This window comes from Haliotis rufescens, unplaced genomic scaffold (assembly GCF_023055435.1).
Source record: "Haliotis rufescens isolate VD_foot unplaced genomic scaffold, xgHalRufe1.0.p SCAF_68, whole genome shotgun sequence".
Classification (NCBI taxonomy): domain Eukaryota; kingdom Metazoa; phylum Mollusca; class Gastropoda; order Lepetellida; family Haliotidae; genus Haliotis; species Haliotis rufescens.
Window position 1 is genome coordinate 1,647,625 of NW_025964359.1, and position 72,089 is coordinate 1,719,713.

General features: G+C 39.5%; 1 protein-coding gene across 1 annotated transcript; it reads right to left on the bottom strand.

Annotated features, from left to right (window-relative positions):
- Positions 1-13,323: 13,323 nt before the first annotated feature.
- On the bottom strand, positions 13,324-48,455 carry LOC125376018 (histidine-rich glycoprotein-like). The gene is made up of 3 exons (XM_048387189.1): positions 48,438-48,455; positions 46,642-47,869; positions 13,324-13,538 (listed from the first exon to the last, which is right to left on the bottom strand). The coding sequence occupies exons 1-3, from the start codon at positions 48,453-48,455 to the stop codon at positions 13,324-13,326; spliced, it is 1,461 nt and encodes a 486-aa protein (XP_048243146.1).
- Positions 48,456-72,089: the final 23,634 nt, after the last annotated feature.

The following is a 72,089-nucleotide window of genomic DNA, read 5'->3' on the forward strand; positions in this document are numbered from 1 at the left end:
ACATCACAGGGCATCACCACATCACAGTGCATCACAGTCCATCACCACATCACAGTCCATCACCACATCACAGGACATCACCGCATCACAGGGCATCACCACATCACAGTGCATCACCACACCACAGTCCATCACCACATCACAGGGCATCACCACATCACAGGGCATCACCCCATCACAGGGCATCACCACATCACAGGGCATCACCCCATCACAGTCCATCACCACATCACAGGGCATCACCACATCACAGTACATCACCACATCACAGTCAATCACCACATCACAGTCCATCACCACATCACAGTCCATCACCACATCACAGGGCATCACCACATCACAGTCCATCACCACATCACAGTACATCACCACATCACAGTCCACCACCACATCACAGGGCATCATCGCATCACAGTCCATCACCACATCACAGGGCATCATCGCATCACAGTCCATCACCACATCACAGGGCATCGACGCATCACAGGGCATCACCACATCACAGTGCATCACCACATCACAGTCCATCACCACATCACAGTCCATCACCACATCACAGGGCATCGCCACATCACAGTCCATCACCACATCACAGTGCATCACAACAGGGTATCACCACAGTCCATCACCAAATCACAGTCCATCACCACATCACAGTCCATCACCACATCACAGGGCATCAGAACATCACAGTCCATCACCACATCACAGTCCATCACCACATCACAGTCCATCACTCGATCACCACATCACAGAGCATCACAACATCACAGAGAATCACAACAGGGTATCACCACAGGGCATCACCACATCACAGTCCATCACCACATCACAGTCCATCACCACATCACAGTCCATCACAACATCACAGAGAATCACAACAGGGTATCACCACAGGGCATCACCAAATCACAGTCCATCATCGCATCACAGTCCATCACCACATCACAGAGCATCACAAGAGGACATCACCACAGGGCATCACCTAATCACAGTCCATCACCACATCACAGTCCATCACCACATCACAAGGCATCAACCTATCACAGTCCATCACCACATCACAGGGCATCACAACATCACAATCCATCACCACATCACCACATGGCATCACAACAGTGCATGACCACAGGACATCACCACAACACATCACAACAGGGCATTACCACAGGACATCACCACAGTGCATCACAACAGGACACCACCACAGTGCATCTACACATATCATCACAACAGGACATCACCACAGTGCATCACAACTGGACATCACCACAGTGCATCATCACAGGGCATCACCAAAGTGCATGACCACAGGACATCACCACAGGGGATCACAACAGGACATCACCACAGTGCATCACCACAGAATATCACCACAGGGCATCACCACATGGCATCACCAAAGTGCATGACCACAGGACATTACCACAGTACATCACAACAGGACATTATCACAGGACATCACCACAGTGCATCACAACAGGACATCACCACAGTACATCACCACAGTGCATCACCACAGGGCATCATCACAGGACATCACCACATGGCATCACAACAGTGCATCACAACAGGACATCACCACAGGGCATCATCACAGGGCATCACCACAGTGCATCACCACAGGACATCACCACAGGGGATCACAACAGGACATCACCACAGGGCATCACCTCAGTGCATCACAACAGTGCATCACCACAGGACATCACCACAGGGCATCACCACAGGACATCAACACAGGGGATCACAACAGGACATCACCTGGGTGCATCACCACAGGGCGTCACCTCAGTGCATCACAGCAGTGCATCACCACAGGACATCACCACAGGGGATCACAACAGGACATCACCTCGGTGCATCACCACAGGGCATCACCTCAGTGCATCACAATATGACATCACCACAGGGCATCATCACAGGGCATCACCACAGTGCATCACAGCAGTGCATCACCACAGGGGATCACAACAGGACATCACCTCAGTGCATCACCACAGGACATCACCACAGTGCATCACAGCAGTGCATCACCACAGGACATCACCACAGTGCATCACCACAGGGCATCACCTCAGTGCATCACAACAGGGCTTCACCTCAGTGCATCACCACAGGGCATCACCTCAGTGCATCACAACAGGACATCACCACAGTGCATAACCACAGGACATCACCACAGTGCATCACAGCAGTGCATCACCACAGGACATCACAATCGTGTGAATGGTAATTGTTCTCAACAAACTACACTACGGCACATGGCACCATGATTGATCTGTCTCTATCATGCACCTAATGATGTGACTTCCTATGTAGACATGATGTGTCGGGTGCTTGTGTTCAGATCTATCAGGAATGATAACAGTCGTTAAAGGCTATTGGTTCTAGATGAGTGTCTGTTCAATTCAAGTTAAGTCAATGCAGAGTTTTTGCTTCCTTGACCAAATTTTATCTCCCGCCTTCTCAGCAGAAATCTTGTACACAGATGGCTGACATCCACATATTCTCCTTTACTAATTTGTAACATGAAGGTTGCTGTGACAACTGACAGATTGTCCTTCTCACAGATGGTTGACAACAGTGTTTCACCTACACATGAAGGCTACAGTTTTTCTCACAGATGGTTGACAACATTGTTTCACCCACACATGAAGGCTACAGTGCTTTTCACAGTTGGTTGGCAACAGTGTTTCACCCACACATGAAGGCTTCAATTTTCCTCACAGATGGTTGACAACATTGTTTCACCCACACATGAAGGCTACAGTGCTTTTCACAGTTGGTTGACAACAGTGTTTCACCTACACATGAAGGCTTCAATTTTTCTCACAGATGGTTGACAACAGCGTTTCACCCACACATGAAGGCTACAGTTTTTCTCACAGATGGTTGACAACAGCGTTTCACCCACACATTAAGGCTACAGTTTTTCTCACAGATGGTTGACAACAGCGTTTCACCCACACATTAAGGCTACAGTTTTTCTCACAGATGGTTGACAACAGTGTTTCACCAACAGATGAAGGCTACAGTTGGTTGACAACAGCGTTTCACCCACAGATGAAGGCTAGTTTTTTTCACAGATGGCTGAAAACAATATTTCACCCACATATGAAGACTACAGTTTTTTCACAGATGGTTGACAACAGTGTTTCACCCACACATGAAGGCTACAGTTTTTTTCACAGATGGCTGAAAACAATATTTCACCCACACATGAAGACTACAGTTTTCTCAGAGATGGTTGGCAACAGTCTTTCACCCAAAATGCTACAGTTTTTTTCACAGATGGTTGACAAGGGTATTTCACCCACACATAAAGACATGGAGGTTGTTGTGATATATCACAGATTGGCAACCACAGTTTCCAACCCCACACATTCATCAGTCAACCTTGTCTCGCCCACTCATGGAGGTTGCTGTGATATATCACAGATTTTCAACCACAGTTTCCACTCCCACACATACATCAGTCAACCTTGTCTCGCCCACTCATGGAGGTTGCTGTGATATATCACAGATTTTCAACCACTGTTTCCAACCCCACACATACATCAGTCAACCTTGTCTCGCCCACTCATGGAGGTTGCTGTGATATATCACAGATTTTCAACCACAGTTTCCACCCACACATTCATCAGTCAACCTTGTCTCGCCCACTCATGGAGGTTGCTGTGATGTATCACAGATTTTCAACCACAGTTTCCACCCCCAGACATTCATCAGTCAACCTTGTCTCGCCCACTCATGGAGGTTGCTGTGATATATCACAGATTTTCAACCACAGTTTCCACCCCCACATATACATCAGTCAACCATGTCTCGCCCACTCATGGAGGTTGCTGTGATATATCACAGATTTTCAACCACAGTTTCCAACCCCACACATTCATCAGTCAACCTTGTCTCACCCACTCATGGAGGTTGCTGTGATATATCACAGATTTTCAACCACTGTTTCCAACCCCACACATTCATCAGTCAACCTTGTCTCGCCCACTCATGGAGGTTGCTGTGATACATTGTGATAGAAGTGAAATATTGTTCAAATCAGTGAAAAACCTAAATCATTCACTCACTCCGCAACTGTTTTTTCCATATTTAAGACTCAGGTTTTCACAGTTTCAAAGTTCAATCACTCACTCAACTGATTAGATAACCCCAGGTCAGCAAATGTCAAACAGTTAAGCATTTACAAACATGAAATATTGACATGTGAACATCACGGCCACAATGAAGAATGTGGGAGCCATTTTGAAATGCCAATAATTTCATTGATTAATTATGATAATAAAAAAAATCACTTCCTACATGTTTAATACAACTATTCAACATGGAACATGATTTATGTCTGTCAACAGGAAAAGGATCTTTTCAATAATGATTTGTTAACAGCATTGATCTAAACATCTTTAAAGCACTTAACATGTGCAATAAAATGGCAGAAAGTTATATTCATTGATCTAATTGTCGCTGAGGAAACATTTGATCTACCAGTGAGAATGTCCTATCCCTGTAATAGAAAGTAACATCATCATGTTAAAAGCCTTACACATCGATTAAGAACTTTGACTATACAAAACTAAATCTCGCCACTGAGACACCTAATCGATGAGTGATCTGTATTGTTATGTCTGAATATTACGAACTTGGAAATTGCTTTTTGTACAGATTTCCGTATCACTGAACATATGGGACATTTTCGGGAACAAAACAACCTTATGTTATGGAAGTACAGTTATGCTATAAATATTTATTGGAAGCACACCAGTTTGACGTTGTAGGGATTATAAAGATTGTCACAGGAGAGACATTCTCAGTGATTCCTATGCAGGTTAGTTAGACAAGGAGATGTTGTATAGGTCCGATGTCATCAAAATATTATTCTATTTTATTATATCTTTCTGTGTTTTATTGAGACTATTTTGATGAATATTAGCAAATTAAGTGTATTTGCAACTATTTCATTAGATTTATTTCTTTTTGTGTTATATATATGCCTGTTAGTGAAACAAGAAGATTTTATATGTACAGGCCCGACATCATGAAAATATCCTGTTTTGTTTCGGGTTTCTGTGTTTTATTGAAAATATTGTGCTAAATATTAATGTAATTGCAACTATTTCTTTAGGTTTATTGTTTCTTGTGCTATATATGTTCATGTTTGTAGGAAAAGAAAACCTTTTTTGTATGGGCCAGAAATGATGAAAATATTATTCTGTTTTGTTACTTCTTCCCTGGGCAGATATATTAGACTCAATCAGAGGGAAATACAAACAGCTGTTGTCTGGAAATAGATCCAAGAGAATTGATTGTCACGAGAATCTATGTATCATTACACATCTAGCATTGCACCCATAACAAAAAGTTTAACAGAGCTTACTATATATTTCTGAAGAAAGTAGCCAGTTTTGGAAATCTTATCCTGTATTTTAATTTCTGAAAAAACACATTTGTCCTTGTTTTCAAAGTGAAATACATATATTGACAAGCTGGATACGCACTTAAAACAATCTGGTTACACATAAAACAGTGACATCAATGATGTCATGGAGTCTGGGGTGTTATGGTTACAACTTTAGACAATGATGTCATAGAGCTTTGTGGCGTGGCATGGCATGGCGTGGTGTATGTGTGGTGTGTATATGTATGTATGTGTGGTGTGTATGTGGTGAGGTGTATGTGGTGAGGTGAGATGTGTATGTGGTGTGGTGTGTGTGTGGTGTGTATATGTATGTGTATATGTATGTGTGGTGAGGTGTGGTGAGGTGTGTATGTGGTGAGGTGAGATGTGGTGTGTGTGTGGTGTGTATATGTATGTGTGGTGAGGTGTGTATGTGGTGAGGTGTGTATGTGGTGAGGTGTGTATGTGGTGAGGTGTGTATGTGATAAGGTGAGATATGTATGTGGCGTGGCGTGGTGTGGTGTATGTGTGGTGTGTATATGTATGTTGGTGAGGTATGTATGTGGTGAGGTGTGTATGTGGTGTGTATATGTATGTGTGGTGTGGTGTGTATGTAGTGAGGTTAGATGTGTATGTGGCGTGGCGTGGTGTGGTGTATGTGTGGTGTGTATATGTATGTTGGTGAGGTATGTATGTGGTGAGGTGTGTATGTGGTGTGTATATGTATGTTGGTGAGGTATGTATGTGGTGAGGTGTGTATGTGGTGTGTATATGTATGTTGGTAAGGTATGTATGTGGTGTGGTGTGTATATGTATGTGTGGTGTGGTGTGTATGTGGTGAGGTGTGTATGTAGTGAGGTTAGATGTGTATGTGGCGTGGCGTGGTGTGGTGTATGTGTGGTGTGTATATGTATGTTGGTGAGGTATGTATGTGGTGAGGTGTGTATGTGGTGTGTATATGTATGTGTGATGTGGTGTGTATGTGGTGAGGTGTGTATGTAGTGAGGTTAGATGTGTATGTGGCGTGGCGTGGTGTATGTGTGGTGTGTATGTGGTGAGGTGTGTATGTGGTGTGTGTGTGGTGTGTATATGTATGTGTGGTGTGGTGAGGTGTGGTGTGGTGAGGTGTGTATGTGGTGAGGTGAGATGTGTATGTGGTGTGTGTGTGGTGTGTATATGTGTGTGTGGTGTGGTGAGGTGTGGTGTGGTGAGGTGTGTATGTGGTGAGGTGTGTATGTGGTGAGGTGAGATGTGTATGTGGTGTGTATATGTATGTGTGGTGTGGTGAGGTGTGTATGTGGTGAGGTGAGTTGTGTATGTGGTGAGGTGAGATGTGTATGTGGTGAGATGTGGTGTGTGTGTGGTGTGTATATGTATGTGGTGTGGTGTGTATGTGGTGAGGTGAGATGTGTATGTGGTGTGTGTGTGGTGTGTATATGTATGTGTGGTGTGGTGAGGTGTGTATGTGAGTGAGTGAGTGAGTATGGTTTTACGCCGCTTTTAGCAATATTCCAGCAATATCACGGCGGGGGACACCAGAAATGGGCTTCACACATTGTACCCATGTCGGGAATCGAACCCGGGTCTTCGGCGTGACGAGCGAACGCTTTAACCACTAGGCTACCCGACCGCCCCTAGGTGTGTATGTGGTGAGTTGAGGTGTGTATGTGGTGATTGGAGATGTGTATGTTGTGAGATGAGGTGTGTATGTGGTGAGGTGAGATGTGTATTTGGTGAGGTGAGATGTGTATGTGGTGAGATGTGGTGAGGTGACATGTATATGTGGTGTGTGTGTGGTGTGTATATGTATGTGTGGTGTGGTGGTGGTGAGGTGTGTATGTGGTGAGGTGAGATGTGTATGTGGTGAGATGTGTATGTGGTGTGGTGAGATGTGTATGTGGTGAGGTGAGATGTGTATGTGGTGAGGTGTGTGTACTGTGCAGGGTTGTGTAATGGATGGAAGGGTAGGTTGGTGGGTGGATATTCTGCATGTATGTTTGTGAGGGTGTTGGTGTGGATGGATGAGTGGAAGAGTGTGTAATATGCAGGTGCACTAAGGATTCACTTGTGTTTGCATTTATGTATATAATATTTGTTGGCATGTGTGCATGCGTGCATGTATGGATGTGTATGTATTTAGGTATACATGTGTGATAAGTAGTGTGCACTTAACATGTGAGTATAGGTAGTAGGATTATGTTGTGTTAGTTTTAATGTGTATGTGAGAAAGGGATCATATATAAGATGTTATATTCCACTGATGCAATTTATTTTGTTGCATTTTGTTTTAAAAATCTTGAACTTGAACTCAAATGTATTTACAAGTGATGTCTCATAGGTCAATTATGTCAGCAAGTATTGATATGTCGTACACTAAGTTGTAAGAGACGACCAAATGGATTGGTCGGTCAGACTCACTGACTTGTTTGAGGTCATCATATCCCGACGGCGTGGATCGTTGCTCCCAATATCGATCACTGGATTGTCTGCTCCAGACTTGATTATTATTTAGCGACTGCTATCATATAGCTGGAATATGGCTAAGTGCAGTGTTAAACAACATCGAAACATACACAATGTACAACTAGCAACACGTTGATAAGTAATTCGATCTCATTGTTTCTGGAGCAGTGCCAAACTGTCTCAAATAGTTGATGCAAGTGTCTGCCTCGGTATGATGTTAATAATTGATAAGCCACAGTCTGTTCTGGCATCTAAATAAAAGTCTTCGGAAATCAAGTACCAGTTTGGGTTCTTACTTATTGTCAGACATTGATTTTAGCACAGACAAACTGACCGGATTTGACCCAGTTAGTAATTTACACTCTCCATGCTGCCAAGTTGTTTAATACTGCTGGTGTCCTATGAAGTATGGTTTCAGCTAGCCATTGTATATTACACAAGTAGCTTTGTATCATGTTACTCATGCATCTTGTTCTCTGTTGTGGGCTTTTTAGTGCCACAAAGCAATCTTAGCACTACAGCCATCGTAACTCCTATACTTTAACATTGATTTAGCCAGTTGTAGCCCTAAGATTGGTTTGTGGTTGGAATTAGTTCTGAGATGTTGTAAGAGGTGCCTAAAATGGAGATTGAATGGTGAAAATGTCTGCTGAATATAAATAGTGTTTGGATCAGTCCACTAAGGAAACCTGTGTCATGGGAGGTGAAGGTGATGTGAAATAGGGTTTGATGTTGTGTTAAAGATTATTTCACATATATGTGTGTGTGTGTCTGCTTGTCCTCGACTGGACTTATGCCAGTTTTATAGTGCAAGAACAGAGTCACCATGGCACAGTATAAAATGGGTGCCCAGTCAGACACATAATACTGACTCTGAGCCTACCAGCCCTTCCTTTGTCCCCTTAATGCCAAGTGGTAGGCAGAGTCTTTTGTTTGGGGGATGGGGGGGGTGGTCGAACCACCGACCTACCATTCTCTGGGCAGACGCTTTCCCAGCTTTCCCAACTTTCCCAGCTTTCCAAACTATCCCAGCTTTTCCAGCTTTCCCAACTATCCAAACTATCCCAACTATCCCAGCTTTGTCCTGTTCTGTACAATGCCGGTTCTGTTTTGTTCTGTCCTGTAGTTCTGTCTCTACTGTGAAGGATTGCCCTGAATCAGATTGTCCTGTTCTGGACAATGCCTGTTCTGTTTTGTTCTGTCTCGTAGTTCTGTCTCTACTGTGAAGGATTGCCCTGAATCAGATTGTCCTGTTCTGGACAATGCCTGTTATGTTTTGTTCTGTCCTGTAGTTCTGTCTCCTCTGTGAAGGATTGCCCTGAATCAGATTGTCCTGTTCTGGACAATGCCTGTTATGTCTTGTTCTATCTCGTAGTTCTGTCTCTACTGTGAAGGATTGTCCTGAATCAGATTGTCCTGTTCTGGACAATGCCTGTTATGTCTTGTTCTGTCCCGTAGTTCTGTCTCTACTGTGAAGGATTGCCCTGAATCAGATTGTCCTGTTCTGGACAATGCCTGTTATGTTTTGTTCTGTCCCGTAGTTCTGTCTCCCCTGTGAAGGATTGCCCTGAAACAGATTGTCCTGTTCTGGACAATGCCTGTTCTGTTTTGTTCTGTCTCGTAGTTCTGTCTCTACTGTGAAGGATTGCCCTGAATCAGATTGTCCTGTTCTGGACAATGCCTGTTATGTTTTGTTCTGTCCTGTAGTTCTGTCTCCTCTGTGAAGGATTGCCCTGAATCAGATTGTCCTGTTCTGGACAATGCCTGTTATGTCTTGTTCTATCTCGTAGTTCTGTCTCTACTGTGAAGGATTGTCCTGAATCAGATTGTCCTGTTCTGGACAATGCCTGTTATGTCTTGTTCTGTCCCGTAGTTCTGTCTCTACTGTGAAGGATTGCCCTGAATCAGATTGTCCTGTTCTGGACAATGCCTGTTATGTCTTGTTCTGTCCTGTAGTTCTGTCTCCACAGTGAAGGATTGCCCTGAATCAGATTGTCCTGTTCTGGACAATGCCTGTTCTGTTTTGTTCTGTCTCGTAGTTCTGTCTCTACTGTGAAGGATTGCCCTGAATCAGATTGTCCTGTTCTTGACAATGCCTGTTATGTTTTGTTCTGACCTGTAGTTCTGTCTACACTGTGAAGGATTGCCCTGAATCAGATTGTCCTGTTCTTGACAATGCCTGTTATGTCTTGTTCTGTCCTGTAGTTCTGTCTCCACTGTGAAGGATTGCCCTGAATCAGATTGTCCTGTTCTGTACAATGCCTGTTCTGTTTTGTTCTGTCTCGTAGTTCTGTCTCTACTGTGAAGGATTGCCCTGAATCAGATTGTCCTGTTCTGGACAATGCCTGTTATGTTTTGTTCTGTCCTGTAGTTCTGTCTCCTCTGTGAAGGATTGCCCTGAATCAGATTGTCCTGTTCTGGACAATGCCTGTTATGTCTTGTTCTGTCTCGTAGTTCTGTCTCTACTGTGAAGGATTGTCCTGAATCAGATTGTCCTGTTCTGGACAATGCCTGTTATGTCTTGTTCTGTCCCGTAGTTCTGTCTCTACTGTGAAGGATTGCCCTGAATCAGATTGTCCTGTTCTGGACAATGCCTGTTATGTTTTGTTCTGTCCTGTAGTTCTGTCTCCTCTGTGAAGGATTGCCCTGAATCAGATTGTCCTGTTCTGGACAATGCCTGTTATGTCTTGTTCTGTCTCGTAGTTCTGTCTCTACTGTGAAGGATTGTCCTGAATCAGATTGTCCTGTTCTGGACAATGCCTGTTATGTCTTGTTCTGTCCCGTAGTTCTGTCTCTACTGTGAAGGATTGCCCTGAATCAGATTGTCCTGTTCTGGACAATGCCTGTTATGTTTTGTTCTGTCCCGTAGTTCTGTCTCCCCTGTGAAGGATTGCCCTGAAACAGATTGTCCTGTTCTGGACAATGCCTGTTCTGTTTTGTTCTGTCTCGTAGTTCTGTCTCTACTGTGAAGGATTGCCCTGAATCAGATTGTCCTGTTCTGGACAATGCCTGTTATGTTTTGTTCTGTCCTGTAGTTCTGTCTCCTCTGTGAAGGATTGCCCTGAATCAGATTGTCCTGTTCTGGACAATGCCTGTTATGTCTTGTTCTATCTCGTAGTTCTGTCTCTACTGTGAAGGATTGTCCTGAATCAGATTGTCCTGTTCTGGACAATGCCTGTTATGTCTTGTTCTGTCCCGTAGTTCTGTCTCTACTGTGAAGGATTGCCCTGAATCAGATTGTCCTGTTCTGGACAATGCCTGTTATGTCTTGTTCTGTCCTGTAGTTCTGTCTCCACAGTGAAGGATTGCCCTGAATCAGATTGTCCTGTTCTGGACAATGCCTGTTCTGTTTTGTTCTGTCTCGTAGTTCTGTCTCTACTGTGAAGGATTGCCCTGAATCAGATTGTCCTGTTCTTGACAATGCCTGTTATGTTTTGTTCTGACCTGTAGTTCTGTCTACACTGTGAAGGATTGCCCTGAATCAGATTGTCCTGTTCTTGACAATGCCTGTTATGTCTTGTTCTGTCCTGTAGTTCTGTCTCCACTGTGAAGGATTGCCCTGAATCAGATTGTCCTGTTCTGTACAATGCCTGTTCTGTTTTGTTCTGTCTCGTAGTTCTGTCTCTACTGTGAAGGATTGCCCTGAATCAGATTGTCCTGTTCTGGACAATGCCTGTTATGTTTTGTTCTGTCCTGTAGTTCTGTCTCCTCTGTGAAGGATTGCCCTGAATCAGATTGTCCTGTTCTGGACAATGCCTGTTATGTCTTGTTCTGTCTCGTAGTTCTGTCTCTACTGTGAAGGATTGTCCTGAATCAGATTGTCCTGTTCTGGACAATGCCTGTTATGTCTTGTTCTGTCCTGTAGTTCTGTCTCCACTGTGAAGGATTGCCCTGAATCAGATTGTCCTGTTCTGTACAATGCCTGTTCTGTTTTGTTCTGTCTCGTAGTTCTGTCTCTACTGTGAAGGATTGCCCTGAATCAGATTGTCCTGTTCTGGACAATGCCTGTTATGTTTTGTTCTGTCCTGTAGTTCTGTCTCCTCTGTGAAGGATTGCCCTGAATCAGATTGTCCTGTTCTGGACAATGCCTGTTATGTCTTGTTCTGTCTCGTAGTTCTGTCTCTACTGTGAAGGATTGTCCTGAATCAGATTGTCCTGTTCTGGACAATGCCTGTTATGTCTTGTTCTGTCCCGTAGTTCTGTCTCTACTGTGAAGGATTGCCCTGAATCAGATTGTCCTGTTCTGGACAATGCCTGTTATGTCTTGTTCTGTCCTGTAGTTCTGTCTCCACAGTGAAGGATTACCCTGAATCAGATTGTCCTGTTCTGGACAATGCCTGTTCTGTTTTGTTCTGTCTCGTAGTTCTGTCTCTACTGTGAAGGATTGCCCTGAATCAGATTGTCCTGTTCTTGACAATGCCTGTTATGTTTTGTTCTGACCTGTAGTTCTGTCTACACTGTGAAGGATTGTCCTGAATCAGATTGTCCTGTTCTTGACAATGCCTGTTATGTCTTGTTCTGTCCTGTAGTTCTGTCTCCACTGTGAAGGATTGCCCTGAATCAGATTGTCCTGTTCTGTACAATGCCTGTTCTGTTTTGTTCTGTCTCGTAGTTCTGTCTCTACTGTGAAGGATTGTCCTGAATCAGATTGTCCTGTTCTTGACAATGCCTGTTATGTCTTGTTCTGTCTCGTAGTTCTGTCTCTACTGTGAAGGATTGTCCTGAATCAGATTGTCCTGTTCTGGACAATGCCTGTTATGTCTTGTTCTGTCTCGTAGTTCTGTCTCTACTGTGAAGGATTGTCCTGAATCAGATTGTCCTGTTCTGGACAATGCCTGTTATGTCTTGTTCTGTCCCGTAGTTCTGTCTCTACTGTGAAGGATTGTCCTGAATCAGATTGTCCTGTTCTGGACAATGCCTGTTATGTCTTGTTCTGACCTGTAGTTCTGTCTCCACTGTGAAGGATTGCCCTGAATCAGATTGTCCTGTTCTGGACAATGCCTGTTCTGTTTTGTTCTGTCTCGTAGTTCTGTCTCTACTGTGAAGGATTGCCCTGAATCAGATCGTCCTGTTCTGGACAATGCCTGTTATGTTTTGTTCTGTCCTGTAGTTCTGTCTACACTGTGAAGGATTGCCCTGAATCAGATTGTCCTGTTCTGGACAATGCCTGTTCTGTTTTGTTCTGTCTCGTAGTTCTGTCTCTACTGTGAAGGATTGCCCTGAATCAGATTGTCCTGTTCTTGACAATGCCTGTTATGTTTTGTTCTGACCTGTAGTTCTGTCTACACTGTGAAGGATTGCCCTGAATCAGATTGTCCTGTTCTTAACAATGCCTGTTATGTCTTGTTCTGTCCTGTAGTTCTGTCTCCACTGTGAAGGATTGCCCTGAATCAGATTGTCCTGTTCTGTACAATGCCTGTTCTGTTTTGTTCTGTCTCGTAGTTCTGTCTCTACTGTGAAGGATTGCCCTGAATCAGATTGTCTTGTTCTGTCCCGTAGTTCTGTCTCCTCTGTGAAGGATTGCCCTGAATCAGATTGTCCTGTTCTGTACAATGCCTGTTCTGTTTTGTTCTGTCTCGTAGTTCTGTCTCTACTGTGAAGGATTGCCCTGAATCAGATTGTCTTGTTCTGTACTGTAGTTCTGTCTCCACTGTGAAGGATTGCCCTGAATCAGATTGTCCTGTTCTGGACAATGCCTGTTATGTCTTGTTCTGTCCTGTAGTTCTGTCTATACTGTTCTGTCATGTAGTTCTGTCTCCCCTGTGAAGGATTGCCCTGAATCAGATTGTCCTGTTCTGGACAATGCCTGTTCTGTTTTGTTCTGTCTCGTAGTTCTGTCTCTACTGTGAAGGATTGCCCTGAATCAGATTGTCCTGTTCTGGACAATGCCTGTTCTGTTTTGTTCTGTCCTGTAGTTCTGTCTCTACTGTGAAGGATTGGCCTGAATCAGATTGTCCTGTTCTGTACAATGCCTGTTATGTCTTGTTCTGTCCTGTAGTTCTGTCTCCACTGTGAAGGATTGTCCTGAATCAGATTGTCCTGTTCTGGACAATGCCTGTTATGTCTTGTTCTGTCCTGTAGTTCTGTCTCTACAGTGAAGGATTGCCCTGAATCAGATTGTCCTGTTCTGGACAATGCCTGTTATGTCTTGTTCTGTCCTGTAGTTCTGTCTCTACTGTTCTGTCCCGTAGTTCTGTCTCCCCTGTGAAGGATTGCCCTGAATCAGATTGTCATGTTCTGTACAATGCCTGTTCTGTTTTGCTCTGTCTCGTAGTTCTGTCTCTACTGTGAAGGATTGTCCTGAATCAGATTGTCCTGTTCTGGTCAATGCCTGTTATGTCTTGTTCTGTCCTGTAGTTCTGTCTCCACTGTGAAGGATTGTCCTGAATCAGATTGTCCTGTTCTGGACAATGCCTGTTATGTCTTGTTCTGTCCTGTAGTTCTGTCTACACTGTGAAGGATTGCCCTGAATCAGATTGTCCTGTTCTGGACAATGCCTGTTATGTCTTGTTCTGTCCTGTAGTTCTGTCTCCCCTGTGAAGGATTGCCCTGAATCAGATTGTCCTGTTTTGTTTAATTTTCTATCCAGTCCCATTTGCTGTCTGGGCTGCATGTCGGTGGGGCAAAGAGCTTGAGCTGATGACGAGCCTAATAAGCTTGACTGCGCCAGGATCACCCAAACCCTCTTTGCTGTATTTTTGTCCCCCGCCGCGTGAAAGCGCAAAGCGGGGGATATAGTATTCACGACCGTCCGTACGTCCCACCTGTTTGTTGCCGCGATATCTCAAGAAGTAAACACTGGATTGTCTTCATATTTGGAACTATGGTGTATATACAAATTCCGCAGACACCAGTCGGTTTTGGTGACCTTGACCCCATTTTCAAGGTCACAGCAGGCAAATCTGCTTTTGGAGTTGGAAAACGGTGTTGCCGCGATATCTCAAGAACTAAACACTGGATTGTCTTCATATTTGGAACTATGGTGTATATACAGACTCCACAGACACCAGTCGGTTTTGGTGACCTTGATCCCGTTTTCAAGGTCACAGCAGGCAAATCTGCTTTTGGAGTTGGAAAACGGTGTTGCCGCGATATCTCAAGAACTAAACACTGGATTGTCTTCATATTTGGAACTATGGTGTATATACAAATTCCGCAGACACCAGTCGGTTTTGGTGACCTTGACCCCATTTTCAAGGTCACAGCAGGCAAATCTGCTTTTGGAGTTGGAAAACGGTGTTGCCGCGATATCTCAAGAACTAATTGCTGGATTGTCTTCATATTTGGAACTATGGTGTATATACAGACTCCGCAGACACCAGTCGGTTTTGGTGACCTTGACCCCATTTTCAAGGTCACAGCAGGCAAATCTGCTTTTGGAGTTGGAAAACGGTGTTGCCGCGATATCTCAAGAACTAAACACTGGATTGTCTTCATATTTGGAACTATGGTGTATATACAGACTCCGCAGACACCAGTCGGTTTTGGTGACCTTGATCCCATTTTCAAGGTCACAGCAGGCAAATCTGCTTTTGGAGTTGGAAAACGGTGTGCCGCGATATCTCAAGAACTAAACACTGGATTGTCTTCATATTTGGAACTATGGTGTATATACAAATTCCGCAGACACCAGTCGGTTTTGGTGACCTTGACCCCATTTTCAAGGTCACAGCAGGCAAATCTGCTTTTGGAGTTGGAAAACGGTGTTGCCGCGATATCTCAAGAACTAATTGCTGGATTGTCTTCATATTTGGAACTATGGTGTATATACAGACTCCGCAGACACCAGTCGGTTTTGGTGACCTTGACCCCATTTTCAAGGTCACAGCAGGCAAATCTGCTTTTGGAGTTGGAAAACGGTGTTGCCGCAATATCTCAAGAACTAAACACTGGATTGTCTTCTTATTTGGAACTATGGTGTATATACAGACTCCGCAGACACCAGTCGGTTTTGGTGACCTTGATCCCATTTTCAAGGTCACAGCAGGCAAATCTGCTTTTGGAGTTGGAAAACGGTGTTGCCGCGATATCTCAAGAACTAAACACTGGATTGTCTTCATATTTGGAACTATGGTGTATATACAGACACCGCAGACACCAGTTGGTTTTGGTGACCTTGACCCCATTTTAAAGGTCACAGCAGGCAAATCTGTTTTTGGAGTTGGAAAACAGTGTTGCAGCGATATCTCAAGAACTAAACACTGGATTGTTTTCATATTTGGAACTATGGTGTATATACAGACTCCGCAGACACCAGTCGGTTTTGGTGACCTTGACCCCATTTTCAAGGTCACAGCAGGCAAATCTGCTTTTGGAGTTGGAAAACGGTGTTGCCACAATATCTCAAGAACTAATCGCTGGATTGTCTTCATATTTGGTACTATGGTGTATATAAAGGCGGGGGACATTTCGTCACTTTGTGACAAATACTTGTTCATTTTAATCTGTAAATAATTGTAATAATGTTTTATGATGCACTAACCTCCATACAGATGCTCATAGCACTACAGTCACCATGTGTAATATGTGTGAAACAGATGAGTTTTTAGCGGAGATTTGAACATGTGGAAAGTTGGAGATAATTTTATTCTCTATGGTTACTAAGTTTGTTTCACAATTCTGGGGTGGCAACACTAAAAGATTTCTTTTCATAATTGGGCGGTTGGGAGGCCTAGTGGTCAAAGAGTTCGCTCGACATGCAAAAGATTCTGGTTCGATTCCCGACATGGGTACAATGTGTGAAGCCTATTTCTGGTGTCCGCCACAGTGATATTGCTGGAATATTGCTGAAAGTGGCGTAAAACCATACTCACTCACTCTTTTCATAATTTGTTAATTTGTAATGTGGAATTGACAAGAGGTGCTGATTTTCTGAGTGCAGCTATTCTGCCCAAGATGCCCGTATAGCCATGATTTAGATTGTCTTGTACAGGACACCTTCATAATCTCGTAATACCAGTCATTTTTTTCTGGTCCATGCCAAATCACTGACAGGACATGAATATATAGCTAGAATATTTCAACCTTCAACAATATACAAGATGCAAAGAAACTGTAGTCCCACTGGCTTGAACTTTGGGGATGTGTATACTTTTAATGACTCAACCTTTCTTGGAGAGCAGATTTGTTGGGGGATAATGTCGTAGCAGTATAATACTTGTACATTACACCTAGGTAATGTGTCTGCACGAACCGAAGCTCTCGATCAATAACAGAGGCATTATTTCTTTGTTTTTACAGCACTGGTGTGAAACGCGTTGTGAAGTCGACAAGTGCTGGAGTATTGAACACAATTAACTTTGATACATTAGTGAAGTTCAGGTCCACTCTTGATATTCGTATGTTTGTTGATGAATGAATTGCTTCTAATTGTGGCATTAGATAATACAAAATTATCTTGCAGTGAGTTTTCAATCCCAATTAATTGAAGTACGAGTCTACTGTAAAATGATGTTCTGTGCAGATCAGATTCAGTTCTAGGCATTGTGGCTTATAGTTATACGTACTGTATGACCACTGTGTTAATGGATAACTATTGTCCGTGTTTTAGAGCTGAATATTTGATAGTTGATTCAAAAAAAAAGATTGTGTTAAATCTGCATCGATTCATTTTGATTCATTTGTGCCTATTGTTTGAACCATGTGCATTATTCTAAGCTGTGAATGTGTAAGCTTTTACCATTTTAACCAGAAGAGATTTAAAATGTGGATATCAGATTTTGCGGTGAATCATGGGTTATTGGAGTGATGAGAAATGGGATGAATAAATGATGAGACTGTTTGCGTCTGTGATTTCATCCTGGTGGGTGACATTTCACACATTACGGCATCAAGGTGACGAGGCGCGAACACGTCCGGCACAAACTCCGTGTTTCGGAATGCTGTTGACAGATATGCAGGTGATTTGAGAGATTTTTTTCCAAATATATACCGATATTGAAATTGAATGGTACTTGGTGGGGATGCCCAGTTTGTGGTTTAACCATTGGCTTATCATGCCAAAGACCTGGGTTCGATTCTCCATGCATGAAGTCCATTTGTGATATCCCTCGCAGACATTTTGCTGGAATATTGCCAAAAGAGGCGTAAAACTGACTCACTCATTTGTTGGTGCCAAAACTACATGGATACATTTCTGCTGTGTGCTATACAGATGACAGAGGATACAAGAGATGCATTAATGCCTCAGGGAGACATATAACAACTATACTACCTGACTCTCCTGAGATCAGGAAAACCAGTGGTTGATAGTGAGAGGGCCATTAGGGGTATGACGTCATACTAAACCAGCCAGCTAACAGCTGGTGATATTTCCACCTATTCAGCAATATAAAAGACAAGTGTTTTATAATCAGAGTGTTTCATATCATTTTATCAATTACAATGGGTTTTTTATGAGTAACTGAAAATATTTTGTATTCATTATACTTAATACCAACATCTGACATTTATTTCATCAAACATTGGAACAAAATAATTAATTTGCCAAAGATTTTAAACTAATTTGACCTTCCTCTGAGGAACAAAAGTAGTGTCCAGGCAGATAGTATTGTCATTAATTAGTGTTATTAGTTAGTACATGCTACTTCCCTGCAAACTTGTCAGAGCTGCTAACGCCAAACATACAACTGCTGCAGCTCAGATCCAGCGCCAGCAACAACTCCCAGTGTAGTCTTGGACCCATCAGTGCTGATGCAATATCTTTCAGCCACTCTGCTTTATTGGTATGGAGTAAAACGTGTCATCAGTGTCGTGATTATCGCTATTTATTTTCACACGGAGCATCCATTGTGGCCATTTCTATTGTGCTTTTTGGGGCAATCATGGGAGGGTGTGGCTTTTTCAATGCCAAATATGTTTGGTTTTTTTATGAATCTGTAAATTCAGAAGCTTGAATCTTTTCTGATATGATATTTTTCTTATTTTGTTTTCAGGACATTGATCCCAACTTGGAAAGCTGTTTACTCATCAGTAAGGTAGGAGTTTGTTTCTACAATCCAACCATGGTATATTTTGTCAACAAAAAGATTTCATTGACATTATATTTGCAACAATTTATATTTCTTTACATATGTAAAATGTATTTTTGTGTTCTTTTACCAATTACAAACTCTGCAGATTATTATTGATCAAAATATTGTATGTAATTTATATTTATTCTGTATATGTTATTATTTCCATGGAATTACTGCACTGCTTATGATAATTGTATGCTTTATTTATTAAACATATTTATGTTTATGGAAAGGGCATTGTAAAATGGACAATATTTGCTTTATCCATTTGAACTTTATATGTCAATAAGATATGTCTCAAAAAAAGAAAGAAAAAAAGAAGACTGTTGTAAATGGAAGCGACATAACCATGTTCATATTCTTTAGAAATCTCTGCTAAAAGCAGAGTCCTTTGTGTGATTCCGACTATGTAATAAACATGTGTTTTTGAGTTCACGAAAAGTGAGCACATCCAACCCCACCAGTGCCACCCATCACAAACACATGCACAGGTAAGTCAACTGTTCAACTGAAAAAAACACGGGAACAGATGTTACAAGTCAAATAGGGAATTGCATCAGAAATTATTTTGGTCCCTGAAGTGTCCCCCATATGTCTACCATGAAACTATCGGAATGCCTTACTGAGGCCTTACTGAAGCCTTGAATTCTCTTCAAAACTCTTTGGAGCAAGAATTGTATGACGCTTTTTGAAAAGTTATTGTAGCTGTATTACAGGAATTGAATATGACAAAGGTACTAGTAATTGGATCCTGGATCCTAGATCCGGGAATAATACAATACAGAAATAGTTTTTGCAATTTGTCAGAACATTTGAATCATTTTAAGATGACTAAATGAGAGATGAAATAAATCTTGTGCTTTTGGAGGTATAAGGTTGAACATAGATTATACATTAAAGTTATTAGATAAGGGATTAGAGTTGGCATTATAACAAGGTTTATTTATTCATATCTTCTGTATTGGATTATTTTGTACTTATGGATGTAGGGGTGACCCTATGGTTAGACAGGACTTGGGACTTTATTGTGCTGGACGATGTCAATAATTTCATATTGATGTCTATAGTCTTTTGTTTAAATAAAATTTTAAGAAATCTGAGAAGTTGACTTATTTATGATGGTGCACAGTGTTTACATTTATAACTTCATAAACCCCAAAAATATTGAAGTCAATTCTTTACTAATAATTAGGTTTTCATCCCTCTAACCACCAAAACTCACCTCATGTAATCTCTTTGTACCCATGTTCCTTCAGAAGAAGAAATCATCACTACACTTGTGTCCTCGTCCCTTGTGTAGATGAGACCGCCTCCGTGTTCTAGTGGTAGAGTGTTTGCCCCGGAGAGTGGAAGCTCCGATTTCAGTCTCCGGTCACGTGATGCAAAAAGACGTTAAAAGATGGTACCATATTTTCTTGAGAATAGTGCGCACATTTTTTCCAAAAAACACAGCAGTGTAGAAGGGGGTGCGCCTTATACATGAAATAATAAGTTTTGATGGGTTTTTTCCCAATGGAAAGATATTACCATGACTGGCGTGAGCACGTAACACCGGAAATACCATGTCAACAAATCCATACTGAAGTACGCAAAATCATCATGTAATTACACTGTCTGGCTATAAAAAGTTTCTTTGTATATCTGGATTTATGTTTGTAACTTATTTCATTAATTTAATTTAAAATTCCTTTTAATATTGTTTTAATTAGTTTCAGCGAAATCGTGTGTGAAGCCATCTTCCGATCGAACAACTCACCGTTATTAACAGCAACCACAGTCAGATTACCGCTATTGACGCCTTGAAACAAACTTTAGTTGACAGAGAATGGATACATATATCATAAATGCCATGCTTTGACTCATTAAAAGTCGTATTTGTTATAGTTTGACTATTCTATGTCAACACTTAGTTCTTGCGATCACGCGATCAATTGCGCGGGAGCCTTCGTCAAGGTGACTGGTCAGACTGGTTCCATGTGAAAATAATAACCGGCAATAGCGATCAGCTGCTTCGCTTAGGGTTATTATTATTTAAAATATGTTTAGTAAAAGCTGCAACTAAATTAACAAGATATTGGAATATATTATTCCTGATAAAAAATAGTTTCAGATACAATTTTTGCCGATCCTTGCTTTAAAATCCTGTAAAGTTATATCATTGGGTGTGTCTTGACCGAATCACCGGTAGATTCCAAGAAAACGTGTGTACAGCTGATTGCTGTTTCCGTCTTAGTTTCAGGAACATACACTAGGTAATCTTAATCCCTGGATGTAAAACAATGCCTAGCAGAACCAAACTACAATTTAAACGGTAAATCAACATGTCTGGTGATTTTTTTTACCTCAAAATTCGAATGTGTACTGACCAAGTTTCTCGCCACCTGTTCGTTTATCGAAATTCGCTGAAGGGGTAGATATTCGGTGTAATTTTTTACTGCGTTTGATATTCGATTTTTTTTTTCTCAAAAATACTGAATCCGCTAGAGGGGGTTACGCATTATACAAGGATGTGCAGTATACTCAAGAAAATATGGTAGTTGTTACCCTGTCTGGCGCTCGGCATTAAGGGGCTAAAGCAAGGACTGGTCGGCTGTGTCTGAGTAGGGTATTCATGTTAAACTATGGCATGGTATCTCAGTTGGCTAGCACTATAAATCGGCATCAGTCCGGACTAGTACAAGCAGCCACACACACACATATGCATGTACTATCTAAGTGCAAAAATCTTAGACAACACCATACACATCGTCCATCAGGCTTCATGTAAACGAACAACATTTCATGAATTTCATGATTTCATGACCCGTGAAGATCCGGGTAAGAATATGTCTTCAGCAACCTATGCTAGCCGTAAAAGGCGACTATGCTTGTCGTAAGCTGCGACTAACAGGATCGGGTGGTCAGGCTCGCTGCCTTGGTTGATGCATGTTTTCGTATCCCAATTGCATGGATCGATGCTAATGATGTCAGTCACTGGATTGTCTAGTCCAGACTTGATTATTATTGACGTCCTATAGCTGGAATAGTGCCGCGTTAAATAACAAACAAACATTTCATGTCACAGATGATTGAATAGTTTGTTTTTATAATATATTTATGAATTATAAAATTGTGAACATTTTGGAGGAAAAGGTAAAAATTTATATATATTCTGACTAATATAATATGTCCCTATCTCCCTTGTTCATCATAACAACTTGTAAATACCACTTAAAGAAAAAAATATGATATGTTTCCTTGGAAACTGTGTTAATTTATTAGTGTTGTTTTATCATATTAAAAAGTGATCGGCCATAATAACTCTCTTTTAGTTATCATTTGTATTGATTGGTAAACGTCTGGTACATGACTATTGCAAATGTCGTAGATTACAGTCAAGTACCAGCCTTTCACCTATCAATACAAATGATAACAAAAAGAGAGTAATTATGGCCGAACACTTTTTAATATGATAAAACAACACCAATAATTTAATACAATTTCCAAGGACACTTGTTATATTTTCTTCTTAAAGCATCTACTTTGTAATCCATGACATTTTAATAAAGTAGATACTACACAGACATGATACAGTTTCTGTCAGTTGCCAGTGTGAAAACATTCCATAAAACACCTCCAACATTCCTCATCCAAGCAGGTATTTGCCTGCTCGAGAAGTAGAGTCATGTGGCTTTGAGAAAAAGTCCAAAATTCTAGATTGCAATAAAATGATTCAGACGACTTCGTTTCAACAAATTTCTTTCTTAGAGAGGAAGTTTAGGGTGAGTTATCTCACAAAGACGCACTTAGGCCTTAAATTCTTAAAAACTTTTCAAATTGAGTGTGATGAAAGCTGAAGATTGAAGGATGAAGGTTGTAATCTATGTACCTTCAAGAAAATTAGGACTCTGAGAATTGATCAAATTTTTCGATTCCCCAAAGAATTTGAGCAAATCCATTGAGCCATTGAAAGACACAGAATATGTCATTCACACCAGATAACTGCAAATACCTTCCTGACGTCTGTCTCAGAGTGGAGGAAGTGGCTCCCCCTAGGGCCTGGTCACGCTCCTCCACTGTAAATACATATTGGCATATCCATATCTTTGGCGTTCCTTCAAGGTGAATAGAAACAGTCAGGCTACTCGTCTGACGTAATGTAATTTTTAACAAGATTCTTTGTAATTATGGTTGATGCTGAAGGATAGTTTTAATATTTTAGATTGCAAGTGCAAGTACTTATTTGAACCTTTTGTTTGATTCTTTTGTGGCATGTTGAAGAAAGACATTTCTCTAATTGGGGACATGGGGGTACAGTTGTCTGATGTGCTGCAATTTGCTGTGCAGAGTTGCTTCCCTTAGGCATGTCTGAAACCTATGATTGCAGATTTGAATCTAGATTTGCCCTGATTATGATTGTTTAGTAGGCACAACACTTGTGCTCATGGTTTCATTATAGTGGTAAACTTCCAATGACCTGCAACACTTTCATCTTTTCCTCTCGCAGTAAGCTGACTGACAGTGATTTGATTGAAATTCATCTGCTGTCATAAAGATTGAATATGTGCTGAATTACTTTCCATGCAACTACCTTTCATTCGAAAAGAAAAATGAAGGATCAAAGTTGAACTTGGAATTACGGTTTTATTGCAAAGTGTTTTTAGTTTGTCTTCTCACTCAAATTTTATTTCTAACAATGATTCAAAACTGCAGATGCGTCCATGTCATAATGACATTATCCGAGCTTTCTTTCTTTAATGAAGGATGCGTATCATGTGTCATTATTCCATACCTCACTCTCAAAAGATAATTCTTATCCTTGAAAAATAATTTATAGTTTCTGTCGGGTGTTTAAAGGGACCGTACGTCGACGGTTCTGTGTGTTTTCAAATCATGCATGAAATAATTTCCGATTCAATTCTCAAACAAAAACAATAGAGTTCCGCACAGTGAAACTGAAAATGCAAGCACTGCGCAGAATTAACTGGCTTTAGTTTTTTTAATAGAGCCAAATTGGAGAGAAAGTTTTTGTGTGTTTTTTACCCCTGAGTTACAAAATACTAATTGCCAGCTTGATTAGATTAGAAGCTAGTGTTTATCATCGCCTAGGTTGCAATAGATTTACTAACAAGAGGAAAGTCCGGTCACGTGATAAGCATACACTGGTTTGGGCTTCACCCAGAAGCAGAAACGGAATAAGTCAAGCAGAGCTGAGTAAGCTCGGGGATTATTAGATACTGTTTACAAACAAAGCTTCAGAATGGTCGACATCCTGTCTCTAAGAATGCACTTAGTTACTGACCAAAAAATTATCACTTGCTCTTAAAAATTGTTTATTGTGTCCTGATGATGTGTCTAGGTTTGTCAGAAACATACCCATGCTTGTGGATCTGACCAAAGTGTTAAAAGTCTTAGACCTGCATCATTTCGGGTTTTCCTCCCACATTAAGTGTATATGCTGTGGTTAACCTGAAATACCGCAGCGTGAAACCCAACTCACTCATGCAACACTATTTTCACTTTTACATTGGTTCATGAGATGCTTTGTTGTAAAATTTCTTGCATGCCACTTAACAGTTGTTAGCATTGTTTGTAATTTTTTTGGACATTATAAGCACATTGTTTATTCATGATATCTGTGAAACAGTCATCGGTGGCTTACCGTATTCGACGTAATAAGCGCCCCGCTCTAATAAGCGCCCACGGCGATATTTTCTAATATATTGGTTAGTGAACAATCCCAATTAGCTCCCCTTCCGATTGATCAATGTACACATGACTTATTTATTTGTGTATAATACGTATGTTATATGCATTTTTAATTATGGGAAATTAAATTCTGGAAAAAATATATCTGTCGCATATAAACATTTCAGGCTGTCAGCATAAACCAGGAAATTTACGATCTTTCAACTCTGTTGTTTTTCACCAAAATAATATTCTAATAAGAGCCCCCTATTTTCTAACTTTGAGAGCGCCCTGGGTGCTTATTATGTCGAATACGGTAATTGACATATCCAATTTGGGATACCATAAACTGTATAAATGACAATCAACTAGGTAGATAGAGAAGTGGAAATTTTTTTTCATAATATTTATAGCTATCAAAGACTGAAAGGCTTTTTCTTTGCTAACATATGCTATTATCTAGTCAACTGATATAATACCACTAATTTGACATCATCGACTTCTGTTGAGCCTTATTAAAGGAGATTTTAGTTAAACCTGATGCATTTTTTTTTGTATTTTTATATGAAGTAAATGAAAAGCAGTTTCAACTGGTAATAGTTAAAAAGAAAATGACAAGATTATGAAAAAGGATTAACTTGCTCTATCATTAATGTAATTTGAGACTTTTTAACCACTTGAGCACAACATCTCCCTTGGCAAATATAGTTCTGATTGGATTGTTGTTTGAACATTTGTGTCAATTTTCCATTTTGGAGATAGAAAAGTTTCCTGGATTGAGTAATAAGCCCGCAACTTCCATCTATTCTTTATTCAAGGTTTCACACATCACCTCATTGCAATTACATTACTAATATGTGCCCACATAGTTTGAGAGATGCAGATTGTTGTTTGTCACTTTCCACCCAATAGGGTTCCCTATGAAATATGCAAGTAGCAAGACCCTTCACAGGTTTGGGCCACGGAGATTTGGCCAATGAAATTAACCACTCGAAACAAATGTCACTGCCTTTGAAAAGCATCACACTTGCTTGGCTCAAATGTTAGGTGAGCAAGGAAGGGGATCCCTGAAGCCGTATCTGGTTCTGATAGGCATTGTGGTGTGATGGTTGACAACTCTGTGGAGCCCAGTGGTAGACAAGGGGATAGGGAGGAAGGATGATTGGTTGATGAAGATATTTTTATTGGGATGGGAATTGGGCAAGGTGCCAGGGGTCGAATCTACTGATTGTTGGTCCAAATAAACTTATCAAGGTTTCTGATGGAAAGGCGGCGAAAAGATGCACACACACCAGCTGCAGATATTGAATGCTTCTTCATATTCTCTGTAGTGGTGCCAACTTGATAACACGTTTGTAAATTGTGTTCTTCACATAGCAACCGTCTCTGTAGTTATCTCGGGGGATAGTGACATCTCCTTGCATCCTTTGAAATGGTCCTGATAGAAGCAGGGCAGTAGATAAGGAACTTGTGTAATATGTCACTTAGAAATATCATACACATACACAGTGATTACATTTCGAGAACAGATACTTTATGACAATTATTTTTTCTTCCTTCAATCCATTCGTTAAGTTTTCACATTTTTTACATCTCAGAGATATAAAACATGAAGGCCAGAGAATAAAAAGTCTTGATCCGACGAAACAGATTCCATAGGGCACAAACAGCAAAGAGGTGAAGTTTATATGAATGGATCACTGAAATCAGTGATGATACAAGGTGTTCGCAAAAGGGGTAGCATGTCGTGCCCTACAGGCAGCCAATTGTAAATACACTTGACGTGTTGAAAGGCGATACAGATAGAAAGATAGGCATGTTTTCTGGGTGGGCGGGTGGGCGTGGCATGCTTGTACTAGTCTGGACTAATGCTGATTTTATAGTGCTAGCTCACTGAGATACCATGTTGCAGTTTAACATGAATACCCCACTCAGACACAGTATACTGACTCCGAGCCGACCAGTCCTTGTTTTAGCCCACTGAGATACCATGCTGCAGTTTAACATGAATACCCCACTCAGACACAGTATACTGACTCCGAGCCGACCAGTCCTTGTTTTAGCCCCTTAATGCCGAGCGTCAGACAGGGTAACAACAAGTACCATCTTTTAATGATTTTTGCTATGACGCGGCAGGGTATCAAACCCCAGGCATTCCCTTCTCCTGGCAGACTCTCTGCCACAAGACCATGGTGTATGTTTATTTGAGAGAATGAACAGTAACAAGAGTCCCATAATAAGCCCATTTTGCCCATTCCATTAAGTGAAAAATATGACTACAGTGGTCCCTCGCTACAACACTACCAATGGGGTCCAAATAATTGGTGGGCGTTATAGACGATGAGCCGTTTAACCGAGGGCGAGGCGGGGGAGCGCGCTCGGCAAATCTCAAATCATCAATATGTGTTTATCTCACGTCACGTCAAAATAGTATATATTTTTATGGACCTAGATCTACCTGTAATATCATTCATTTATTAAATCTGTCACATTTCTAAATGTCTGAAATACGTATTCCATTTCAATTTATCATTTTTTATCGATAAATTAAAAAATTATTCACTATTTCCTGCGATGTTATTGAAAATAAAATTCTCGGACACACATTTTGACAACGGGTCCGCATCGAACATGTCAAAGAGCAAAATAAAGACGTTTTAAGCAAATCTTTAAATATATTATACAAAGTGATAAATAAAATCAACAAAAATATATCTAAAAGAAATCAAACTTACATCTAAGTTATTATTTCCATCGTTTCGTGCGATCGCGTGTAATGTTAGTCAAATGACATCTCGGTTTTCGTCGCCTTGAATTCTCGGCTTGGACACAACGTTTAATGCAAAAATATATGCATGAAAAATCTTTGTCACAGCTCGTAACCTAGCACGATACATTCACGAAGTTCCATATTTTTAATATATATCGTGATTTCCTGCTTAAAACGTTCAGAATAACACGATTTAACAAAAAATCTTTCGCCAACTTCTGAAATTTATCAAACACGAGCTTGGTATCACAGCTATAATTTGATTGGCTGCCTGAGGTCACGTGCTCAAAATTGACCAATCACGAAACTTGTAGCAGATTTCGGCAAGAAAGCGTCATTAGAAACAAATTTTAATCCAATGAAATCGCTTGTTATAACTACGGAAAAAAACCAGGCGATGTTACGAAAGCGCAATTACAAATGAATGACCACCGTGTTGTGACAGCAACTACATGTGTGTGACAGTGTCGCCACAAATTGGATTGCCCACTAATTAAGAATATAAACTTCACTTGTGGTTCTCTTTTATTGCATGCATGCGCTTCTAAGATCAAAGGATGTATAGTGTGAAAAGTTAACTAGGCTAGTTGAACAATCGTATTTCCGGGACTTGCCGCGGATATTTTCAAACAGATTGTTAGAACTCCATTCAGCGATAAACGGTTGATTATGCAATGAGAAGCGTTATGTGCAAATGAACAACGAACAACAATACAATTATGTCTGTGTAACACTCTCAGTATTAAAAGTGTACATAAATTTTGGGAGCCATGCGTTATCGCTCGTAGTAACCGAGGTAGCGCTTTATCGAAGAGCACAATAGCGAGGGATCACTGTACTTTGATGTGACAAATGTTATTCTACAGTCAACTTTAGTAAACTATTGACAGCTTTGCGACTGTTTGTCTCTGAATAGTTAGAACGTGTTGTATTTTTGAATATAGATTCTAACCCTTTCTCACGTTTACTCCTGGACTATGCATATATAACAGTTGTGTGTATTTCCTCCAGGAGTTCTGTTTGTAAATATATTCATCTAAATTGTCAAAGAGTGTTTAAAATATTATCTATAAAGTCAGTCTTTTCTCCACAATGTCAACGTCACATGACACCTCATCACCTTTCCAAATGAAAAAATAATCAAGTAAATCTACATCTGTGTCCCTAGTGAGTGGATGCCATTGTGGCCATATTGAAAATGTAATTTTGGCCTTTTACTCCTCCAATTCTGCATGTCATTGTGAAACTCTGTACGCAGTAAGAGGTTCCCATGCAGATTATAGATTTATGTTGTTTAGTATCTTTCACATACCTCCATAAATCTTTCGCTTCATTTTTTTTTCATTTCTTCTTAAATCACTAGATTTCTGAACAGAAACTTTTATCTGTAAACTTACTCCCAAAACTTTGAGCCAATGTTCAAGATGGCAGCTAAGGGAGCCATATTGAAAATAGTCCTGTCCACTTTTCATCCATTTCTCTTTGTCTTTATTAAATATGCAAAATTATATGGTATGTGTATATGGTATATATGTTTTGTACTGTACTTTGTGTCTGGGTAACGTGTTGAAAGTAACCTGCATCATCAATACTTCAATCACCCATGACAACCTGCTGCTGCTGTGTGGTGTAGTTGCTATTTGTAACCAAGGAATCAAGCCATGCTCTGGTTCCAGCAAGAAGGAAACTAGTGAGTGCTCTGACCAATGAGTGTTCAGATTACAAACAGCAATAGACTGCCTCCGTGGTCTAGTGGTAGAGCGTCCGCCCGGAGAGCGGAAGGTCTGGGGTTTGATCCCACATTATACCAAAACACTTTAATTGATGGTACTTGTTGGTACCCTGTCTGGCGCTCAGCATTTAGGGGTTAAAACAAGGACTGGTCGGCTTGGAGTAAGTATACTGTGTCTGAGTGGGGTATTCATGTTAAACTGAGGCATGGTATCTCAGTGAGCTAGCACTATCAATCGGCAGGAGTCCGGACTAGTACAAGCAGCCACTAACACACACACACGTACATGCACGTCGCTATATAAGTGCAATAATCTGGGATGCGACGTTAAACCAAGTTTCACCTCACCTCACCAAAAACAGCAATATGTCCCATGCAACATGTGCTCCAGCCTTGAGGCCATCTACACATTCCTTTAATGTCAAGCAACTACAGCCTTCACACAAAATCCATGCTCTGAGTAGGCTCATTTGACTTCCTTGAGTTTCAGCGTAATTCATGTAAATATATCTTACCTCAATTACATGATTGTCATACATCCTGTGTTGTGACTGTCATCACTCTGTACAAGTCTTTAGATTTTCAACAGAAGTCCTCTTCACCGTCAAATATCCATAATAAGTTGTGCATACAATAGTATTCAGCTGCCCAATGCTCCAGTGCATGCGCAAGGCAGGAAACCTCATTACTTTCCGGTGTGTCAACATCTTCTATATGAATTCATGGATGATGGTGGGTGGTAGTGTCTACAAACCTGTGAAGTATTATTTGCGATGGTGCCATCTAATAATAATAATAATAATAATAATAATAATAACCAGCCTGACTGTGCCAGGACCCAAACCCTCTTTTTTATTTTTTATTTTAATCTGTAATTAATAATACTAATGATAATAATCATCCATTCAGGATGCACCAGTTAATGCTCATGGAACTACACATGTTTTAGCTAATTTAAGTAGAGTGAAACTAGACTAGATAATGTTGTTTGAAGAGATGACCTTTGAAAGATAAGAGGGATGGTGGTAGTTTGAGACCTGATGGCAAATTGTTCCATAACTAAGTCTAATGACTTAGTCATAACTAATGAAACAATATCTTCAGATGCCTTTCTGTGTCTTGCATCAGTTGTTCATTATGAGATCAGAGCCATCTTGTGGCTTGTATTTTGGCAGAAGTTCTGTCACACCGTTGCAGACCCTTGCATGCATGGTAGCATTTGTATGCCAGTGCCAGAAATGCTGGCTATTCAATTCTGCTATTTTGCCTTTTGGGTCCAACGGAATCTGTTTCAGGGGGGGGATAATCAAGACTGGTTTTTTTCTGGCATTGACATTAGAATATATTTGAGAGGCAGCCAATGCAGGGATATATCTAACTAGGTGTTACAGGGGTACGTGTTGAAGTTCTTGTGATGACACATACCATGGAGTTGTTAATAATGCAACAAAACCATTTCAATATCCAACAGAAATCTCCGCATAAATCAGAGTCAATTTTACAATTCCGACTATAACATGAGCATGTGTTTATGAATTGCTATCAAATAGTGATGATACCAGGTGTTTGCGAAAAGGTGAGCATATCCTGCCCCTGGTGGCACCCATCACAAACACATTCAAAGGCAAGTAAATTGTTGACCTGAAAAAACATGGGAACATATGGTGCGAGTCAAAATTTCGGAATTGCATCAGATGCGTCAAATTTGGAAATGTCCTCGACATGTCTACCATAAGACATTTTGAAAGCTTTACTGAGGCCTTGAATGTTGTAACTTAGATCAAACCACTTCTGAGCAAGAGATGTATGATACTCTTTGAAATCTTGATAGAAATGATGTTTCAATCTACCAATTATTCACCTACAAGTGTGTCATACATGCACAAGGTTTGACTCTGGGACATATTCCTGTTTTATCTTTTCTTTCAGAAATGGGGGCACGGGTGGCCCAGTCGTCTAAGGCGCCATGATTCGCTGTGCAGAGTTGTGTCCCTTGGGCATGCCAGAAACCTATGGTTGTGGGTTCGAATCCCAGTTCGCCCCGATTAAGTTTCTAGGTTTGTCAGCACCATACCCGTGCTCATGGGTTTCACCGAAGTGGTAAACATCTGAGACCTGCATCACTTCGGGCTTTCCTCACACAATAAGCTGCGACATAACTGTAATACTGTTAAAAGCGGCGTAAAACACAACTCACTCACTCACTCACTCACTCTATCAGAAACAATCAGGTGAGCTACAGCGCCTCTAATGCATCTATGTTTTGTGGATTATGTAAACACTCTACCGTTACTACTTGATTTGTATTTTCACAAATTTTTATTCTGTCTTCAGAAATGACATGTCATATCCGAATTTTGTACGTGACATGTTGTCAATCAGTGATGCTATCCTATTTTAAATAGGTTCATAGAAAGATGTTAGCAAACAACTATTAGCAAGGTAAGCAATAAATGTTGGTAAAATGTTCGTTAACTGAATACAATTTAGACTTGAATGGAAATATTCCAGACACAGTGCCAGAAACAGATACTCAGGATTCTCTGCTATCCAGACTCCATTGTTTCAAAAAGTGTCAAAATGCCGTTATCGTCTGATGGCTGTCATTGGCATGGTGTCCCCTCGGACAGCAGTGGTTATCTATTGCCAGAGCCACTTGTTTATAGGATATATATGCAAATTGAATGAGAGGGTTCTGTCTATAGGCTGTGCCCTTTGGGGATTCCAGAAGAGTTGGTCTCCGTAGCCTTTCTTGTTAAGAAGGTGGGAGATGAAATTATAAGGTCATTTAGGATGCTCATCATGATAGTCTTCTTGATGTGGATAAAGTTCTGTGGTTTGATGGCAGATTTGGTAGATTTTTAGATTTATTGAGTACGGTAAACTACGGTTATACCAAACTCAAAGGGACCACTAATTTTAGTTCGTTATAACCGTAGGTCATTATAACAACTGAATTTCCTCACTCTTGTCGCATTTTATAGACAGCATATATACACTTCAAAGGCTATTGGCTAAGTGAGTTTTTACTATTGTTAATTGAGGGAGTAAAATCAGGATGAGTTGTTAGTACTTAATCCAGTTAATCACTTGCCTTCAATTGTTTATTGCTGCTTTTAACAGGCGCGCATGGCCGGGGATGTTTTGATAGGTTGATTGGTGACACGTCTGCAACTCAGAGATCACGAGTTCGATATAAACAAAAGCATTTTCGTAGACAGAGTGCACATGGGACCACAAAGTGAGTTTGCTATGAGTTTTTTCGTTATATCCATTAATTTAATATAATAAAATATACAGCCAATGTCCGGGACTGAAAAAACAGTCCGTTATATCCATGAGTTCGTTATAAGCGTGTTCACTCTAAACATAGTTTACTGTATTTGATACACAGAATTTCAAACTGAACCAGTGCCGTAAGCTGTATGAACAATGTAACCTTAATACATCAAAGATTCAGAAATACCCAAAATGTTAAATGCAGTGTTGGGAAATACAAAAGTTATCAATATGTTTCTGTTGCACTCTCTCTAAACGTGTGCTCAAGGACATCATGACATGGGAGATTGCAATATTGTCATGAATCAATGGTTGGTGCTTATACTGCAATGAGAACCTTAGTGGAATTCTTCTGTCAAAATGCTCACAACATAACAACCATGACACCATGTTGAATTCCATGCTTTTTCTGACCAGGAGTGACCAACTCCGTGGTCTAGTGGTAGAGCATCCACCTCGAGAGCGGAAGGTCCGGGGCTCGATCCCTGGCTTCGTCACACCAAAAGACATTAAAAGATGGTATTTGTTGTTACCCTGCCTGGCACTCGGCATTAAGGGGCTAAAACAAGGACTGTTTGCCTCAGAGTCATTAAACTGTGTCTGAGTGGGGTACTCGATCATGTTAAACTGTTGCATGCTATCTAAGTGGGCTATCACTATAAACTAGTACAAGCAGCCCCATACACATACGTGCATGCATGTCACTATATAAGTGCTCATAATCTTGGATGCGATGTTAAACCCATTGCACCTTACCTCTGACCATCAGTTGTCAAGGATCTGTGCTCACACTATCAACCACTTGTTTAGCTCGTCCATGCACAGTTTCTTCCAGGTCATCATGTCCTCTGATATTGCTGACTCAAGCATTCAATACCATTCACTTTAGTTGTGGATTGGGATTAGAGACCATATTTAACATGTTCAATGCCTTTCTGTATAAGGGGGCACGGGTGGCCCAGTCGTCTAAGGCGCAGCAATTCACTGTGCAGATTTTTGTTCAGATATGTGAGTTACACAAATATCTTAGCGCAAAGATCGCTCTGAGGAATGGAGCCCCACATTCAGATGCCAACTTGTGGGTTCAATTTTTACACATGGAGACACTTTGTCACCGGTGCCCATTCATCTGAGGTGCAGAGATTCGCTGTGCAGAGTTGCATCCCTTGGGCACGCCAGAAACCTATGATCATGTGTTCGAAACCTGGTTCGCCCCGATTATGTTTCCAGGTTTGTCAGCACCATACCCGTGCTCATGGGTTTCAGCGAAGGGGTAAACGTCTGAGACCTGCGTCACTCTGGGCTTTCCTCAAACATTAAGCTGACACGCCCTTATATAACTGGAATACTGTTAAACGCGGCGTTTAACCAAACTTGCTCACTCACTCACTTACTGTATAATATTTTGGATTTTTTATATAAGTATTCTTTTATCAAGACAACACACAGAAATGTCCTTCTCATCTTTATTTTTTATCATTTGTATTTAATAATGGTCATGATCAGTATCCTGTATCAGTGAGTGAGGCTGCTTGTGCAAGCACCGGTGCAGCACTTTGGAAAAGAAGGATGCACTTATAACATAATGAAAGTGAATGGACTTAATTTGGGAAACAATTTTCAGTTGTTAGTCCTGAAAAATAGCAATTGTTATTTTTGTTGAAAACATGTCACTAGATAATTTTGTTATATATTTATTTTACATGAACATGATATGTAGGCTTTGAAAACAAGGGATGCACATCTTTGCATTAAAACGTTATTGTGGATCGTCTCAGTGTATTGTGCCTGTATTGCTCAAGTTTGCAGGAAAACGTTATTGTGGATCGTCTCAGTGTATTGTGCCTGTATTGCTCAAGTTTGCAGGAAAACGTTATTGTGGATCATCTCAGTGTATTGTGCCTGTATTGCTCAAGTTTGCAGGAAAACGTTATTGTGGATCATCTCCGTGTATTATGCCTATACTGATCAAATTTGCAGGAAACTGTTCCTGCGATGTAGGCAGACACAGGCGTTATTGATGCATTACTCTTCTTTAGAAGAATTCTTTTTCCATGGTTTCAACATTTCTTGACATGCAACATAATAAACACATGAGTCTTAACTTATTTCCCAACGTTTTGTCAAGATTACCCCTTTGCCAAGACTGGTGACGCAGTGTCCACATGGCCGTGCGAAGTGTGATGTATCGAAAAAGAATCCCATTAAACATTCTAAATCAACTGGTGGATAATACCCGAAGACCTTAAACTATGAGGACAGCTAGATCGATATCGCGATTGCAATTTCACCTTGTGTGGTCATGATCAATTGATGTTTGTGAAAGACGACCAAGAGGAGACATCTTGTTTCACCCTCTCCAACACCTATTCATTCTAAACCATTTTTTCTTCTTCTGTTCGGCTGATGCAATTGAATCGACGGTTACGTTCGATTGGATATTTAATCAATATCTGTAATCAAGAAGGAAAACAACAAATAAGACTTCAAATAGTTTGGTGGCTCATCAATGTCAAAGGTTTTTGCTTGGCTGAAATTTGTGGCCGATAGCAGCACGTTTCTGTTTCCGAAATAGGGTGTTTGTAATTAAGCTGTGTTTATCTGTCTCTGGGTAGGTGATTATCATAGCGATCGTGTAGTACAAGAACATAAATCTATAGAAATAGGTCTTCGATTGTCTTGTTAAACTGGCTTATATTTTTTACGAAATTAGTTCTTGTTTGCTTACTTGTTTTGAACGAAAACATTATAAACCATTTCTTAGCAATGAGCTATATGTTTCTGTTTCTCATTAGGGTTTGTTTGTTTGTTTGTTTAACATCACACTCAGCAATATTCCATCAGTCTGTAAATAAACGAGTCTGGACCAGACAGTCAAGTGATTGATACTATGAGCATCGATCCACGCAATTGGGACATTATGACGTGCATGAACCAAGTCAGGGAGCCTGACCACCCAATGTTGTTGATTGCCTCTTAAGACCATCATGGGTTGCTGGAGAACTGTCCTAAGCCCAGATCTTCACGGGGGATTAGAGATTAGAGGTGATTGGTCAAAACCTTTCAAATGTTTATGTTCTAGTGTCTATTTATCCTTTGTCTCAAGTTGCTGTTCCTGTGTCTTTTTATCCTTTGGTGTCAAGTTGCTGTTCCTGTGTCTATTTATGGGTTGTCACAAGTTGCTGTTCCTGTGTCTTTTTATCCTTTGGTGTCAAGTTGCTGTTCCTGTGTCTATTTATCCATTGTCTCAAGTTGCTGTTCCTGTGTCTATTTATCCTTTGGTGTCAAGTTGCTGTTCCTGTGTCTATTTATCCATTGTCTCAAGTTGCTGTTCCTGTGTCTATTTATCCTTTGGTGTCAAGTTGCAGTTCCAGTGTCTGTTTATCCAAGTTGCTATTCCTGTGTCTATTTATCCTTTGGTGTCACAAGTTGCTGTTCCTGTGTCTATTTATCCTTTGGTGTCAAGTTGCTGTTCCTGTGTCTATTTATCCATTGTCTCAAGTTGCTGTTCCTGTGTCTATTTATCCTTTGGTGTCACAAGTTGCTGTTCCTGTGTCTATTTATCCGTTGTCTCAAGTTGCTTTTCCTGTGCCTATTTATCCTTTGGTGTCAAGTTGCAGTTCCTGTGTCTATTTATCCGTTGTCTCAAGTTGCTGTTCCTGTGTCTATTTATCCTTTGGTGTCACAAGTTGCTGTTCCTGTGTCTATTTATCCGTTGTCTCAAGTTGCTTTTCCTGTGCCTATTTATCCTTTGGTGTCAAGTTGCAGTTCCAGTGTCTGTTTATCCAAGTTGCTTTTCCTGCGTCTATTTATCCTTTGGTGTCACAAGTTGCTGTTCATATGTCTATTTATCCGTTTTCTCAAGTTGCTGTTCCTGTGTCTATTTATCCATTGTCTCAAGTTGCTGTTCCTGTGTCTATTAATCCGTTGTCTCAAGTTGCTTTTCCTGTGTCTGTTTATTCCGTTTCTGTTGTAATATTGTGAAGTAAAAGACTAAAACAATTATATAATACTGTATGATAAAGGTTCAAATTTCTATGAACTTACATAGTGGTCAAAATATTTGTTTTGTATGGTCAGAATACTTTGAAATCTGTTTTTTTCATGTATTCACCATCTGACTTAAGTTATAGGAACAATGTTAAAAGAAATTTGATAAAATCGAAATGCTGATTATTTGTTGAAATATAATTTCTGATTATTTGTTATATATTTAAAATTTCAAGGAAGATTGGTAACATTTATGTTAATAATATATTTTGAAAGGCATGAGTATTTGCTGGATCTACTTGAAACTTTATTTCAGATGTTTGTTGAAACATCTTAGTTTTTTTGTTATTGATGTCCCAAAGGAAGGATTATTCTAGGAGAACGTATGTTTACCAAAATAATATATTTTGATGATATAGGAAGAAATCCAATACTTTCTTAAACTGAAATATTTGCAGTAAAGATCATATTTCTCAGGTATATTTTACTTTTGCAAATTATTTTTATGACAGAAAAAAAGATAAAAATTTGAATCTTCTCACTTTTTGTTAAACTGGTGGATTATCACTTCTCATTAACTCTCTGCCAACAGTTTAGAAAAAGTATTACAAAATGTTGTAAACGAATAACAGACATGGAAATTAAAAATTTGAAAATACACAAGACACTGAAATTAAAGGAATTATCTGCTTCATGAGCCTTTGTTGGCTGGTGATTAACTTCCAAGTTCTTATGGTGGAGTGTCTCTGGAGACGTAGGTAAAGTTAAGCTGACTTCTTCACTGACGCCCTCGCTGTTTGATGTAGGCAAGCAATTATCCTATCCCTTCAACACTGTTTACACCTTGTGGTCCTTTTTTGTCTGAACACGGATAGTTGGACACGGCAGATCTCATTCAGGAAGGAATGTTATTTGGCTTATTGATAGAAGTGTGAAAAGAATATGATGTGGATCAGAGGAATATTGGGACGACTTCAAGGTTTCTCCTGTGCTTCATTTTGAGAATCTCTTGTGAATATTTTTGTGTTGTATTCTCATAATGGAGTTTGTGTTCACAGTGTTTAAATCAGCCTGATGCCATTATTAATTGATGCAGCTGTGAATTGTAAAGCATTTTTTTAGTCAGATGTGTTTCATATGGGACTATGATTAAATTAATTAGATTACCTGAATGAATCTTAAGGTGACTGAGAATGGTTAAGTGCATGTGCTCACTGATAGTGAGTGAGTGAGTGAGTTGGGTTTAACTTCTTTGTTAACAGTTTTTTAGTTTTATCACGATGTAACAGCGATGTTGATAGTGGAGATGATGTTGATGGTGATGATAATGATGATGATGATGGTTGAGATGATGTTGATGGTGATGATGATGATGGTGGTTGAGATGATGGTGATGATGATGATGATGATGGTGGTGGTGGAGATGATGACGGTGGTGGTGGAGATTATGTTGATGGTGATGATGATGATGGTGGTGGTGGTGGAGATGATGTTGATGGTGATGATGATGATGGTGGTGGTGGTGGAGATGATGATGGTGATGATAATGGTGGTGGAGATGATGTTGATGGTGATGATGATGATAATGATGATGTTGATGGTGATGATAATGGTGGTGGAGATGATATGGTGATGGTGATGATGATGATGGTGCAGATGATGTTGATGATAATGATGATGATGATGGTGGAGATGATGTTGATGGTGGAGATGATGTTGATGGGGATGATAGTGGAGATGATGGTTGAGATGATGTTGATGGTGTTGATGGTGATGGTGATGGAGATGATGATGGTGGAGATGATGTTGATGGTGATGATGTTGATGGTGATGATGGTGGTGGAGATGTTGATGGTGATGATGATGATGATGGTGATGATAATGATGATGATGATGGTGGTGGAGATGATGTTGATGGTGATGATGATGATGTTGATGGTGATGATGATGTTGATGGTGATGATGATGATGTTGATGGTGATGATGATGATGGTGGTGGTATAGATGATGTTGATGGTGATGATGATGGTGGTGGAAATGATGATGATGATGGTGGTGGTGGTGGTGGAGATGATGTTGATGATGATGATGATGTTTATGGTGGAGATGATGTTGATGATGATGGTGATGGTGATGGTAATGATGATGATGATAATGGTGGTGGAGATGATGTTGATGGTGATTATAATGATGATGGAGATGGTGATGGTAATGATGATGATGGTGGTGGTGGAGATGACGTTGATGGTGATGATAATGGTGGTGGAGATGATGTTGATGGTGATGATGATGATAATGATGGTAATGATGATGTTGATGGTGATGATAATGATGATGATGGTGGTGGAGATGATGTTGATGTTGATGGTGATGATGATAATGATGATGTTGATGGTGATGATATAGAGATGATGGTGGTGGAGATGATGGTGGAGATGATGTTGATGGTGATGATGGTGATGGTGATGATGTTGATGGTGATAATGATGATAGTGGTTGAGATGATGTTGATGGTGATGATGTTGATGGTGATGATATAGAGATGATGGTGGTGGAGATGATGTTGATGGTGATGATGTTGATGGTGATGATGGTGATGATGTTGATGGTGATAATGATGATAGTGGTTGAGATGATGTTGATGGTGATGATGTTGATGGTGATGATATAGAGATGATGGTGGTGGAGATGATGTTGATGGTGATGATGATGATGATGTGGAGATGATGAGAATTATGATAATGATTATTATAATTATGATGGTTATGATGCTAATTATGATGGTGATGATAATGATGATGTGGATATGATGGTAATTATGATACTGATTATTATAATTATGATGGTGATGATGATAATGATGATGTTGATATGATGATAATTATGATAATGATTATGCTAATTATGATGGTGATGATAATGATGATGTGGATATGATGGTAATTATGATACTGATTATTATAATTATGATGGTGATGATGATAATTATGATAATGATTATGATAATTATGATGGTGATGATGCTGCTGCTGATGATGATGATGGATAAATGGCAAATTCTGTGTTTGAATGTATGGTTTGTTATAAAAAGTAACTGCCCACAGAGGAATAGTTGCATGAGACCATCCCATATGTGTGTGGAATTATCATCTATTACATGGCGCTCTCCCAGATATAAACCCATGGGGCTACTTAATGAAATTGATTGAAAGCCTGGCTACTGTCATAACAGGTTGACTTGCTGTGTCTACAGGACAGTTCTGAATAATGCAGTTCACTCAAGTAAATGCTTGAATATGAATGTCACACTAGTGGTTTACTGCAATATATGTGGCCACACCACTGAACAGCGGGGGATTAGCTGAAGGCTAAAGAGATTAAACAAATCATTACCTCTGGATTAGGTCCTTTTACTTCTGTCATGACACACACTCACCCCAAATTTCTGGATCTATAGGTATTAGATCTGGACAGAAGAGAATTTTTCTCAGCTCACGGATCCGCATGATGTATGTGTAGCAAGATTCTATTGCTTGCACAACTGATAATGGATAGTTGACAGGACTTCTGTTGAAAATCTGATAATTTTTGTTTTGTCATGACAGCTAAAATTAAGGATATATGGCTATGATGTAATAAAGGAATGTTCTTTGAATTAAAAACAAATTCTCTGCAAAACAATGTAAGCAATGATATAATGATAATTTATTGCATTTGATTATGTGCATTGGAACATATTTCTGTGAGATGAGACTGACAGTCTCTAAAAAATTAAATAATATGTTGTTTGTTGAATAGTATATGTCTGTTTCATCAGTTGTTAAGAGACTTAATTGACTGGCGCCATTGATTAATGTGGAATTAAGTTCGGTTGTAATTTTTAATGACACAATGATACATGAACAGGCCATGAATTTAATGAATGTTTGTGGTACTATTTACCTGCCATAAGTTTGTTTGTTTGTTGTTTAACGCCGAACTCAGCAATATTACAGCTATATGACGGCGGTCTGTAAATAATCGAGTCTGGACCAGACAATCCAGTGATTGACATCATGAGCATCGATCCACGCAATTGGGATCGATGACATGTATCAACCAAGTCAGCGAGCCTGACCACCCGATCCCGTTAGTCACCTTTTACGACAAGCATAGTCGCCTTTTATGGCAAGTATGGGTTGCTGAAGACCTATTCTACCCCGGATCTTCACGGTTCTGTAATCTTAGGTGGTTGGATTTGTATGTGTTATTGAGAATTCGATTCTTGGAAAATTCATTTGGAACTGATGGTGTTACTCAATAACACCCGCATATCTGAAAACACATAATATGTTTATCAACTTAATATAAGATGGATGACTACGTAATAAATCACAAAGAACAATGAAGAGCAAAGCATGGTTTATTTCACGATAAAACATTGTTCTATCATGACGTCATTTCTAGAGATTCAAACATGCGCCTGCAACTTGATTGCGTCATAATTGAACGATGTTATTTTTGAGAGGGGAGTGTCTTGTGAGTTGTTCCTAAATGATGTAGCTGAGCAATGTAGATAAACATGATGGCCGAACAATTGCTTCTAAAAGTGGGAGAGAAGAGAAAATCGGTATTGGGAGAAAAGGTATAGATAATCGACATGGAAATTGTTAGAATATGCAGAAAGGAACAAATTTACCCTCCCTGTGCATAAAATTGACTTGTCCGTAATTGACGCGATTGGATTCTATTCAGGGAGTAATCATTCTTTAATTACGGGTAAATATTATAAAGGCTGAATGTAAGTTGATATCTCATAGAGATAATAAATGACTCTCATAATTTAACAGAGGCAGTGGGGTAGCCTTGTGGTAAAAACGTTTGCTCGTCACGCCGAAAACCTGGGTTTATATCCCCACATGGGTACAATGTGTGAAGCCCATTTTTGGTGTCCCTTGCCGTGATATTGCTGGCATATTGCTAAAGTGGCGTAAAACCATTTCACCTCACTTTAAACTCCCATACAGAACCTGAAATGAAATTATCAAACAAATCCCAAGCAAGTCTACAATTCTTTGGCAAGTCTACATTTCTTCAGTTTCAGAAAATGTGATCCTTTCTATAAATATTTTGAAGACAGTTTGACAAAGCAAATCTTAAAATATTTTCATTTACAGATTAAATGTTAGTCCAGCCCAGGGCCTCCTTCCAAAAGGGATCATAGTGCTATGACTAAAGAGTAATTTTTGTTCAGGTATGTGAGTTACACAAATATCTTAGCGCAAAGATCGCTCTGAGGAATGGAGCCCCACATTCAGATGCCAACTTGTGGGTTCAATTTTTACACATGGAGACACTTTGTCACCGGTGCCCATTCATCTGAGGTGCAGAGATTCGCTGTGCAGAGTTGCATCCCTTGGGCACGCCAGAAACCTATGATCATGGGTTTTAATTCCAGTTCGCCCTGATTATGTTTCTAGGTTTGTCAGCACCATACCCGTGCTCGTGGGTTTCACTGAAGTGGTAAACATCTGAGACCTGCATCACTTTCCTCCCACATTAAGCTGACACGTCTTGATATAACAGGAATACTGTTAAAAGCGGCGTTAAACCCAACTCACTCACTCACTTTGTCACCTCGATTCCACTGGTCACAAGTTTCACCAAAGTGGTAAATGTGTATGCCCTGCACCTACAGTTTCCTTCCACACAAAAACCGATTGAAGTAATGACACAGGGGCATAAAAGGCCTCATCACTCCCATCAAGGGCCCAAATGGCCCTTTACTCCCTGCCACTCCGAACCTACACCGCAATATTCCATTTGTCATGCACCGGGTAATGGGGAGACCTGGGATGCTGCAGGATGCATGGGAAGCCCTAGAGAGTATGTACAAGTAGATTAAAACTTCATTAAGGGATTACAGAGGTCTCTTAACATCTATCAGAATGTTTATGTGATTCAAAGTGGAAGTTGACTGAGTACTTCTACAATCTGCCGAAGACAGCCACCAGTTAGGTGTTGTGTTTGGGTGTCATCAGAAAGGTTAGATGTCTGGTAGCTTCGTATCATCTATAATATATACATAATGAAGTTTACATAAACGCTGCAAGGCTCCCCTTGAAAATATATATGTTTGTCCACACATTTCTTGTCAGTGTTGAAAGAGGTACAGTCAACTATGTTCCTATGAACACGCTTATAACAAACTGACCGATATAATGAACATATTTTTTAGTCCCAGCCATTTGTTGTATATATGATTATAACAAACTACGGTTATACAAACAAAAATTAGTGGTCCCTTTGAGTTCGTTATAACAGTATTTTACTAAAGGTAGTTTTTTTATATATTTTTTTACGATCAATTTTTACTTGCATTATAGACAAATCGATAGAGTTCCATAATGCAATGATACCATCAACACTGTTGGCAAATGAGAAGACTAACTCAGACCTCAAGAATAATTATATTGAAGTCAGATTTCTTGTGTGATTGTTTTCATTTCCCTACACAAAGTAGAGCTAATTCATGGATAACAACTTCTTTATTTACTCTAAAGGCGATGTTTCAGTATAGATCCTTATACTGTTGTCAAGCAAGGATCTAAACCGAAACGTTGCCTTTAGAGTAAATAAAGACGATGTCATCCATGAATTATCTCTACTTTGTCATCTGTCAACTTGTAAGTAATGCCTATCAAACAATTCATTTACCTACTTATCAAAATGTATCAATTTTGTCAAAATATAATTAAAGTGCTGTCATGAAATCATTTTTGATTGGCAGTTGGAGTACAGTCAAACATTATTTTTATTTTACTTTGGCCTAAACCCACTCTGTGACTTGAGTGGGGCATTTGTGGCAACTTGAGGATATGTTTTTTATTGATTCTTACCATGTTAATCTGATTGTCAGGATGTCAAGGATCCATTTTTTTACTACTGACGTGTTTATTTAGCTGAAACATGAAATGGTCTGTTTGGGAAGATGTTAGTGTGATAGATTTTTGTTTGCTTAACATTTATATTAAATTACAAACACAAGAATGTTTCAATAAGTTATGAGTATATATAGTACTCAGAGCCAATCTTAACACAGAACAGCTTGGTAGGTGCTGCATTATTTATTGTGGTTTGATGCCTTTGTACTTGCCTGTACTTAGCCCAACACACCAACATCATGGCAGCAGTCAGTGTTAGCGCATGCTGGGCGCTGCATCATTAATACTGGTACAATAGCTTTGTGCAAATGTGTATGTACCGTATTTTCTTGAGTATAGTGCGCACCCGTGTATAATGCGCACCCCCCTCTAGCGGGTTCAATATTTTGAAAAAAAATAAATTTGAATATTATGCGCAGAAAAAATTACACCGTACCCTTTCAGCGAAGTCCGTCAAACGAACGGGTGATGAGAAACTTCGTCAGTACATATTCGAAATTTGAGATAAAAAATCACCAGACATGTTTATTTACCGATTAAATAGTATTTATTGTTCTGCTAGGCATTGTTTTATATCCAGGGATTAAGATTACCTTGTGTATTGTCTCGTAAACTAAGCCGGAAACAGCAATCAGCTGTACACACGTTTTCCGGTGATTCGGTCAAGACACACCCAATGATATAACTTTATAGGATTTTTAATGCAAAGATCGGCACAAATTGTATCTGAAACTATTTTTTTTATCAGGAATAATATATTCCATTGTTTTCTTAATTATATGCAGCCTTTACTAAACATATTTAAAATAATGATAACCCTAAGCGAAGCAGCTGATCGCTATTCCCGGGTGTTATTTTTTACATGGAACCAATCTGACCAGTCACCGTCAAGGCTCACGCGCACATGATCGCGTGATCGCGAGAATTTCATGTTGACATAGAATCGTCAAACAAAAACAAATATGACTTTTAACGAGTCAAAGTATGTCATTTATGATATATGTATTCATTCTCTGTCAACTAAAGTTCGTTTCAAGGCGTCAATAGCGGTATTCTGACCGTGGTTGCTGTTAATAACGGTGAGTTGTGCGATCTTCCGATCGCTTCACACACGATTGCGCCGAAATTAATAAAATCAATATTAAAAGGAATTTTGAATAAAATTAATGAAATAAGTTACAAACATAAGTCCAGATATACAAAGAACACTTTTTATAGCCAGACAGTGTAATTACATGATTATTTTGCGTACTTCATTATGGATTTGTTGACATGGTATTTCCGGTGTTACGTGCTCACGGTAATGTCTTTCCATGGGGGAAAAAAACATCTAAACTCATAATTCGTGTATAATGCGCACCCCCTTCTACACAGCTGTGTTTTTTGGAAAAAAAGTGCGCACTATACTCAAGAAAATACGGTAGTCCAACAACCACAACACAAGCACAGAAGCCTATAAAGCTACCACCAGTGTTAAATTAATAGTGGTAAGATTGCTTTGTACTAGGGTGTATTTGGCCCAGCACAGAAACCTATAAAGCTACCACCAGTGTTAGATTAATAGTGGTAAGATTGCCTTGTACAAGTGTACATATAGTCTACTACAATAATCTTAGCATATATATATATCTACTAATGAAATGTATATTTATAGTTAATGGCTCAAAACCAATCTTAGATAATATCACATACTGTGTGGACACTGTATGGAAAATGTGTTACAATCATAATTATACAACAATAATGATAACAATAATAACAAAATATAATGAGAACAATGTTGACAATGAGTGAGTGAGTGAGTGAGTGAGTGAGTGAGTGAGTAGGGTTTATGCCACTTTAATTAATATTCCAGCAATATCATGGCGGGGGACACCAGAAATGGGCTTCACACATTGTACCAATGTCAGGAATCGAACCTGGGTCTTTGGCATGATGAGCGAATGCTTTAACCACTATAGGCTACCCAACCACCCTTGTGACTATGAAACGATAATAGACAACAGTAATCCCTTGTATGGAGCTGAATCATTTCTTGACATCCTTGTAAGAAGCTGAATCATTTCTTGACATCCTTGTATGGAGCTGAATCATTTCTTGACATCCTTGCATGGAGCTGAATCATTTTTTGACATCCTTGCATGGAGCTGAATCATTTCTTGACATCCTTGTATGGAGCTGAATCATTTCTTGACATCCTTGCATGGAGCTGAATCATTTCTTAATGTCCTTGTATGGAGCTGAATCATTTCTTGACATCCTTGTATGGAGCTGAATCATTTCTTAACGTCCTTGTATGGAGCTGAATCATTTCTTAATGTCCTTGTATGGAGCTGAATCATTTCTTGACATCCTTGTATGGAGCTTAATCATTTCTTAACGTCCTTGTATGGAGCTGAATCATTTCTTGACATCCTTGTATGGAGCTGAATCATTTTTGAACGTCCTTGTATGGAGCTGAATCATTTCTTGACATCCTTGTATGGATCTGAATCATTTCCTATTTAGAGCGTAAGTGTTTCTTATGATAGAGAGAGTCATCATTTCTGTCTCGGACAACAGTAGGATAGAAAAAAGTTCATGCTTAGAAATGAATTCTGGGAAATGAGAATATTTCTGGGATTTACAGACTTGTTAGAACCAGCCGTCAGACAGTCATCATGGCAACACAGATGTGTACTTTTGTGGAAATGATTTCAAAATGTCAGACTTTAAAATACACTACAGTCAGACTGTGGTAATGTCATACATATCTCAATACAACTTACATGAAAAAAAAAACAAGATGGAGGAGAACTTAACTTTTGAAGAAATATATGACTATCACACTGACATGAAACAATATGTTTTTTAAAGCCCATTGTGATATATATGTCATGTTGTAATACCATTAGAAAACTTTGTGTTCTGCAGCTTGTAAGCTATGATAATGGTGGAGGGATGCTGACAGTGTGTCCAGTCTTATTTTCAAGTTTTGTTTTCCAAGCCCTGTTAACGCATTATGCTGCATATACAATTAGATGAAAGATTGGTTTTGCAACATAAAAACCTTCTGACTCATTTACTGGTTCCAGGAAACCTAAAAAGAGTTTTGTCTCCTTTAGTTTTTTGATGATTTGTTTTGGAAGTGTTTTGAAGATAATTAAGTTTTTACCTTATCAAGAGAAGTTCACATTGCCATTCCTGCAGTTGGCAGTTCTATTCTCTTTGAGAGTCCACAGAAGCCAAGCAATAAGTGTTCTACTGTAGACATCACAACAGGAGTTGAGCAGTGCATGTGTTCTACTGTAAGATTTACAAATGAGATCCTGAAGTTCATGTGTTCTGATGGTGCTGTGATTAATGGTAGCTGAGATGACATGTGCTTGAGGTGGCAGTGAGATGTCTGGTACTGTGACTGAAGGTGGTGGTGAGATGTCTGAGACTGAAGGTGGTGGTGAGATGTCTGGTACTGAGACTGAAGGTGGTGGTGAGATGCCTGGTACTGAAGGTGGTGGTGAGATGTCTGAGACTGAAGGTGGTGGTGAGATGTCTGGTACTGAAGGTGGTGGTGAGATGTCTGAGACTGAAGGTGGTGGTGAGATGTCTGGTACTGAGACTGAAGGTGGTGGTGAGATGTCTGGTCCTGAGACTGAAGGTGGTGGTGAGATGTCTGCTCCTGAGACTGAAGGTGGTGGTGAGATGTCTGAGACTGAAGGTGGTGGTGAGATGTCTGGTACTGGAGGCGATGGTGAGATGTCTGGTCCTGAGACTGAAGGTGGTGGTGAGATGTCTGCTCCTGAGACTGAAGGTGGTGGTGAGATGTCTGGTACTGAGACTGAAGGTGGTGGTGAGATGTCTGGTACTGAAGGTGGTGTGGTGGTGAGATGTCTGCTCCTGAGACTGAAGGTGGTGGTGAGATGTCTGGTACTGAAGGTGGTGGTGAGATGTCTGGTACTGAGACTGAAGGTGGTGGTGAGATGTCTGGTACTGAAGGTGGTGAGATGTCTTGTACTGAAGGTGGTGGTGAGATGTCTGGTACTGAGACTGAAGGTGGTGGTGAGATGTCTGGTACTGAAGGTGGTGGTGAGATGTCTGGTACTGAAGATGGTGGTGAGATGTCTGGTACTGAAGGTGGTGGTGAGATGTCTGGTACTGAGACTGAAGGTGCTGGTGAGACATCTGGTACTGAAGGTGGTGGTGAGATGTCTGCTCCTGAGACTGAAGGTGGTGGTGAGATGTCTGGTACTGAAGGTGGTGGTGAGATGTCTGGTACTGAGACTGAAGGTGGTGGTGAGACATCTGGTACTGAGACTGAAGGGGGTGGTGAGATGTGTGGTACTGAGACTGAAGGTTGTGGTGAGATGTCTGGTACTGAAGGTGGTGGTGAGACGTCTGGTACTGAGACTGAAGGTGGTGGTGAGATGTCTGGTACTGAGACTGAAGGTTGTGATGAGAAGTCTGGTACTGAGACTGAAGGTGGTGGTGAGACATCTGGTACTGAGACTGAAGGTGGTGGTGAGATGTCTTGTACTGAAGGTGGTGGTGAGATGTCTGGTACTGAAGGTGGTGGTGAGACATCTGGTACTGAGACTGAAGGTGGTGGTGAGATGTCTGGTACTGAAAGTGGTGGTGACATGTCTGGAACACATGTGTGAGTCCTCAACAAGCACAGATGCCTACCTTCTCCTTCCTCTGCCTCACAGTGTCAGTTTCATGTCTGTTTCATGTTGAATTTGACTCTTGCCATTTCTTGTTAATGTCAGCTACTTACATCCACAAGCCAATATATGAACCGTCAGTGGACAATGTGGCAGAGTTGGATCTGCGTTTGCCATGGAATAATTCCACTGTAGCCATTGTAATTGATGCCCAGTGGAAGAAATGTCTGGCGTTGTCAGTGTGTTTAGCTGGTAAATCAAACAAAAGATACGAATGTGCTTATGTTGCAAATAAATGAGATTTATGTTTGTTCTGAGACAGCCTTTTCTGGAGTTATAAGTTTGGTACTTCAACGAAAAGTCAGTTGGTGAAGGTAAAATGGATTGTTGGTGGAAGGAGTTCACATGCTTAGAATGGATTTCTAGAAGGTGGGGAATGATATAAGCAATAGTATAGATGATGACTTGTATCTTCACACTTTTGCAATATTTTGCTGAGGTTTTTTAACTTTTTGTGTCAGCACAACTCAAGACATCAGTCAGCCCACCTCAATCTCACAGGCCATCTTCGCAAAGATTAAGAGGAATCCATATAGAACTGAATTCACTAGTTTCATTACTTCGCATGACTGTTATGTAAAACAACAACAACAATTTACTGCAGGCATGAACCTTATATAAATGTTGCTCATTATCAATTTGTAAAACAATTTTCTATTATAACCATCAATAAATCTTTCAAACTCTTAAGGGGCCCCAGGCCTAATGTACCTATCACAGAAGTGTTGCACACCATGTCATCTATTATGTACAAACTCCGTCCTTTATAACAGTGTGTGGTATACAGAAATGGACATGTTTTGTGTTGTAAATTTATGTAGACTGTTCAACACATGTCAAGATTTCACAATATTTTGATCATTAAAGTAATATACAGGAAAATATGTTTTCCTCACTGTGGACTAAAATGGTCATACAATGAAAAAGGGATATTCATCCTTGATAGTTTGGATATTACTCATTTTACACAATTGTTTTGAGTTTTTGTGTTTCGCCCACTCTCCTTTCACAGATCATGGGATGAACATCAAAATCTTGCCAATGACTTATATTTCTTTATAGTTACATGTAGACCCATGTGTGTGGTCTGGCTCGTGCCCAATCTATTGATGCTCATACTATCAACCACTGGGTTGCCAGGCCCGGACTTGATTATATCTTTCACAGTCGCTCTTTCTATCCCACGACCCGTGAAGATCAGAGGTAGAATAGGTCTTCAGCAAACCATGCTTGCCGTAAAAGGCGACTATGCTTGTCGTAAGAGGCAACCAATGGGATCGAGTGCATGTCATCGATCCCAATCACGTGGATCGATGCTCATGATGTTAGTCACTGGATTGTCCAGATTCAATTATTTACAAACTGCGGTCAATTAGCTTGAATATTGCTGAGTGCAACAACAAACTCACTCACTCACTTTCTATCCCCGAGTCACATGTTATGGAATTAAAGACAGCACATCGATATTTTCTTGAACAGGATCTCGAGGACTTTCCATTTGATGAAGTCTCGCCCAAAAATATCTCATGTGGCATGTGTTAGATGAGTGTTTCTGGTATGTGTGGTATTAATACCATTATGATATGAGGATGTCATGCTGATGCCAGCTTGTGTTATCACATATCACATCTGTTTAAGGCATCTGGAATAAATCAAAGGCGACTTGTCACATGTAATTAGATATGGGAACTGAAAATAAACCCACTTCATCAATTCTATAAAAGCTAAAAAGTAGAAGCTATTTGTTTTGCATGCAAGTCTGTACGATGTTTGCCAACATTCATCTTGATAAATTTTAAAATTTGCCTCATGATTTCAGAAGTGTATTTATCAATTGAGACTTTACAAACCATTCAATATATTAGCAGTTGCACTACATTTTCAAAACCAGTAGACTCTTATTTTCATAATGGATCCCAGCAATTATGTTACCTCATGTTAGATTGGTTGATTTCTTGTTTGATGCCACTCTCGTCAATATTCCAGCTATATAACGGCAGCCTGTAAAATAATCGAGTCTGGTCCAGACAATCCATCGATATTATGAGCACAATCCCTGCCAGTGGGGTATGGCAACACGCAATGGTAATCAACCAAGTCACCGAGCCTGACCACAGATCCATTGTTCACCTGTTATCACCAACTTCAGTGGGATGTGTGTGCCACATTTTTAATTTATATTTTCAGTTTCAGGATAAGATTACTTTGTGAACTTGTTGAAATTAATTATTATAAATTATTAAATGTGAGTAGTACTGAAATGACCATTGTCAACCATTACAATTACAAGTAGGAATTCTATGCATTACTGTCACATTGTATTAAGGAACATATGATTGGTTGACACAATCTGTTTGACAATTTGAGTGGTTAATATTTATGTATGGCCAGACCGATGTATTTTCTTGTGTTACAGATATTCAAAGTCAACAGGCAGAGATACATGAGAAAAATAATTTTTAAATTAAAAATAAAAAATTTAAATGTTTTCAGGCTTAATTTAATGCTATTTTCAGTAAAAAAGCTCTTGAAATAAAATACAAATGATAACCCACAGAAATGCAGGTGAACTGTGGGCTATAAAGTGTATCAAAAGTTGAGCCTACGTTGGTTTCTTTATTTCCCTTGCACATGGTAGGCTTGAAAACATTTTTTGGCAATTAACAAAAAAATCTTATTTTTGTAGTTATTATATTTTTCAGGGAAATGTATTAGAAAATTAGACATCTCCCATTTTGTTGCCTTCAATACACTGTAGGAACTACACCTACAAAATGGAATCAAACGATTTGGAAAAAGAATATGACAATATCCCAACTGAGATTTTAGACATTTACCTATATTTTTCCATCAGTGACATTGAAAAAAGAAATTCTATTTTTGTAGCTATAATCAAAAAAATTATTTTTTAGTTGGGTTTAAAAAATAGAAACATACATCTTTATAATTAACAAATGATAAATAGTATTCCCCAAAAATTCAAAATCGTTTCAACCAGATCTTTTCCATTGAAAGTTTTTCAACATGTGAAATATTCTTGAATGAAGGAATGTTATCATAGCACCTCCCTCAAGTAAAGTCAGATGCATGAAGAAAGTGTACAGCTGCTGTGACCTACCGTCAATTACCCATGGCGAAATTGGATGATTTAATATTGACAAGGGACAGATATCCTGCAACTGAAATTGCGATACATCTACAAATGGAGGAAATCTATCCTATTGTTCATTGGAGTCATCACCTTGTAATAGGAGAAGCTTGAGATCGTTGGTTGGCTTAATTAGGTGTCCTACCAAAGTTTACACAATCCTTTGTGGTTGGAACTTTTTCATTTGATAATAGGCTCTGGGATTGCAGTTTCATCTGGATGTATTTGCCGCTTCCGGATGGAATAAACGGTCTTTCAGATTGAGGCCATAAAAGACACTTAAGAGAGTTTCAAAGCAATGGGATAGAGTGAAAATAGTCTGTTTGACGTAGATAAAGATATCTGGCAAGGATGGAGGGTCATTCGGAGTCTTTGCCACAGTTTTTCCGCCAGAAAGGGAGAATTGATCCAGTCTTGCACTGGTTGTTTTCCTATGGGTTCTAATCAGAGTGGTTACAATGCTGTTCTTACGACACCCAGAGGAAGTTTTTGAGACAGTTTATCTTGAAAGTATTCTCTAGGAACAGACAACTTGGTAAGTTGATGGGCAAAGTTGAAAGGCCTGAGGCTGCCATTATTTTTGATTGAAAGACTGGAGGAGTAATACCAAGCCCCTGGCTAAGCCCTCAGGAAGATGGGTTCTCTGTATTGCGGTGCAAGAGCCACTCCAAGTGATGTATGTAGTCTGTGTTTACTCTGTGAAGATGGAACGTCTGGACATTCAGGGGAAGTCGGCAGGTAGAATATATCGCGTTCGTGTCTGATCTTCTAAATGGAGATGACATTTTTCCAACCAAAATATGATTAGAGGGTATTTTCTTGAAATTAGGGTTTGTTTAGTCAACAAAGTGTATTTAGAGTGGTGGATCTATATAACACATGGACTGGGAGATGATATCCTAGAGTTCTAGCGGCGAGTCCAGGGATTTGGAAGAAATAGATTCATTTCCTAAGATGTCTGTGAAAGTTTCTGGCAATAAACCAATGTTGTCTTGGGTCCCGAGGGGTCCTCCTGATTATCGGGCACCTATATATCATCACAACAAGCAACACGAGTCTGTCTGTTCCATTTTCACACTGGAGCATGATGGGAAGCATAGCTCTGTTGTGGTATACGCTGTGCCCACTTCATAGAGGTCATTGGGTACATTATGAATAATATTGGATACATATGTCATCAGGCTTTTCTCATCTTTGAACAGAAGGGTAATAGTAAAAACTGATTGGTTGGTGTGTCGGTTGTAACCTTTTTATGTTATTTGATCAGGGTAAATGAGACGTGTGGGAAATCCTCTGATACATATATCACAACTTCATAGGGCCCTCAGTCTGTCTGTGTTATGATAACCCTTCGTTGATGTCACAATATGCTGTAACCTTTCGGCTATACATGGTCCCATGTCATCGTCTGTTTCTTGATAGATTAATTATAGTTGCCTCTATGAAGAATATATAGTTTCTGTTATTGATTGTGGATGTAGTGTATGGAGGCAGGTAGGGTGGGAGGTTGAGAGAGAGAGAGAGAGAGAGAGGTTGAGAGAGAGAGAGAGAGAGAGAGGTTGAGAGAGAGAGGTTGAGAGAGAGAGAGAGAGGTTGAGAGAGAGAGAGAGGTTGAGAGAGAGAGAGAGAGGTTGAGAGAGAGAGAGAGAGGTTGAGAGAGAGAGAGAGGTTGAGAGAGAGAGAGAGGTTGAGAGAGAGAGAGAGAGGTTGAGAGAGAGAGAGAGGTTGAGAGAGAGAGAGAGAGAGAGGTTGAGAGAGAGAGAGGTTGAGAGAGAGAGAGAGGTAGAGAGAGAGAGAGGTTGAGAGAGAGAGAAAGAGAGAGTGAGTGTGTGTGTGTGTGTTACTTTCAGTTGGGTGGGGGAGGGCTGTGGGTCATGTCACATGGCCGTTACATTTGTATTGTATTCCGATAAAAATAAAACAAAAGTATTTCCATCAGGTCCAATCTTATATTATGTCATTTTCAAGAAGGGTTTGGAACCCCATGAACCCGTTCTGCCACTGATGAAGAATTTAATGATTCATAGAAACCTTATTCTGACGGACAACTTTGAATGGTTATGCCACAAATTCTGGAACAGAGCTGTAGACTTTGAATTGTTTATGTATATGAAAAGCTAGGTTATGCATAGAAACTGTCAGGGTGCATGATCTGTATTCCTGTCTGGCTGCTCCCATGGGGACAACAGGGCAGAATGAGGCCCTAGTGCCCTAAGCTTGTCAGAAGTCACGATGGCTGCTGAAAATGAACACAACCGTGGTCGGAGCCTACCACAGAAACGTGTACTATTACCAATGGTTTGTTTGTTTGTTTGTTTAACGCTGCACTCTGCAATATTCCAGCCATATGATGGCGGTCTGTAAATAATGAGCATCGATCCACGCAATTGGAATGTGTTGACATGCATCAGCCAAGTCAGCGAGCCTGACCACATGATCCGGTTAGTCACCTCTTACCACAAGCATAGTCACCTTTTACGGCAAGCATGGGTTGCTGAAGACCTATTCTACCCTGGATCTTCCATGGAAGAGAGTACAAAACAATTTAGTGACACTCAGTTCTGTTTGGTTAAGGTTGAAGCAATACCAGGTCACCTTCCTTCATTGTTGAGAACAAAATGATGCAGTTACCTTTCAAACTAATGAGTCATCAGTAATTACTCTTCATGTGTGTTTCTTCATTATCAGAGGGGGGCAAGGTTGGCCCAGTCGTCTAAGGCACAATTAGCTGTGTAGAGTTGCATCCCTTTGGCATGCCAGAAACCTATGATTGTGGGTTCGAATCTTGGTTCACCGCGATTATATTTCTAGGTTTGTCAGCACCATACCCTTGCTCGTGGATTTCACCGAAGTGGTAAACGTCTGAGACCTGCATCGCTTCAGGCTTTCGTCCCACATTCAGCTGACACACTGTGATATAACTGGAATACTGTTAAAAGCGGCATTAAACCCAACTCGCTCGCTCACTCGCTCACTCACTCACTCACTCACTCACTCACTCACTCACTCACTCACTCACTCATCAGAACATTAACTTCAGTGAAGCTTCCGTCCAGGTTTGACATTTCATTCATCATATTTTCTTGTGTATAGTGCACACTTTTTTCCCAAAAAACACAGCTGTGTAGAAGGGGGTGCGCAGTATACTCTTAATCCCTGAATGGAAAACAATGCCTAGCACAACAAAAAATACAATTTAAATTGTAAATCCACATGTCTGGTCATTATTTATCTCAAATTTCAAATTTGTACTGACCAAGTTTCTTATAGCCCAGTGTTTCCCGGAATTTGCTGAAGGGGTATGGTGTAGTTTTTAAAAAATAATCAAAATTATTTTTTCCAAAATACTGAATCCACTAGAGAGGGGTGCGCATTAGACTTCGGTGTGCAAAATACTCAAGAAAATATGGTACTTGTTTAATTTTCTTCCTTAAAATGACAATTGGTAATGTTCAGAATAACCTACTTCAAATCTATAGTTTTACAGAGGACATGGGTCTTACACCATTCCATCATTTGATTAGGCCAGATAACCAATAAATCCTTGTAGCTAGTGGCTTACCATGTACATGTATTACCATATATATTCTTGTTTTGTCCATAGATATGTCACAAACTGAACTTTGTGATATTTACTCTGTATTTTTGAGGCCAATGGGGACCAAGTGGGGATTCTGGGGAAGAAGAAATCTCCAATAGCCAATGCTTGTTGAAATGCCGTCAACCATTGGTTTTCCTGACCTAGACTTGATTATCTAGTCTTCCATGCCATGGCTGAAATACTGCTGCATGTGGCAAGAACAATATTCACTCACTCACTATACTACAAACACTAAGTACCAACTGTGTATTGTAATTTGTTTGTTTGTTGGTTTGTTGTTTATCGCTGCACTCAGCAATATTCCAGCTATTTGATGATGGTCTGTAAATATTCAAGCCAGCACCAGACAATTCTGTGATTGACACCATGAGCATCGATCTATGCAATTGGGATACGATGACATGCATCAACCAAGTCAGCAAGCCTGACCACCTGATCCTGTTAGTTGCCTCTTATGACAAGCATGCGTTGCTGAAGATCAATTCTAACCTGGATCTTCACAGGGGTCTGACAGATTTGTCCCAATTATGTACTAAATGTTGCTTCCTGAACTGTCTGGTTGTATGTGGAGAGTACGTTCCCTGAAGTTGCCAGAGTTCACCTAAATAGGGATTGGTAGGTCACAATTTCTGTTTACTTTGACTACCCTTTTCACAAGTACCACCTGGGCCTACTTGCATAGAGCAATCTTAGTTACAATTGATCTTAGGCACCTACAATCAACTTTACAATCACAATACAATTGCCCACTTGCACAAACTGATCTTAGTGTGATTGTAAGACGGCTTGGATTTAAGATCGTGATCTTAGCTAAGATTATTGATGTGAAACAGGCCCTGTCTTGCATGCTATTTTGTCAAATTTATTCAGGGAATACAATGAACTTAGCTACTTAAGATTGGCCTGGACCAATTGTAAGTTTTAATTGTAGTCTTAACCTACGATCGCTTTGTGCAAGTGGAAGGGAATTGTAGCAGAAGCCTAGATTGCAATCTAAAGGATTTACAATAATTGAAGCACAATAATTGTTTTGTGCTAGAGGGCCCTGGAAAGACCAACTCTTGGCTGCCATTGTACCATTTGTAACACTTCACTTTGTAACGTTCATGAAGCTATAATATTCTAACGTGGTATTGATTCAATAATTGACATACAAACATTCACAATATCTCAAACAAGTGTAAATGTTTTGCAAGAACTGTGGCTAAGTTTGCAAGAACTGCAATGTCCCTTTGTTCTATGGACCCTCTGAAAGTATTTATTGGATCTGTCTGAGAGCCTTTTGTCTAAAGCTTCACAATTCACTATCAGATAGAATTGTGTCCTTTTGTCATGCCAGGATCTTTTGATTATGGATTTGAATGTCCATTTTGCCCTGATTATGTGATCCTATGGTTTGTCAGTACCACAAGCTCACACACCATGGTGTTCCTGAAAGAATGTTCAATTCAGAATCAAACCCAACCGACCAACAACACCAGGAAGTATTGAGATGATTTAGCATACAATCTGACCTCAAACATCTGTGTTTTGAACAACCCACTAGTGAGATGATTTAGCTTACAATCTGACCTCAAACATCTGTGTTTTGAACAACCCACTAGTGAGATGATTTAGCTTACAATCTGACCTCAAACATCTATGTTTTGAACAACCCACTAGTGAGATAATTTAACTTACAATCTGACCTCAAACATCTGTGTTTTGAACAACCCACTATTGAGATGATTAAGCTTACAATCTGACCTCAAACATCTGTGTTTTGAACAACCCACTGTTGAGATAATTTAACTTACAATCTGACCTCATTTAACTTACAATCTGACCTCAAACATCTGTGTTTTGAACAACCTACTGTTGAGATGATTTAGCTTACAATCTGACCTCAAACATCTATGTTTTGAACAACCCACTAGTGAGATGATTTAGCTTACAATCTGACCTCAAACATCTGTGTTTTGAACAACCCACTAGTGAGATGATTTAGCTTACAATCTGACCTCAAACATCTGTGTTTTGAACAACCCACTAGTGAGATGATTTAGCTTACAATCTGACATCAAACATCTGTGTTTTGAACAACCCACTAGTGAGATGATTTAGCTTACAATCTGACCTCAAACATCTGTGTTTTGAACAACCCACTAGTGAGATGATTTAGCTTACAATCTGACCTCAAACATCTATGTTTTGAACAACCCACTAGTGAGATAATTTAACTTACAATCTGACCTCAAACATCTGTGTTTTGAACAACCCACTATTGAGATGATTAAGCTTACAATCTGACCTCAAACATCTGTGTTTTGAACAACCCACTAGTGAGATAATTTAACTTACAATCTGACCTCAAACATCTGTGTTTTGAACAACCCACTAGTGAGATGATTTAGCTTACAATCTGACCTCAAACTTCTGTGTTTTGAACAACCCACTAGTGAGATGATTTAGCTTACAATCTGACCTCAAACTTCTGTGTTTTGAACAACCCACTAGTGAGATAATTTAACTTACAATCTGACCTCAAACATCTGTGTTTTGAACAACCGACTATTGAGATGATTTAGCTTACAATCTGACCTCAAACATCTATGTTTTGAACAACCCACTAGTGAGATGATTTAGCTTACAATCTGACCTCAAACATCTGTGTTTTGAACAACCCACTAGTGAGATGATTTAGCTTACAATCTGACCTCAAACATCTGTGTTTTGAACAACCGACTATTGAGATGATTTAGCTTACAATCTGACCTCAAACATCTATGTTTTGAACAACCCACTAGTGAGATGATTTAGCTTACAATCTGACCTCAAACATCTGTGTTTTGAACAACCCACTGTTGAGATGATTTAGCTTACAATCTGACCTCAAACATCTATGTTTTGAACAACCCACTAGTGAGATGATTAAGCTTACAATCTGACCTCAAACATCTCTGTTTTGAACAACCCACTAGTGAGATAATTTAACTTACAATCTGACCTCAAACATCTGTGTTTTGAACAACCCACTGTTGAGATGATTTAGCTTACAATCTGACCTCAAACATCTATGTTTTGAACAACCCACTAGTGAGATAATTTAACTTACAATCTGACCTCAAACATCTGTGTTTTGAACAACCCACTATTGAGATGATTAAGCTTACAATCTGACCTCAAACATCTATGTTTTGAACAACCCACTAGTGAGATAATTTAACTTACAATCTGACCTCAAACATCTGTGTTTTGAACAACCCACTAGTGAGATGATTTAGCTTACAATCTGACCTCAAACATCTGTGTTTTGAACAACCCACTAGTGAGATGATTTAGCTTACAATCTGACCTCAAACATCTATGTTTTGAACAACCCACTATTGAGATGATTTAGCTTACAATCTGACCTCAAACATCTATGTTTTGAACAACCCACTAGTGAGATGATTTAGCTTACAATCTGACCTCAAACATCTGTGTTTTGAACAACCCACTAGTGAGATGATTTAGCTTACAATCTGACCTCAAACATCTATGTTTTGAACAACCCACTAGTGAGATAATTTAACTTACAATCTGACCTAAAACATCTGTGTTTTGAACAACCCACTATTGAGATGATTTAGCTTACAATCTGACCTCAAACATCTATGTTTTGAACAACCCACTAGTGAGATGATTTAGCTTACAATCTGACCTCAAACATCTGTGTTTTGAACAACCCACTAGTGAGATAATTTAACTTACAATCTGACCTCAAACATCTGTGTTTTGAACAACCCACTATTGAGATGATTAAGCTTACAATCTGACCTCAAACATCTATGTTTTGAACAACCCACTAGTGAGATGATTTAGCTTACAATCTGACCTCAAACTTCTGTGTTTTGAACAACCCACTAGTGAGATGATTTAGCTTACAATCTGACCTCAAACATCTGTGTTTTGAACAACCCACTGTTGAGATAATTTAACTTACAATCTGACCTCAAACATCTGTGTTTTGAACAACCCACTGTTGAGATGATTTAGCTTACAATCTGACCTCAAACATCTGTGTTTTGAACAACCCACTAGTGAGATGATTTAACTTACAATCTGACCTCAAACATCTGTGTTTTGAACAACCCACTATTGAGATGATTTAGCTTACAATCTGACCTCAAACATCTGTGTTTTGAACAACCCACTAGTGAGATGATTTAACTTACAATCTGACCTCAAACATCTGTGTTTTGAACAACCGACTATTGAGATGATTTAGCTTACAATCTGACCTCAAACATCTGTGTTTTGAACAACCCACTAGTGAGATGATTTAGCTTACAATCTGACCTCAAACATCTGTGTTTTGAACAACCCACTAGTGAGATGATTTAGCTTACAATCTGACCTCAAACATCTGTGTTTTGAACAACCCACTAGTGAGATGATTAACTTACAATCTGACATCAAACATCTGTGTTTTGAACAACCCACTATTGAGATGATTTAGCTTACAATCTGACCTCAAACATCTGTGTTTTGAACAACCCACTATTGAGATGATTTAGCTCACAATCTGACCTCAAACATCTATGTTTTGAACAACCCACTAGTGAGATGATTTAGCTTACAATCTGACATCAAACATCTGTGTTTTGAACAACCCACTAGTGAGATGATTTAGCTTACAATCTGACATCAAACATCTGTGTTTTGAACAACCCACTAGTGAGATGATTAAGCTTACAATCTGACCTCAAACATCTGTGTTTTGAACAACCCACTGTTGAGATAATTTAACTTACAATCTGACCTCAAACATCTGTGTTTTGAACAACCCACTGTTGAGATGATTTAGCTTACAATCTGACCTCAAACATCTATGTTTTGAACAACCCACTAGTGAGATGATTAAGCTTACAATCTGACCTCAAACATCTGTGTTTTGAACAACCCACTAGTGAGATGATTTAGCTTACAATCTGACCTCAAACATCTGTGTTTTGAACAACCCACTAGTGAGATGATTAAGCTTACAATCTGACATCAAACATCTGTGTTTTGAACAACCCACTATTGAGATGATTTAGCTTACAATCTGACCTCAAACATCTGTGTTTTGAACAACCCACTATTGAGATGATTTAGCTCACAATCTGACCTCAAACATCTATGTTTTGAACAACCCACTAGTGAGATGATTTAGCTTACAATCTGACATCAAACATCTGTGTTTTGAACAACCCACTAGTGAGATGATTTAGCTTACAATCTGACATCAAACATCTGTGTTTTGAACAACCCACTAGTGAGATGATTAAGCTTACAATCTGACCTCAAACATCTGTGTTTTGAACAACCCACTGTTGAGATAATTTAACTTACAATCTGACATCAAACATCTGTGTTTTGAACAACCCACTGTTGAGATGATTTAGCTTACAATCTGACCTCAAACATCTGTGTTTTGAACAACCCACTAGTGAGATGATTAAGCTTACAATCTGACCTCAAACATCTGTGTTTTGAACAGCCCACTATTGAGATGATTTAGCTTACAATCTGACCTCAAACATCTATGTTTTGAACAACCCACTATTGAGATGATTTAGCTTACAATCTGACCTCAAACATCTATGTTTTGAACAACCCACTAGTGAGATGATTTAGCTTACAATCTGACCTCAAACATCTATGTTTTGAACAACCCACTAGTGAGATAATTTAACTTACAATCTGACCTCAAACATCTGTGTTTTGAACAACCCACTATTGAGATGATTAAGCTTACAATCTGACCTCAAACATCTATGTTTTGAACAACCCACTAGTGAGATGATTTAGCTTACAATCTGACCTCAAACATCTGTGTTTTGAACAACCCACTTGTGAGATGATTTAGCTTACAATCTGACCTCAAACATCTGTGTTTTGAACAACCCACTATTGAGATGATTTAGCTGACAATCTGAACCTCAAACATCATGGTTATGAAGTACCCACTATTGAGATGATTTAGCTTACAATCTGACCTCAAACATCTGTGTTTTGAACAACCCACTAGTGAGATGATTTAGCTTACAATCTGACCTCAAACATCTATGTTTTAAACAACCCACTTGTGAGATGATTTAGCTTACAATCTGACCTCAAACATCTGTGTTTTGAACAACCCACTAGTGAGATGATTTAGCCTACAATCTGACCTCAAACATCTATGTTTTGAACAACCCACTAGTGAGATGATTTAGCTTACAATCTGACCTCAAACATCTATGTTTTGAACAACCCACTAGTGAGATAATTTAACTTACAATCTGACCTCAAACATCTATGTTTTGAACAACCCACTATTGAGATGATTTAGCTTACAACTCAAGTGTTTAAGTCCTGAAACTCCCACTGGTGAGATGATTTACTTAACAATCTGACCTCAAACATCTATGTTTTGAAGCTTCCACTATTGAGATGATTTAGCTGACAATCTGAACCTCAAACATCATTGTTTTGAAGTACCCACTATTGAGATGATTCAACTTACAATCTGACCTCAAACATCTTTGTTTTGAACAACCCAGTACCAACATCATGTCAAATAAACATATGAACGAAAGACTGATCATATTTGCCAAGTCCCTTTATTAATGAAGTATCATTTATAAGGTGTATTTGCTTGTCGATCATCACTATTCAGTTTAGTTTGTGCTGGGGATTGACGGGCTAGTCACAGGAAGACCTGTTAATTTCAGTGGTCAATATTGGAAATTGACTACACTCCCTGAAAGTCACAGAATCTTAAGACAAAATCTGGGGTCAAAGAAGACCAGGCTTAAAGCATGCGTCATCATGTTTCGTGTCTTTACTGTTCTTTTCTCTGCTGAACGAAGTACATGAGTATCCTGTTAAGTCAGCATTATTACATTAACAAATGCACTTGCGGACATTTCGTGACTTGTTTTCGGTGCCGTCACTTTCAGCCGGACACGGCCGAGATGTTTTCAGCCAGCAATATTGTGCATTATTGTTTTGCCGGACATTCCAATTGGATAGTTTCCCTTTCTCATTGTGGTCATGCGATCACCCTATTATATTAAAGTGCTGTCTTAAAATTGCTTCCGTTGGTCAGGATAGGTTGTTAGAGGGATGTCGTGACAACTGATCACTTTCTGTCATTTTCAAATGATTTATGCATGGTGGTAATTTGATAAGGAGACACATGATTTTTGCAACTCAATTTGACTACAGGGGTAAATTTGGTTTGCCTTTCCCCAAATTTGATCAGAAAGACTGTGAATGGTGCCAATGGCCATTGGATAAGCCATGACTCACCTTGCAGGAGACCAAATTTACCGAATTATTAAAAGATGAGCACAAGAGCTCAAAGACGTCGTTGTAGGCATGTTTTGAATGTAAATGAAACTGCTGCCCATTTAACTGTACCATTTCCTGCATTCTTTCTGCAAATTCCATCACATGCAAAGAGTGTTGGAATCGCAATTCGCCAATCAATACCCATGACTATGGCTACCCCCGAGGGTCCACAATCAACACAAGCAGACGTCCACAGCTCACTTGATTACGACCCGTACACCCTCTGACAATGTCATGACTCGCATCAATTTTCTCGAGGAAATTTTCCTAACCTCGGGTCTAGTTCTTACAAATAGCGTTACCCCCACGGTGTCGTTAAGCTGCCGGTCAGCCTGTCACTGTCAGGTGACATGCCAACGTCCCCTGAGAACTGTCATGGCTGCCTCCTTCATACGGGGATGCGCATTTCTTGTGAAGGGTGCTCCATTGGGGCCATGTTCACAGGAATGCTGCAAGGTACGAGAAAATATGATCAAATTGCTCTCTAGGTCCCGGAAATTCAGCCTTGGCTCCATGCTGCAAATTTAAGGCAGCACCCAGAGGGTGTTCCAATTTCCATGCATTAAATTTCTCTTTTCTACCCCTGAATTACATTTTTTTGTTAATTTTAGGTCAAGTAGTCCGGGCCATAGGGCCATCTTTGATGAAATTGCTCCCTGTGACTCAAAAATGTACAATGTAACTTCTCAAGCAACCAAATTGGCTCTCGCCTCTAGCCGTGACAAATTTGTGTGCTTTGAATTAGTTGTAGTTTTTGCCTCCCTCACTGAAGGTTTGTGGTCGGTTATAACACTGATGATTCATGGGTCTCCATACACAGAGGGATGTAACTGACATAAAATACGTTTGAGGAAAGAATTAGAGGTAAAATTTAGTGTATTTGACAGAACATCAGCAATTTATGATCGCGGACGGGAAATTCAATGAAATGTAGCACCCTATTGATTCCGGCCCTTATTTCAAGGTTATTGCTTCTGAACAGAGTTACCTCCCTTTGATGATAATTTAAACTTTTATAAAAATTAGAATTGATTTTCCTCATAGGGCAACAACGCTCTGCTTTAGCCCAGCATCTTTACAGGATTGGTATTTGTGGACACTTAATTAGATTTGTTTGTGATTTTCAACATATCACAATGTGGATTTGGTGTAGCATTCAACAGATACACTAAAATGATCTACCCATGTATTAAATGTTTGCTTTGTATAAACTAGTGATATAAATACCAAACAGTGATCAAAATACAAAACAGTGATCAAAATACAAAACAGTGATCAAAATACCAAACAGTGATCAAAATACCAAACAGTGATCAAAATACAAAACTGATCAAAATGCTGATGTCAATCTGGTCATATACTTTGAACGTCCATCATAATCACACTGGCTGATGGCTGACAGGGTTGGACATAGAGAGAGGTGAATATTTTGACTACTTTTCAGTTAAAAGATTCCAGCTCCATTATATCCACCTGTGGGAATCTGGGGTTTGGGTAGCACCATCCACCCCATTGCTGGTCGTGATCTGTGAAGATCTGGGGTAGAATAGGTCTTCAGGAACCCATGCTTGTCGTAAGAGGCGACTAACGGGTTACAGGTGGTCAGGCTCACTGATTTTATTGATGCTTGTCATCGTATCCCAAATGCGCTGATCGATGCTCATGATATCAGTCACAGGATTGTCTGGTCCAGTCTAGTTTATTTACAGCCACTGTGATATAAACACATCATGCCGTTTAGAAAGTGGTCAAATCTAACAATTGTTATATTTGGGATAACACTTTCATAGTAAAGTACAGATTCTAGTACTTTTATGGGTTGATTGTCTTCCGAGATTCGAACCCAAACTCCCAGAGTGAGGCAACTAATTGCCAGCACACAAAGTCAGCAATCTGATCTACTCAGCCACTGAGGCTTCCACAAAATGAAACTGGTAGTCTAGATCACATACTTTGTGCCATCCTACCCCAGAGACTGAATCTAAAAATATTGATGGCTGGTGTACCTGTCTTGCATCTGACCCCCTCTGTGGCAAGTCCTGTGATAGAACACAGAGATAACAGACTATGGCTTGAAAGCTTGCCAATTTACACTTGTCATTTGGGTACACAAAGTATGTGATCTATACTACCAGTTGTCGAAGCATCAGTGGCTGAGTGGGTTAGATCCCTGACTTTGTGTGCTGGCGATTAGGTGCTCCCTCTTACAGTGTGGGTTCGAATCCTGGATGAGACTCAACTAAAAAGTGTACAAGAATCTGTACTTTACTAAGAAAATGTTATCCGAATATAACATTTGTTACACTGTGATATAGCAGGAATACTGCTGACTGGGCTATAAAACAACATGTACACTTCTTCCAAATCTTTAAAGCACATGTACTACTGGCTACTGGCTACTGGCTACTGGTTGAGGTGGGCATTCATCCCACCCCAGGGACTGACTCGAACAATATTGATGGCTGGTGTACCTGTCTTGCATCTGACCACCTCTGTGGCAAGTCCTATGATAGAACACAGAGATAACAGACTATGGCTTGAAAGCCCATTCCCTCATTTATCAAGCATGGCCTCTCTGTGCTGAGCAGTAGCAAAGAGCTACCTTTGATGCACAGAACTTGTAATAGCATAAGATACAACATAAGCCCTTAAGCCATGTTTCAAGGTTCATACAATTATGATATCAGGATGGGCTATAAATCATTCAACAAGTCCACAGCGCGGACTTTTATCCAAACAAATCCCTCACTGGCAGAACAATTCTCCGGTATTTCATTGACTGGCGTAGTAACTTATCCTGCTCAGATCATGTAGAAATAAATACCAGAGCTCAGGTCCTCCGATGAAACGTTATCTCTGCCGAGCCAGTAATGTCCAAATCCAATTATGATAGTCACACTCTGAAACCAGGCATTATTTCAAAGTAATGTCTGGCCAAACTCCATTATGGTCCAAAAGCCGAGTCCAGGACGGTCTGAGCAGAAGCACCTTGCATTCTTATTGAAGTCAAGTTCACACCCTTAGAGTCCAATTCACAGCCTGTGTTATATCATGGTAATTCAATAGCTATATCAACGGCTGAAGTTGAAAGAATGCGGAAATTTAGCAAGCAGCCATGATTACCTCTGCCTCAATAACAAGCTAATTAAATAGATATGTTGCCAATAGCGCAATATGGATCGATAGCATCTATAATCGAGACCATTTCGTTATAGCGTCAGCGGATGTGTGGGTTTTTTCACATGTTGTGATATATATTGCTATTAGTAGGCATCATGGATTGGTTGATTGGGTGTTAATTTCATTTGTTGAGCTTTTGTGTAATTTCCTACTTTTTCGGAGATGAAATTTGATTTTTATGTTATAGTGAAAGTTTGTGTATCGTGGCTACAGAATGTAGAATTAATATGAGATTTTCTCATAATGAAAAAATGTGACCTCTTAAGTTTGGGGCCTTGAGCATTTCAGGGTTTGTGTCAAACTCTAAAATGTCTTTTTTCTCATTCATATGCTAAGTCAATGAAATAGGCTCTTATGTTGAAATCTGTTTCACTGAAACAAGCATTATTATTTGTTTATAGGCTTTTTTGTTTGTTTGTTGGTTTGTTGTTTAACACCACACTGAACAATATTCCAGTTGTATGATGGCGGTCTGTAAATAATTGAGTCTGGACCACACAATCTAGTGATTGACATCATGAGCATCGATCCACGCAATATGATACGATGACATGCATCAACCAAGTCAGCGAGCCTGACCACCCGATCTCGTTAGTCACCTCTTACGACAAGCAAAGTCACTTTTAACAAGCATGGGTTGCTGAAGACCTATTCTACCCTGGATCTTCACAGGTCTTATTAATAGCCATTCACATCCTTACTTGGTTTAATGCATTCATGGTTACTGTGCTGATGGAGTCTCTACCTCACATTTATCTGGGGTATATATGACAAAATCACAGTAATTTGGATCACTTGATGAAGAACTCTACTCCAAGTATTTGTGAAACATCTTGATGATTCTCCATGCAAAGTTTCTGTTGTTTTCTCGAGTAAATATGCAACATGTCTCATTGGATGACTGTTAATCGTCTCTCCTGGCCAAACATCAGGTCTAATATCAAACCTGTGAAATGAGGCAGTCTGGTGGCCCAGTGGTTGAGGGTGCTGTAAATGGCTGAGTTTTGTCCTTCAGCTGCCATGATCCACTGGTTGTGGATTCTAAATTCACTGTGATTATGATCGTCGGTATGGTAGGACCATGTCTAATGTGGACTTGAGCCCAGATACTACTACTACTACTACACTACTACTACTACTACTACTAGGGGCACGGGTGGCCCAGTCGTCTAAAGAGCACGATTCGCTGTGCAGAGTTGCATCCCTTAGGCACGACAAAAACCTATGATTGTGGGTTCGAATCCCGGTTCGCATCAATTATGTTTCTAGGTCTGTCAGCACCATACCCGTGCTCATGGGTTTCACCGAAGTGGTAAACATCTGAGACCTGCATCACTTCGGGCTTTCCTCCCACAATAAGCTGACATGCCGTGATATAACTGGAATACTGTTAAAAGCGGCGTTAAACCCAACTCGCTCACTACTACTACGCTCTTTCGAAATGTCACACTTGCATCCCACGTACCAAGTTGTTCTCCTCCCCATTGTTCGCCATGCCTTAGGTTTTGTACCTCCAAATATGTAGACTGACATTGGGAGAGTACTTGGGTTCCCTTCTGACAATCTGGGTAATGCAGAAGGCTGCAGTTTTGGGAGTCTTCGGTGGATTCGATGAGGCAGAGCCTCCTGGGAGATCTAAGTACCATTCGCTGTCTAGGCTACGTGTTGAGTCTGACCACCCGATCCCGTTAGTCACCTCTTACAACAAGCATGGGTTGCTGGAGACCAATTCTAATCTGGATCTTCACGTGCACGGGTTCAGTCTCAGATTATGACCCTCAGTAGGTGTGGCAGCACCTTAGACACCTTGTGGGTTCATTTTAACATTCTTGTGGGTTGATTTCACCATCCTTGTGGGTTGATTTCACCATCCTTCTGGGTTAATATCACCATGCATCCTTCTGGGTGCATTTCACATTCCTTGTGGGTTCATTTTAACATCCTTGTGGGTTGATTTCACCATCCTTGTGGGTTGATTTCACCATCCTTGTGGGTTGATTTCCCAATCCTTGTGGGTTAATATCACCATCCTTGTGGGTTAATATCACCATCCTTCTGGGTTAATATCACCATCCTTGTGGGTTAATTTCACCATCCTTGTGGTTTAATTTCACCATCCTTGTGGGTTAATTTCACCATCCTTGTGGGTTGATTTCACCATCCTTCTGGGTTAATATCACCATCCTTCTGGGTTAATATCACCATCCTTGTGGGTGAATATCACCATCCTTCTGGGTTAATACCACCATCCTTCTGGGTTAATATCACCATCCTTCTGGGTAAATTCTCCAAAAAGTAAACATGTACAATCTGTATTACTGGTACTTTGGTTTTCCTCCCAGATGATGCTGACAATATGTGATGTAATAAAACAATGAAGCATGGACCCAACCATCCACATCATTTTCTGATGTCAGTTGTTTCTCTTTCATTTTGAAACGATATGAAGACTCAATGCCAGGGAAAGTTAACCGACGTTGGTTGTGGAAAGTCCCTGGATAGATGACTGCGATCGGCAGCTTTACTCCTGAGAGTTTCTAGGGTTTCGTTCCTGCCCCACGCAGAAGCACATCTAGCAAATGTGGTGTCTCTGTGCACAAGTGACTTTGTTCGAAATATGCCGTTGTTCACCCAGCAGGTGATGGGTACCCGGTAGGATGACATGCAAATGTGACTGTTAACCTTCTAGCACCTCACAGGCAGCTTAGGTTGTATACTCCCTAGGGATTTGAGATAAAACAACGAGTGCCCACTGGTTCATTGACTGGGGTAATAATAGTGTAGCCTAGAGCACACACTACATATGGAATTATCAACTTCAGAAGCAGACTATTATTGTAAAGATTAAAAAACAATATCAATCAATATATTACATATTGACCAAGGATGTCTGTAAAACAAAAAAATGAGTTAATCTCATAATTTAAAAGTTAAAAAAATTCAAATACTGATTACATTTTAAAAGTTACATCCATAATCTTGAATGCCATTTTACCTGCTGCAGCCTCTTGCCAAGAAAAAAAACCTCTCTCCACTGAAACAATTGCTGTCATCTATGTAAGTAGGAAGCAGTGTTCTCGAGTTTGAGAGAGCAGAGATTCCGCATCTCACTAATGGGTAGACAAGCAAGTATATAACTTTCATTCAGGAGTGACGGATCACCATATTCCCTTTAGGATTAAATATTGTCTCCAGTATTTCCGTTCCAATGGAGAATACAGTCAGAACAATTAAATCCTGCGAGATCCTCCTAGATGACCCGCGGCAAATCATCCAATACTGTCGATTTTCATCATTGTATATCTGAATGCCCTGATGGAACGTTTGCTTGATAAATGGTCGGATGTATTGACGATAAGTAGAACTTTATGCCGCAAATATAAACGTTACAGGTAACTTTATAGGATTGTATCTCTGATGTTTGGGGATCGTTTATCCAAGTGTGTTTTATCACACATTTGATGGCTAGTGATGATCACTATGTGGCGAAACTGTTGCCATCAGTTTTCTATATATTGTGGAATGTTTTCTGATGGATTGGTAAATATTGGATTGAAGTTAATTAGTTTGCGAGTGTTATTGAGAATAAATGAGGTCTCATATGTTGTTAGACAGCATCTATTTGTTGGCGATTAACAGTGATATCACTGTATGGGGATAAATTGTGTCAATTGAGTTTGTTCTTCACAATATTTCTCAATTTCCTGGATCTAATGGCTTGATGGTGGAAAATGGTTTCAGATATAGCTTGTCACTCAAACTGTTATGAATGCCAATTTTATTATCAAACAAATAGGTTTTCACCCAAGGGAAACAAGAAAAACATTTCAATTCTTGGGATAATTTGACTTTATAAATTGTGAAAGGTTACAAGTCGTGGTCTGATTATTGTAGAGTATTGTTATAATTGTTTCAATGTTTGACTGATTGACTGATAAGATTCATATTAACATTTCGTGTGAGGTGAGTTGAAATCAAGATTATTGCACTTACATGGCCACAAGCATGCGTGTGTGCATTTTTATAGAGCCAGCCCACTGAGATACCGTGCCTCAGTTTGACAAGAACACTTCACCGAGACACAGTAAACTGTCTCCAAGCTGAATTGTCTCTGTTTTATCTCTAAATCCGAGTGCCAGGCCGGTAACATTAGTACCATCTTTAAACATCTTTTGGTATGACACATGTGTGGATCAAACCTTGACCCTCCTGTCTCCAGGCAGACGCTTTGTTCACCCAACCAGGGAGGTGGTCTTTTCAATCTGTTTCCCAAACACTGGCTTGTATGAAAGTAAAAAATCACATGATAGTGTTTGTTTGTTTGTTTGGTTGTTCTTTAACACTGCACTCAGCTATATTCCAGCGATATGATGGCGGTCTGTAAATCATTGAGTGTGGACTAAACAATCCAGTGATTGACATCATGAGCATCGATCCACGCAATTTGGATACAATGACATGCATCAACCAAGTCAGGGAACCCAAACCATTGACTAATATGTTATGTACAGACATTGTATGTTAAATAGGATATGTTCCATTAAAATCTCTTTTATATGTCTTTATTTTGCTTACTTACCCCCTTGAAGATCCCAAGTGGAACTGGTCATCAGCAACCCATGCTTGTTGTAAGAGGCGACTAACAGTCAGATTTACTGGCTTGGTTGATGCATGTCATTGCATCCCAACCATGTTGATCAGGGGTGTCACGATAAATCTAAATATCGATATGTTGCTATTGGTAAGCACTTAAAGTCAATAAATTGATTGTTTAATCAGTTTCCGATCAATAGTATCGATTTCAGTTAGGAATATCGATAGTTTTGATTGTATTTACCATATCAATAAAATACATGCAATGCTGTTCAAATTTGTTTTTCTTTTGATCATGAGTGGTAATAATTTACACATGGTAATGTGAAAGTTTCTTTTTCTTAAATTATTAGGGTGAAGAAAAAACAAATCAGTCATATCTCAAACTTTATTTTTTATTTGTTGTTATGGTTATCACATTCAAAGGAAACTTCAGTTCCAAGGTTTAATTCAACTCTAAAATCCATCTAAAATGATACACTGAAAACTATCGATATTTATCGCAATAGTTGCGTGCAATATCAATAGTTATTGCAATAGTTTCTTTCAATATCAATAGTTATCGCAATAGTGATTTCCAGACTAATAGTCACCCCTCATGTTGCTTGATGCATGTCTTTGTATCCCAACCATGTTGATTGATGATGTTAATGTCGATCACTGAATTGTCTGGTCCAGACTTGATTGTTTACAGACTGCCATGATATAGCTAGAAATACTTCTGGGTGCAATGTAAAACAACAAACAAACAAAACAAAAAGCTTTCCCAAAATTAAATTCAATATGGGATAACTACCGGTACTGTAAATTAATCAAATCTGAAGAAAAAGAAACTCAGGTCATTTATCAATGTGTTGCCAATTTCATAGTCAGGGTCAACTTGGAATAACACTTCAGCTCATAGATGATGAATATATGTTTTTGGATAAGTCTGAAAACTTTTTTAACTTTTGATACTTAATATCATGACCACTGTGAAAACAGATTTTTTTACATGAAATTTCATTACAGGATATTAATAAGCATTTAATGGAATAATACAAAACAGTTTATATCAATAAGATCTTCATCTTTTGAGAAATAATTTCGTAACATACTATTTGCGATGGTGAAAGATGAAATAACTGTAATCTTGTCTGTCATGCGTGGTTGATTCTAAATGGGACTCATTATATTGTGTTAGTGAAATAAAGATATTCTTGGAATAACATTACTTGAAACCATGTAGGAAAAGTCAGAGTATGATTCCAGATTGTGATCGCTGTTGATTTAATTATAATGAAATGTTGATGAAACCCAAATCTGAAGGTACTTCACAGTGCATTAAAGATGAAATAGGAGATGGTCTTTCAAAGATATTATTGTATTGAAAACTCTTTCATGGCCAATAAACACCCTTCACAAAGACTTGTTTCTTTGAAGTTATGAATAGTTCAACCAACTGTTATCTTACAACTGGTAATTGATATTTACATCATGTTGAGTTTGTTTTCATTCTTGTCAGTTTTGGACTTCATTATGAATTATGTATCTACTGATATTGAAAAATTCAGTTAATGTTTTTTTGCATCAGTAACCTTAACATGTTCAAAAACGATTTTTTGTCAACTTTTTCAAATTGACTTAATTTAGATTCACTGATTGTAGATCGATGTGAGGTATCACCAAACACATAACACTAGAGTCTGCATTAAAGCTGCTTTGTTATATGTATCAAGGTTCTCATTTATCAATAGTTATTCGTCAAAAGCAGTATCATATTAATATGTAATTTTATTTATTTCTTCAATTCTGTATCATCAGTTCCCCTGAGGTTCAGGATAGCTAAGTTAGTGGTGACATCAGCATTAAAAACATTCACTCGCTATCTGTAACAGGGATCAGGAAATATTTTAAAATGTCCAGATTGCACTACAGTATTTTAAATTGGACAATTCTTGCGAATCCTCTACCTCTATTACATCTTTGCCATAAATCTTGTATTTTGGCTTCAGTCACACTAACTAAAATTTTCAGATTTTCAGATTTTCAGCAGATGCCCTCTTCACTGTCAGTCACACACAATTAGTTGTTCCCAATATAGCACTATAGCAGCCAAAGCTATGACATGCGTAATGGCGGGAACCTCACTTCTTACCTGTGTGTGCTAGAGTCAACACCTATTGTTATAGTTGTAATGATCTAGCACTTGGTTTAGTCACATTTAATCTAAGATTCTTCTATGCTTTCTAATAAAACGGGTATATTAAATCATATTAAGAGCTGCTAATTGTAGTG

What these genes read in the sequence shown, in the direction of transcription:
- LOC125376018 (XM_048387189.1), bottom strand. An exon ending in CACCACCACCTTCAGTCACA is followed by an intron (nt 13,539 to 46,641) that starts GTACCAGACATC and finishes AATCTGATTCAG; the next exon opens with GGCAATCCTTCACAGTGGAG.